Genomic DNA, 72,089 nt, shown 5'->3' with positions numbered 1-72,089 from the left:
GGTAAACACCTTGTGACTAACTAAATATTCAGTCTGTAATTAAAAATAGAGGAGGTCTTTGTCAATCTTTTAAAAGGAATATATATATATATTGTACTGTCTGTTCAACATTATTGCTAAATGAATGTTTAAATGGTCATGATCAGCTGATCTGTTAACTGAATAAGAGAATACCTATTTTCTCTACTCTCTTGTATTTAAGATGCTATATTATGAGATGAAGAAAGGAGATATTTATCACTGATTAAATTCAATTAATACATACAATTACAAGAACAAAAGTGTGTTCCAATTTAATTACAAAGAAAAAGCAAGCCAGGGCACTTTCTGTTGAGTAAATTATACTTTTTTTATTTTAAAACCTAAATGTTAATTTTTATTACAAATGTCAGCTCAGCTTTGAAATATGCCAAATCTTATTTTCATATAATTCATTTAACACCATGATACACACAGCCACACACATAATAAATTGTGTTTTGCCAACTACTTACCATGATAATCTGCATGGCTTTTCAAGTTCTGTATTTTATTGCTTCTATTTACAGTTTGTATAGACTGAGTGCTGATGGTTGGAGACTGATCAGAAGCATGAGATGAATCATCATCCGAGTAATATGAATTGCTGCTTTTATCACTGTCTGATTTTCTGCTATGCCCAGAATCCAGACTCCTTCCTCCTTCCTCCATTACAAGAAACTTTTCCTCAAATAGTCATTTTCCAGATGAAGGCTCATTACACGGTCACTACTGGCTGCTTGTCAGTTCATTACCTAAGTTTAGAAGAGTTGCTGACATCATTTTGGCAATCAATATTTCTCATGTATCTTTTAATCCGAATTCAAAGAAGAAAATGGAAGCTGATTATAATAACCATTTTAAAATGAATGATAGTGGCCAGTAATTCTTCCATTTAATGTTTGATTAAGTCTTATTTATATACATTTGTGAAATGAACTTCTGCAGATTAGAGTTTGTTAATTATAACTGATGTTACACATTACCATTTTATCATTACTGGTAACACAACAGAGGAATTCCTTCAAAGAAAAATATTAAAAAGCATATTGCAGAAGGGCAGCACATCACTTGAAAAAAATACCTAATAATAAATAATTCCAAAGAAATAGATATATGAATAAATCATGTTCAATATGAGAACATTCATAATTTTATCAATTATTAATTTATAAATACATGAAAGTCCTTTGATTTGAACATAGCCAACCATTTTTAAAGTTAAGCAAATATTTAAGATGGTCTCAACCAGTTGTTTTGGTCAGTATTTTTAAGCATCATCACAGTACAGACAGATCTAACAAAAACGTGTTCCTACTAAATCAGACCAAACTTAATCTACACCAAATGTTTTTTTTCAAAATGACTAATTATAGGACATGCTGCTGAATCCTTCATATTCCCAGTGATTCTAAATTTTATTTCATCTAGAACATAGACTTCATATTTTTTATCATTGGTAGACTTGTTTTCTCCAAATTTGTCTACTCAAAATCTTTAAAAAATAAATCTAATTATGAACAGGACTATTGTTATAGTAGTATATTATATAAAATACCCTGTTTCCCCGAAAATAAGACCTCCCCTGATAATAAGCCCAATCAGGCTTTTGAGCACATGCGCTAAAATAAGCCTCCCCCTGAAAATAAGCCCTCTCTAAAAATATTTAAAAGAAGAGCTGGAAATCAGGTAAGACCACTAGAGGAGCCCCATCTTGCTCCACACGCCCCAAAATAATAAGACCTCCCCGAAAATAAGGCCAAGCGCTTATTTCAGGGTTCAGAATCTTATTTTCAGGAAAACACAGTAGATCATGTAAACATTAAAAGTCTGGTACTCAGTGGAGAAAATACTGAACAATGAATCAATATTTTGATTTCCTTTATGGCAACATACAGTCTTTCACGTTTTCTCATTCTAATATGAGAAAGAAGACTCTCCATATTTAGCATATGTGTTCTGTCCCCCTCGCCTCAGTCCAGGAGACACAAGCGATGACTTAATTAGCCGGCAACTATCAGCTCTGGCAGCAAACTAGCGAGCGTCTGCCAAGTGTCTCTGTTATCTCTCTTGATGCCGATGAGTCAACCAGGAAACCAGGAACAAACAGTACTTCAGCTCTAGTTCTCTCCCTCTAAGCAGCTGATTTGCTCGCCACAAAGTGGTATAGCAGCCCTTGCTGCTTTTATATCCTGTGGGGTGTGGTTCCATGACTCAGCACTTCCTAGGCCTGCCCCACCCTTGCTTCTGTTGTACCTGCCTCTCCTGCCTAGGAAACCTGCCTAGGAAACCAGCCAGCCCTGATTGCCATCAGCCGGGTCTGGAGGCGTGGCCTGCAAGGGGGGGGAAGAGTCAGGGGAGGGAGGCCTCGTTATCTCCTCCACCTGGCCTGCCTCTGGCTCCTGGAGCTGAGCCAGGGAAGCCGGTGCTCCAGAGGTAAGTCCTGATGGCCCTTCCCCCTCACTTTCCAAGTCATTTTCTGGCAGGGGGCCCAGTTCAAGGGGCGCTGACACAACAGTATGGAAGTTTGTTATATTATATTTTAGTCACTAAAACTAATGTCTCACAGCATAAACTGTCCACCTATGGCATTTTATCTCCATCCTTTGCCGCTAACTCTAAATATCAGTTGTTCATTTCATTAGTATAATGTGCAATTTCCTATCTTTAAGTGAATGGATGTGCATCTTTTCAGTTTAATGTTCCTTCTCAAGTCAGATGCAAATTTAACCATGAAATTATGAAATTAAAGTCACCTTTACAGAGTCCACCGTTTTTGCAATAATTCTGATCTCATTTAATCTAAAACTACTTCAATAAATTCTCCACAGATGCTTTTTGGAATAAGTCCTGCTTATGGCATGTTTTTTTTCAACTTTAATGTTCATTTGACAAAATAAAAAAATGAAAGCTGTAATTAAAGAGAAATTGAGTAGAATTACTGCCTTCCACAGTAAGTACATCATATAGAGATGAAAAACAGAGACCTGAATTTTAACACATCAGTGTAAATTGCAATGGAAAAAAGTGTTTTCAAATTGAGGAATTCATAGTAATTTGTAGTAGTCACAAACTGATACATATGTATATGTCTCATTTCAATTTACAAATGCAGCTTAAGAAAAATTACAGAGGTCTAGTAAGTATCTCTAAACAAAATTTTCTGTAGGAATGTATTTTTTCCACATTTACATTTACTGAACAAACTCAGAAATAATGTCTTAACATTACTCTTGTAATTCTAGGCCAATTTTTTTTTTCTGACTAGTTCTACTGAATTTAATGGGATGTACTTTTGATTATACCAACATAAAGTAGCAACCACAAAGCAAGAGCCATAACTTACTAATAACTGAGGAAAGCTTTCATAAATAAAGGCAAATGTTCTCAGAGAAAGGTTTTAAAAGTATAATGTTATCCAATCTACATTTCCTTATAAAGTTTAATTTTCTTTGAAGGTTGTGCTATGGATGTATTTTCATAAGAGAGATTTTTAGTATTAATATTTCCCAGTAGAATGAAATGATTACATTATGGAAATATAGCATTAAATGTAATTAATTGCTGTAAAGATGCCCTCAATTTGAGCTTGATTCCTAGGGACCATAGCAATGCAGTTTTCTGGGCAGTATTATAGAAATGGTTTGTCATTATGTTCTGCTGGATGTTTTTTTTCAATGTTCCAATGTAGCCTGCAACCCTAGAATTACTAGTCAGTTTCCCATCCAATTACTTGCCAGGGCTGATCCTGCTTAGCTTCTGAGATCAGCAAGGGCTGGGTAGGTGGATAGGTGCTGCCACCTGCTGAGGCAACAGAAAAAAGTAATACTTATTTGAGGAAAAATCCTTAAATATGTCTAAATTCAACAATAAATTCCTAAACCAGAGATATCATGCTCTTCTGCATGTTTTGGTGGCTTGTGACTAAGGTATGCAATTATTTAAAAAGTTACTTCGTTAGTTCTTTTAAAATCATTTTATATTGCATTGAGAAATTCTTAAACAATAAGCACATATTTAGGAAAATATATTTTTCTATTCTTAGTATTATTCCCTTCCTGTTTACTAGCGAAAATGAAATTTACTAAGAAAATGCCAATAAATATTATCAAGATGAATCTCAAAAGAAGCTTCTGGTAACTTTTCAAAAAACAAATACTAACTGTAGCCTGACTATTATTAGTTAAAGTATCGTTCTAGAACAGGGGTCTCCAAACTTGGCAACTTGAAGACTTGTGGACTTCAACTCCCAGAATTCTTCAGCCAGCCATGTTTCTATGCTGGCTGGAGAATTCAGGGCGTTGAAGTCCACAGGTCTTAAAATTGCCGAGTTTGGAGACCCCTATTCTAGAATTACTCTCTTTCTACAGTTTTGCAAATTAATTAAAGTTACAAGATAATAAATATTTAAGAGCACAGCAGGCCACCCTCAGAAGAACCTTACCACAAATTGTATTGGCCTGCCTTCAGCAATAGTTTCTTGCTGGTTCTGCACATATCCATGTGGACACCCAAACAAAATAGTTTATTTGTTTTGCCAATAGGAAGCTGAGCACAAATATTACTATAAACCCCCAAGGACACAGGTCTCATAGGACAGAAAGGGAAGCAGATGTGTTGGTTTCAATATCAAATGCACACTGACATCAAAAGTGTTTGAAACATTGACAAGGACAACTCTGGGAAGGACAAGCAGAGGAATGAAGGGAATGGCTGTCATCTGCAAAGGCTAAAATGGGCCGAGACAGCTCTAATGGCTGTTGAAGATGTGCTGCTGGTTTCAGTTCAGAAAAAAGTGTGGCTTTGGGACCTAAAATAGATTAGGCAGGATTTGTACTGCTGAAGGCTTGTTAATACAAGTGTGATATAAAGCCCACAAAGTGTTTGAGAACACAAGTGGGGAAAGAGTGCTGGAGAAGAAAAGGATTGGCATGGAAATAATATGCTTGTGATTTTCAGTGCATTTGAAGATGTGGGGGGGAAAAGAAAACGAAAGGTCTTACTTGCAAAAGAATAATTAGCTAGATGAAGGCCAATTGCTGCTTTGTCTGACTGAGATAAAGGAAGAGGGATAAGGATAGATAGAGGGAGAGGGAAAATATTGCAGCTAATACTTGTGCTTCTTCAACTCTTCAGTAAGTCAGAAAAAGTATTAGAATAAAGTACATATTTATTAAGCTTGTATCCTAAAATACACATATTTACATGGTTAAGTGCTAACAATTGGAGTTCAGGAGAAAAAAATTCTCTCACATTTAATTTTGAAAAGATTGTCTTATCTACGGTAAAGGGTAAGGACAAACTGTTGACAGTAGAATGTGGAATAATTTAAGTGAATACAAATTGTATTTGCAAATCTGGATAAAGAATTGAAACTGTTTTTGCTTTTATTGGTAGTCTGAATAAAGAAGAAAATCAAAATACTGTTTTGCATTGTCTCTTTTCAACCAGATTCATTGAACCTGCAGATATACCCTGTAATATGAACCATACTATTTAAATTACAGTGGCATTAAGAGTCTGATATATTTATTTAAATTTTCTAATAGTTTAAGAGCTTTCTACAATAATATTTACTCCCTAAATATTTTTTTTACATTTTACATGAAATTAAACATAGCCTGCCAGGCTCTGTCCGGATTAATATTCTGCCAACTTTTAAAGTAATTTCATCAGGCTAAAGAAATGTTAGAGACTATTGGTTTGAAATTTATGCTACTTCAGCAATTATAAGGACTTTTACAATTAAAAAACTTCTTTAGCTATCATGAAACGCTTTCATTTAATGGTACTATCCTCTTAATTTCAACACACACACATAATTCATATCATCCTGAAGGTTATCTACATTTTCTTGAGTACTATGAGAATATATTATATATACTTTCAAATTTGGTAAGAATTTTAGCTGCCAAAATAGCTTACCTTACCAAAATTGGGCTGAAATTATTCACTGATAGGCTTATTTGAGAGTATATACAAGTAGTCCTCAACTTACAAAAGTTCATTCAGTGACCATCTGAAGTTACAACAGTACTGAAAAAAGCGACTTGTGATTGTTTCACACTTACGACTGTTGTAGTATCACCATGGTCACATGATCAAAATTCAGATGCTTGCCAATTGGCCTTTTATTTATTACAGTTGCAGTGTCCCGGGGTCATGTGATCTTCTGACAAGCAAAGTCAATGGGGAAGCCAGATTCACTTAACCTTGTTACTCTCTTAACAACTTCAGTGATTCATTTAGTAACAGTAGCAAAAAGAATTGTAAAATGGGGTAAAACTCACTTAATTGTCTCACTTAATAACAGAAATTTTGGGCTCAATAATGATCATAGATTGAGACCTACTTACACTTTATCTGTAAGTATGGTATATAAAGTAGTCATGTTTCCCATATATACTTGTGAATAAGCCCATTTCTGGATAAATTGACCAAAATACCATGAAAAATATATAATATGTCGATTATCCATAGGTAAGCCAACTGTGAAAATTAAAACATACAAATATTTTGATGGTTAGCTTATCTGCGGCTCTGGATTTTTTCATGGTACTTGGATTAAAAATTTGAGGATCAATTTATCTGTGAATATATGTGTTAGTTTAAAATTCAGATAGGTTTTGGCTAGATGGGGAAACTAGTAAAACAACCCAGAAGAAGAAAATGGCAAATCACTCTGTATGAAAAGCCTCCAGTTGAGTTTGACTGGTTGAAATTTTAATGTGCCTAGAATGAAATTAAATTTATAACACCTACAACAGCATAGAATTTAAAATCACGAAAACCTATTTCTAACCTTTCAGAATCATTGTATAATTTTTCCCCCATGGGTTTTATTTTCAATGATGTTCACAGTTATATAGAACATGATGTACTTCAATGTTTGTTTCTCCAGGAAATTGAATAATAAATATAAAAAGGGATTAAAAAAGACATGCAGCTTCACTTGCTTTGTTTGATACAATTTTCTTCCTACTTTATCTGTAAGTATGGTATATAAAGTAGTCATGTTTCCCATATATACTTGTGAATAAGCCCATTTCTGGATAAATTGGCCAAAATACCATGAAAAATATATAATATGTCGATTATCCATAGGTAAGCCAACTGTGAAAATTAAAACATACAAATATTTTGATGGTTAGCTTATCTGCGGCTCTGGATTTTTTCATGGTACTTGGATTAAAAATTTGAGGATCAATTTATCTGTGAATATATGTGTTAGTTTAAAATTCAGATAGGTTTTGGCTAGATGGGGAAACTAGTAAAACAACCCAGAAGAAGAAAATGGCAAATCACTCTGTATGAAAAGCTGCCAGTTGAGTTTGACTGGTTGAAATTTTAATGTGCTTAGAATGAAATTAAATTTATAACAGCTACAACAGCATAGCAGAATTTAAAATCACGAAAACCTATTTCTAACCTTTCAGAATAATTGTATAATTTTTCCCTCATGGGTTTTATTTTCAATGATGTTCACAGTTATATAGAACATGATGTACTTCTATGTTTGTTTCTCCAGGAAATTGAATAATAAATATAAAAAGGGATTAAAAAAGACATGCAGCTTCACTTGCTTTGTTTGATACAATTTTCTTCCTACTTTATCATTCTGGCTATAGCATTGAATTCTCAGGCTTCAATTCAAGTACAAACTTGATTAAATTCAATGCAGTTTTGTTTAATTGTGTACTGGACAAATAATACAACAATACATCAGTTCTCACAAAGCAGCATAGAATTATTTTGCTCTCTCTAATGCTGATGTAATGACTTTGAGAGTGTATGATTGTCATAACAAAAGCAACATTTATATGCATACCTATCCATGAAGAAAATAAAATAAAAAAGCCTAGTACATGATAAGAAGCAAGTTAGAAAATATATTCTTTCTTTTTAAGATGTTACTTAATTGAGCAATAACACCAGCTATTTTAATATATTTATAACATATAAATATAGCAAGTGAAGATGAATGTCTCTCAGAGTTTCATATTCTGTGATATTTTTACAGAAATCTACTTGATATTAATCTTGGAAACTGATTTTAAAAATATCACTATCCCAACATTCTTATTTTAAGCCCAAAATAAAAAGTAATCACCTAAATAAATAAGGATAAAAACAAATTTCATTCAGTCCAACTTTTCCATGTTGCAATCTCAAAGGAATCCTTTGGGGATATTTTACCCCATGAGTTATCATAATGAAAGCAAGGCACGTTTTCCTCTTCCTGCTAATGTAAAATAGAAGTACTTCATTCCAAATAATATGGAATAATCCAAATCATTTATGTTTATTCTGAAGTAAATCCCCGTGCTCAGTGAAATTTGTTTCCTAGAAAGTCTGCTTATGACGATAGCATTTATATTATAAATGTAATACTTTAATGATTATGTATCTGATTTCCCACCACCAATCAAATAGCAACCATAAGAAAGAAAAAAAATTGCGAGTAAAAGCATTAAGCTGCTAAGAATTGTATATTCATTTGAGTGTACCTACCAAAACTGAACACACCTAGTAAAAAAGAAAATGGAAAAAATACACCAATATCTTGTTTTCCCCGTATTATAGAAGACATTATATGTATTTTCTCATCAACCAGTTTTTGAAATATTACAGGAAGAAAGGACCATCAGATAATTAGGGTAAAAGGAAGATATTCTGTTCTCATATTAACTTTTCATGGTGATCACTCCAGTCCACTTCTCATCAAGACACTTATGTTTGATACTTTTGAAATATTAAACATATTTTGGTTGCAAATTCTGGTCTCATTAACCTCCACTGAACTTGGTGAGATTTGACTGTAGTAAGTAAGCACAACTAGGACTGAATTCCTTTGCAAATATTTCAGGTCCTTGAACCAGGGGTGAAATCCAGCAGGTTCTGACAGGTTCTGGAGAACCAGTAGCGGAAATTTTGAGTAGTTCGGAGAACCGGCAAATGTCACCTCTGGCTGGCCCCAGAGTGGGGTGGGAATGGAGATTTTGCAGTATCCTTCCCCTGCCACGTCCACCAAGCCACGCCCACAGAACCGGTAGTAAAAAAAAACTGGATTTCACCACTGCCTTGAACTATTATCTTTTAATTATCCCGGGCATAGGTAAACATAAGTTATAGATAGAAAGAAAGAAAGAAAGAAAAACTGAACAGCAGCTTTGACATGTAAGAAATCCCGTTTATGACATTTCTACGCAAACTTCAGTTGTAATAAATCGTGAAAATCATATTCCTATTCCACTTTTCCTCCAAGGTAACATTAGTCGATATCCTTTCTCCCACTTTTACTCCACAACAACCCTCCTGGGTAGGTTCGGCTGGGAGAGAAAGACTGTCCCACTTTTACCCAGCGAGTTAAGGGGGTAGACTCGTAAAAAAATGCATTAAATCAGCTGGATCTGGGAGGCAACTGACCCTTTCTAAGTGCCAGCCACAATGTCCCCCTGTCTATCACTGGCACCCCAATAAAGCTGCCTGGCTTTAGGGAGCCACCAGTCGCTTTACAGTGTATGAAAAGGAGGGGGGGGGAAGAGCTCCGATGAAACGAGGACGCGGGAGACGTTGCAAGCAGTCATTTCCCAACCTGGAACAGAGGCTGCCAGCGAGGCACCGAGACAACGCGACCGCCAAGAAACCTCGCCCCGTAATGCCAGCCCGCCCGCCCGCCACCCCGGGTTTCCGGCTTCCTCCCAGCGAGCCCCTCGCCCTACCTGACTCCGGGGGGCTCTACTTCCTCCTCCCCACTGACGGAGCCGGACGGTTACCGGGGCTCCCTTAAAGGCGTCACCGCGTCACCAAGCCGCCCCAGAATATTTACAGCAGGTTCCAAGGTAACGCGGGTGAAGAAGAAAGCAAAGGGGCGGGGATAAGGGGGTGGGGAGGAGGAGGAGGAGGAGGCGATGGGTCTCAAAGTCTGTCCTATTGGCTGCCCGCTTTGTCAAAAATCCTCACCTGAAAAGCCAATCCCCGCGTCTGGTTAGTCCGGAAAGGGCGGGCAAGAGAGGAAGAGTGGCGTTGTTGCTGTGTTTTCGGCGGGGGCGGGGAGGCTATGTAGGGAAGCGGTCTTATTGGTTCGTGCAGCGGAAGATTCCGAGAGAAAGGGAAGTCCGCTGGTCCCGGTGATGCAGGCCGAGTGGGGCTTTTATTATTCCAGCTGCTAGGGGCGAGTTGTCAGTCTGGCGGAGGTGTCGGTGTTGCACTCCGCTTATCTCCTACTAACTAGGGTATCAATTCAAACTCCCTAAAACGTTGGAGCGTGGCTAGCCTCACTTTAATTCTTAAGCTCTTAAAATATGCTTTTCCTAAGCAAACTTAAGAAAATAAAGTATAATTGATCTTAAGATAAAATCAATATTTTATCTTAAGATAAGAGCAATATTTATTAAGATATAAACTGATCAAGTATTATTAATATTTTTCTTGTTAAGATAAATAAGTACAAGATTATTTTTAACAATCTTTCCTGTACTCTAAAAAGGAATGACACCAAAGAACCATACATTTAGTAGACGTCTGTGATATAGAATTTGGCATGACATTTTCGGGTCATGCCAAATTCATTTACAAATAACATAATGTCATCTTTGTGCAGATGACAAATCGGTGCGGTGCTGTCTTTATATCTAACGGATATTTGTGAATAATGGAAAGCCTTTTTCCAATTAGTACATTAAATGAGAAAGGAGTGGATATCAATGGGCATATTCATTTAACACAGCTTAAAAATGTTATTTTTTGTTATTTTTGCTATATATTCATTCAGTAATTCATTTTTCAGACTTATGACCATTGCGGCATCCCCATGGTCAGGGGATTTACATTCAGATGCTTGACAGCTGACTCACATTTATGATAGTTGTAGTGTCCCGGGGTCATGTGAACATCTTTTGCCACCTTCCGAGAAGCAAAGTCAGTGGGGAAACCAGATTCACTTAATAATCAGGTTACTAATTTAACAACTGCAGTGATTCATTTAAGAAATGTGGCAAGAAAAGTTGTAAAATGGGGCAAAACTCACTTAACAAATTTTTCAGCAACATAATTTTGGACTTAGTTGTGGTTGTAAGTCGAGGACTACCTGTATAAAGATATGCAAGACCAAATAATGTGTCCACACCTTGTATAAATAAACCTAGAAAAAACATTGACACTTTTGCCATTGCTATCATTTCTCAAACTTGATTATGGAACAACATAATTTTATAAAATAGTGAAAAACCAAAATTTAAATTTAAAAAAACCTCCAGCTTGTAGAAAGCAAATAAAAATAGATTGTACCTCATTTCCTAGGAGGCATTCAGCAATTTAATTCATTCTGATTTGAAGAAATTATTTATAATTTCCACATCACTCTATTTCTTCTTCGGTGTTTTTTATTTGTTTACTTGTCTATTGTATGATTTGCTCATCCTTAAGTTAGGTTAAAAGTCAAAATATACATCATAACCTTATCTAGAAGCTTAAAGCACTTATGAAATATTTAAAGCTAATTAATATTTCTTTCAGATTAATTCCCACTAATTTAATGGGGCTCAATGCATATTAGCTTCACTGAGTTACTTGTAACTTCCATCTCGTTCGTTTATAAGAGTACAGCTGCATTTTAGTGATGGCATGTTTTTATTTGGATAACAAATTGATACATTTCACATTATGTCATTGCTGAAAGGATCATTATTTCTGAATTGTGGATTATATAGATAGTTCATGGTCTTGAGTTATTAATAAAGATAATTTAGCGGGGTATAAATAAATAAAAAATAAGTAAATAAATGCATCTAAAATAAATATGTCTGTTGGCTGAAAGGCATAGAAAATTGTTCACAGAATATTCTGACTCACACATGCCTATCACATTATTTATTATGCAAAATAGAGGAAATATGTAAGGAATAGTGGACTAAATAAATTAAGGCACACATTAAAAAAAATGAAAGGACATATAATTCATCTAGTTTAAACCAACATCATCCACCATATGTCTCTCTATACTTTTTTATTCTTGCATGCTATTTTTGCTTCTATCATGCCCATGCAAACCTTTACACTTGCTTGTTCTTTACATTTCTACAGGTAATCTCTGGGTTATGAGTGTTCCCTTAGTGAACGTTCAAAGTTATGTGAAAATCGCCCCCTAGCGTTTGCAAATAAGGCCTGAAACTACGAATCTTTCAACACCACAGCAGTTGTTCGCCCTTATGAACAACCGCAGAGGCTCTGCAACATTTGTCTGGCCCGTTTCTGGCCAAAATGGAGCTTCTGAGGGGTGGATCTACCCCTCAGAAGCCCAATTCAGTCCTCTGCGGGCCTCCCCTGGCCCGTTACAGGCCAAAATGGAGCATTGGAAGGCCAGATTCGGCTGCCGGAGGCTCCATTTCAGCCTGCAATGGGCCACGGGTGGCCTGAGGAGGCCCACATGGAACTGCAGAGGGCACATGAGGCTGTAGAAGAGACTGCTTGCTAGATCTTCGCAAGGTAAATTACCTGGTGTGGCAGGTTGAGAGGGAAAGCAGTTTGAAGAGCATTGTGGGGGTGGGGGCTTCGGTGGTCTTAGGCAGGTGGCCTGTTCCATCAGTAGCCCCCCCCCCACATCCATGGCCTTCCTCACCCTGAAATACCTCATGTGCACTTAACAAGCCTCACATTGGATTAGCGAATGGGTGGGCAAAAGGAGCCAGTGATCTCATTCAAGGTATGAGATTCATTCCCACGAATCATCGGGTTACAAATGGAATGGGCAGGCTCCATTGCATTTGTAACTCGAGGACTACCTGTATTCTCTTTTTTTAAGGTCTTCTCGACACTGTCCTAGAATAACAAACTCGGTCTTCCCCTGCTACTCACATTTATCCTTCTTTCATTTATTAGTGGTTTTTTATTATTGTATTCTTATTCTCCCTGTGGAAACAAATTCTTTCAATGTACTTCTTTCATGCAATGGATTCTCGCTTATTAACAATAATTAGTGTCAGGAACTCTGTAAGTGATGCAGATGTAAGGCATGATGTCATATCATATCAAGTTATGACAGCATATGGCAATTCTAGGTGCCATCAGTAGGTGAATCCAATCTTGTTGCACGTCTTAGAGACAAATGATCACCATTTGTTACTTACTGGCCTCCCCACTGACTTTGCTTGTCAGAAGCTGGCAGCAAAGCTTGCAAATAGTGTTAACATGATCACAGGATGTTGCAACATCAGAACTGCAAACTGGTTACCAAGTGCCCAAATTGCAATCACGTGACCATGGGCACCCTGTGAAGCTGCATGTTAAATCCCCTGGTTCAATGCCTTCAAACAGTTGCTGAACCAAGAAGCAAGAACTACCTCTACTACTGATTATTCTATTTTGTGTTCAGTCCATGTTCAGCCATCCGGGCTATTTACGGGACCGCCTACTGCCACCGATTGCCTCCCACCGACCCATACACTCTCACAGAGAGGGACTCCTTAGGGTGCCGTCCGCCAGGCAGTGCTGGCTGGCGATGCCTAGAGGAAGGGCCTTCTCTGTGGGGGCTCCCATTCTCTGGAACGAGCTTCCCCCAGGGCTGCGCCAACTTCCCGACCTCCGAACCTTCCGCCGCGAGTTTAAGACACATCTATTTGCGCAGGGTTAGCCTAGGGTTTTAGTTTTAAATTTAGTTTTAATGGGGTTTTAAATTATTTTAGCGATGTTTTAATTTCGGCCTATTTAATACGTTTTTTAATTGTTGTTTTTACTTGTATTTTTCTATGTTTTTATTTGGCTGTATACCGCCCTGAGTCCTTTGGGAGATAGGGCGGTATAAAAATTCGAATAAATAAATAAATAAAATCTACCCTCCTTTTTTGAACATATTTTTTATTATTTCACATATATTTTTAAGTACTTCATTCCCGACTGCATTCTATTTTTATGTTTCTTTTGACATATCCAGTTTTCACTTCCATATAACAGGTATAAATATATAGAAGCAGTCTTATGCATAGCCATTTTTGTTTGTTTCAATATTCATTTTTTTACCACTGGCTAAATACTACCTGCCATTCTTCTACTCACTGTTACAGGTTTTAAAATTTTTCAATCCATTTTCCTATCATTACTAAAAATTCACCCACAGTACTTGCTCTATTTTTGTCATGTCCCATTATTTTGGGAGATCTAAACAAGGCAAACTTAAGGAAAGAGCTACCAAAATACTTTCAGCATATCAATTGTCCCACTAGAGGCAAGAATACTCTAGACCATTGCTACACAACACTAAAAGATGCTTATTGGTCTTTTCCATGAGCAGCTGTAGGACACTCTGATCATTGCATGATTCACCTTATACCTGCTTACAGGCAAAGACTTAAAACCACAAAACCAACAATTAAATCAGTAAAGACCTGGACGGAGGAGGCAAAATTAAAGCTACAGGCCTGCTTTGACAGCACTGATTGGAATATTTTTGAAGAGACCTCTGCAGACCTGGATGAACTCACAGATACTATAACATCATATGTCAGCTTCTGTGAAGACCTATGTGTACTGACAAGGAACTTGCAAATATACAATAACAACAAACCTTGATTCACACCTAAACTTAAGCAGCTATGTCATTCCAAAGAGGAAGCCTACAGAAAAGGTGATAAAATGCTGTACAATCAGGCCAGAAATGTACTAACAAGGGAGATCAGAGCAGCAAAAAGAAACTACTCTGAAAAGCTAAAGAATCAGTTTTCAGCAAATGAACCAGCAAACGTGGAAAACTCTTAAAAATATCACCGGCTATGGCAAACCTCCTTCCCAAGCTGAAGGTAATCAACATCTGGCAGATGACCTGAATGAGTTTTACTGCAGGTTTGAAAGGAAACTACAGCCACCTATCTCCGCAACACCTATCTCAGACACACCAACAACAGCCAAGCCTCCTACAACTGCCCCATCCCATTGGGTTCACAACCCCTAGTGATCACAGAAAAGGAAGTGCAGGACCTATTTCACAGACAAAAGCCAGGAAAAGCTCCAGGCCCAGACAAGATAACTCCTTCTTGCTTAAAAGTCTGTGCTGACCAATTGGCCCCCATCTTCACCCATATCTTCAATAAATCACTAGCGATGTGCTATGTTCCTTCTTGCGTCAAACGCTCTACCATCATCCCAGTGCCAAAGAAGCCCACCATCAAGGAACTGAATGACTATAGACCAGTTGCACTAACATCTGTAGTCATGAAAACCTTTGAAAGGCTAGTGCTTTCATACTTGAAAACCATCACGGATCCACTGTTAGACCCTTTGCAATTTGCATACCAAGCAAATAGATCAACAGATGATGTATTTATTTATTTATTTATTTATTTATTTATTTATTTAGTCACAACATCATATAAAAAGATTATATAGTATATAAACATATATATATATATATATATATATATATATATATATATATATATATATATATATATATATATATATATATATATATATATATATATATATATATAGGTCTTTGGTTGTTGGGTTTTCTCCGTGTAAAATTGGAAGTGTCTTGGCGATGTTTCGACGAAGTCTCATTTGTCATCTTCAGGCTTCAGCTTCGTGCTTCTGGGAGCAGTGTGTGATCGCAGCTGTTTCTTCCTTTTAACTGCTAGTGGGGGTTTGAACTGATTGGGTGGGAGCTTGGCTGTGCTCTGATTGGATGGGGTTTTTTCTGTGCTCTGATTGGCTGGGGGTGTGTCCTGTGTTGGTGGGGGCTTGGTTGTGCTCAGTCTAGTCTGTGCTGCAGGGGGATTTGAGCTGGTGAGCTGCATAGCTGTTGTTTGGCTTTGTGGTCGTGCATCCAATCAGAGCACAGCCAAGCTCCCACCCAATCAGTTCAAACCCCCACTAGCAGTTAAAAGGAAGAAACAGCTGCGATCACACACTGCTCCCAGAAGCACGAAGCTGAAGCCTGAAGATGACGAATGAGACTTCATCGAAACGTCGCCAAGACACTTCCAATTTTACACGGGAGAAAACCCGAACAACCAAAGACCTATATACAAACACCCGTGAAAACCTCAGAAAACATATATATATATATATATATATATATATATATATATATATATATATATATATATATGAAGAAGAAAAGAAAAACAATAGGACAGGAACAGTAGGCACGTTAGTGCGCTTATGCTGCTGTTAATATGGCTCTCACTATATCCTGCAGCATCTTGAATCTCCAAAGACCTATGCAAGGGCCCTCTTTGTAGACTTTAGTTCAGCATTCAATACCATCATTCCAGACACTCTTCTAACTAAGCTAAACCAGCTACAGGTACCTGAACAGACTTGTAAGTGGATCACAAGCTTCCTAACAAACAGGAAGCAGCAGGTGAAGCTAAGCAGGATCACATCAGATACCTGTACAATTAGCACAGCCCCCCCCCAAGGCTGTGTGCTCTCCCCACTTCTCTCTGTATACCAATGACTGCATCTCCAACAATCCATCTGTTAAACTACTGAAGTTCGCAGATGACACAACAGTGATTGGTCTCATTCGAGACAATGACGAATCCGCATATAGATGAGAGGTCGAACGACTAGCCTTGTGGTGCGACTGAAACAATCTGGAACTGAACACACTTAAAACCGTAGAAATGGTGGTAGACTTTAGGAGAATCCCTTCCATAGTTCCACCTCTCACAATACTAGACAACTCAGTATCAACAGTAGAAACCTTCAAATTTCTAGGTTCTATCATATAGCAAGATCTAAAATGGACAGCTAACATCAAAAAAATCATCAAAAAAGGACAACAAAGAATGTTCTTTCTGCGCCAACTCAGAAAGCTCAAACTGCCCAAGGAGCTGCTGATCCAGTTCTACAGAGGCATTATTGAGTCTGTCATTTGCACCTCTATAACTGTCTGGTTTGGTTCTGCAACCCAACAAGACAGACACAGACTTCAGAGGTTAATTCGAACTGCAGAAAAAATAATTGCTACCAACCTGCCTTCCATTGAGGACCTGTATACTGCACAAATCAAGAAGAGGGCCGTGAAAATATTTACAAACCCCTCACATCCTGGACATAAACTCTTTCAGCTCCTACCCTCAAAACGATGCTATAGAGCACTGCACACCAGAACAACTAGACACAAGAACAGTTTTTTCCCGAAGGCCATCACTCTGCTAAACAAATAATTCCCTCAACACTGTCGAACTATTTATTAAATATACACTACTATTAATCTTCTCATCGTTCCCATCACCAATCTCTTTCCACTTATGACTGTATGACTGTAACTTTGTTGCTGGTAATTCTTATAATTTATATTGATTGTTCATGATTGCTTATTTGTATTCTATGATTATCATTAAATGTTATATCATTGAGTGTTAAATTGTACCCTATGACCATCATTGGTGTTGTAAATGTTGTACCTTGATGAAGGTATCTTTTCTTTTCTTTTGTGTAAACTGAGAGCATATGCACTAAGACAAATTCCTTGTGTTTCCAATCACACTTGGCCAATAAATTCTATTCTATTCTATGTATAATTTGCAATTGTTCACTTCATTTTCCCTGTCAGATCAAAACTATCTTCATTTTGATATATTAATTTTCACATTGATCCTCTTTGTTCTGACAACGCTACTAGAATTCTTTCTGTCATTACTTCTGCTTTGTACTTTTTGATCAGTAAATGAGGATTCATCCATTGGTATCAACAGAATCCATCAATTTTCCTTGAAAATACTGGTAAGAGTCACATGATAAGCTCTGTCCCTAATAGAACATTACAACATATGTAGAAAAGAGGCAGAACTTGTATAATGATGTTCATTTTGTAAACTTATCCAGGTTCCTAATGCATATTAATGTATTTGAGTTTTCACTGAATTTAATTGTTTATTTCCTCCAAATGTGATTTATAATCATATTCAGTCTCAAGGGGACAGAACATTCTAATGCCTAGATACAGGTGATCTTCAACTTAAAACCAGAGTTCCAACTAGAATTTTGGTTGTTAAGCAATGTGATCATTAAGCGAGTCATCACATGACCAGGCCCGATTTTATAACCATTTTTACCATGGTTGTTAAGTGAATCATGGGGTCATTAAGCCAATCATTTGGTTGTTAAGCAATTCACCTCCACAGTTGACTTTGCTTATCTGAAACTGATTGGATACTGCAATTGTGACTGCAGTTGTAGCCACTGTAAATGTGAACCAGTTGCCAAGTGTCCAGATTGTGATCAAGTGACTATGGGAATGGTACGACAGTTGTAACTTCAAGGATAGGTATTAAGTCACTTTTTCAGAGGCCATCAAAATTTTGAACCATCATTATATAAGTTGAGGACTACCAGTAGCTCAATGTCTCCTGAATTAATTTAAATTAATTCAGGGGCCGTGATAGCTCAGGCTGTAAGAAGCCTGTTATTAGAACACAGCAGCCTGCAATTACTGCAGGTTCAAGCCCGGCCCAAGGTTGACTCAGCCTTCCATCCTTTATAAGGTAGGTAAAATGAGGACCCAGATTGTTGGGGGGCAATAAGTTGACTTTGTAAAAATATACAAATAGAATGAGACTATTGCCATATACACTGTAAGCCGCCCTGAGTCTTCGGAGAAGGGCGGGATATAAATGTAAACAAAAAAAAAAATTTAAGTTGCATTTCCCCTTAACTCCTCTTTCAATCCAAGTTGTTTTTTTTTGTTATAGATTCACAGTAATAAATATCTCAAAGTAGTAGGTTGTTCCCATTAATGCCTCTCTCATTTCTGTCTAAATTTGCCAGTTAAATAACTGGATGAGATTGGGAAATCAGTCTTCCAATTTATTTACATTCATACCCCATTTTTCCTCCAAGAAAATTGGAGCATTGTATCTTACCCAAACAATGTATTGTAATTTTTTTAAAATTGTCACAAAGATTTTAATTAACCCGAAAACTTCCTGGGAGACTTTTGTATCTTTTGCTAATAAGAGTAGACCAAATTGTTTTATCTACTTTCTTGAAGCTTTCTTTCCTTCCTACTTACTGTCAGGATTCAGTCACTCTGTTGTTTGCTTGTTTTTGGCTTAACCATTGTGGTTTATAAATAGTATTATAAGGTTTAATGTATCTGAACTCATCCAATTGTGGCTTATTGGACATGCTGTCATATAACACATGGTATAAACCATCCATCAGAGTCATGATTGCAATTAGTGGTACATTTGCTGCTTTTATGAAAAATTCTGAACGGATGTGAATGTCCCTGCAATTGTCTTATGAATCCTCTGAGTGGAGCTTCAACACTACTTCAGACAATTGTGATAAAATTCAGCTTTGCTTACAGCATTAAGCAACAAATTGTTACATACCAGTATCTTTTAGATTACTAGCTGTGTAATGCTGATTTTAAGGTGTGTGTGTGAGACACTTCCGGTTGCCAGTTTTGTCCCAATTTATTTATTTACTTACTTTATTCTATCTATATGGCCACCCATCTCAACAAGTGATTCCTGTTGTTTTTGTTGTTTTGCAACATTTCATGAGTGTCTTTGCAGCTGAAATTTCAATAAGAGGAGGAGGAGTATAAAAGAAGGCGAAAGAGGAAATTAGAAAATTGCCATTCTCTATTTGTTTGCTTGATACATTTTCTTGTGCAGCAAGGAAGAGAAAAATGGTGAGAGGAGAAACAAAATCATTCCTCTTAACATTCCCCTATATGGGAGAGGGTGGGGGGCTGGAAACTTTGCATAGAAATATCAGGTGAAGGGAGGAAATATCAGAAGGTAAGTTTCTAATAGGGACCGGTTGTTCCCAGGTGCACAAAATTTATTGTAAAATTGCCCTGCTAGAAGATTGAGTTGAAAGTTAATCAGCTCAGCTTCCTCATGCTCTCAGAAATCTGATCATGGGGATGCAGGAGGAAACACTGGCCCTGTCTGTCGATGTGATCCTGGATCAGTATATTTTCACCGCGTAGAAAAATCTTGCAACTTGAATCCCAGCTCTTCAAAAAATAGATAACAAATACAGGTAGTCCTTGACTTACAACTACAATGGAGCCCGAAATTTCCTTGCTAAGAAAGGAAGTTGCTAAATAAGTTGCAGCTCATTTTGTGACATATTTTTTTTTGCCACAGTTGTTAAGCAAATCATTTGTTAACGTGATTCATGTGGTCATTAAGCAAATCTGGCTTTCCCATTGACTTTGCGTGTCGGAAATAAGGTTAAAAATACTCATTACACATGACAATGCAACTGTCATAAATATATGCCAGTTTCAAGCACCTGAATTTTGAACATGCGACCATGGGGATAACGCAACGATCGTAAGTATGAAAACCAGTGCCGTTGTAACTTCAGTTACTAAATGAATGGTCATAAGTCAAGGAATACCTCTTTCCTGTTCATTCTTCTGTTGTTGGCAAATGTGTATTACTCTTTGAATCTCAAACAAAAATACACATCTTCATTTTCAGGCCTCCTGAAAAAAAGCTATCAGGCTCTGTGTCTCACAGATTTAATGATTTATCTTTAGCATAGAATAGAATAGAATAGAATTTTTATTGGCCAAGTGTGATTGGACACACAAGGAATTTGTCTTGGTGCATATGCTCTCAGTGTACATAAAAGAAAAGATACGTTCATCAAGTACAACATTTACAACACAATTGATGATCAATATATCAATATAAATCATAAGGATTGCCAGCAACAAGTTATAGTCATACAGTCATAAGTGGAAAGAGATTGGTGATGGGAACTATGAGACGATTAATAATAGTGCAGATTCAGTAAATAGTCTGACAGTGTTGAGGGAATTATTTGTTTAGCAGAGTGATGGCCTTCGGGAAAAAACTGTCCTTGTGTCTAGTTGTTCTGGTGTGCAGTGCTCTATAGCGTTGTTTTGAGGGTAGGAGTTGAAACAGTTTATGTCCAGGATGCGAGGGATCTGCAAATATTTTCACGGCCCTCTTCTTGATTCGTGCAGTATACAGGTCCTCAATAGAATAAAAGTGTTCATATACAATAAACCAAGAGTTTATCCAAGTGCAGCAAGAACAGTGCTACTCACAGCTTCATACTCTTCATATCACAAGGCTAGGCTTATTAGACATTGGTTTCTTTCAGTTAGGAGTGCAAATCCATCAATAAAAAAAGGTGACCTACATGCTGTCATGAATACTGCCAACTGTCATATATAATCATGACTGCTTTCTTCTTGTTTCACTTGCATTGTATTAGACTAGGGATAGTCAACCTTTTTATACCTACCGTCCACTTTTGTATCTCTGTTAGTAGTAAAATTTTCTAACTGCCCACCTACTGTTCCACAGTAATGCGCCATGTATCATCGTCAGCGCATGCCTCTCGCGCATCGTGGATTGGGTTTGGGGGGGAGGGGCGCTGGCTACCAGCACTGCTTGTCTGTTACAGCTGGGTGGTGTGGGGGGAGATGAGCAAGCTATTCTGGGACAAGGCTCTTTTGTCTGCGGTCGCACTATAGCGCCATTTAGTTTCACTCATGTAACGTGAACTAAACTTATGCGCGGGCAATACAAATAGTATATTTTCAGAAATTTAAATTTCACAGGGAATTTTATGAAAACCTAATGAAAATGTTTTTAAATAATGCTATGATTTTTTTTTAAAAAGTCAATTAAATTAAAAAAAAAGGAAAGTGCTTCAGTATTGGACAAAACCCCTACCGCCCACCATGAAAGCTGGAATGCCCACTAGTGGGCGGTAGGGACCAGGTTGACTACCACTGTATTAGACAAACCAGGAGGCAATTACAATAAGACACAACTGTATATACCAACATTGTAAATGTCTAGAGGATCCAAAGTTATTTTGGATTTTCTCACACCGTTGATGGACTGCATTTCTATCTAAAATATCTCACCAATCCATCTTTCTGAGGATCTTGGCTAGACAATTCTTCCAGACCTGATCTTAAATACAATTAAGAAACTAAATATAATTGAATATATTTGTAAATATTTAATGTAAATGTAGAATTGACAAGTTTCAGATCTTCTAACACAGCAGCCCCCAACCTTTTTGACATCAGTTTCATGGAAGACAATTTTTCCACAGACTCCATGGGTGGGTGGGGGGTGGGTTAGGAATTTCGCTCACTTGCCTGCCACTCACCTCCAGCTGTGCGCCCGAGTTCCTAATAGGCCACGGAATGGTACCAGTCTGTGGCCAAATGGTCAGGACATTCCTGTTCTAACAGTTGGTTTCTACAGATCTGCACTTTTTTTAAGATTGCTTCTGTGGAAGAGTGGCATATTACCATGGAATTATGGGTTGTTGTTTTTTTTAGGATAAATGAAAAACGATGGAGGATGTTGTATGCTCATAAGAAAATCTCTACTAAATTTTCTAACCAATAAATTTAATAAATTTAAAGAAGGATGTTATTTCCTTAGATTTATGTAGTTACATTCTGCTAGTGACTAATTGTTTATAATAAGTGTCCACGACAGGAGAGCTTTTTACCAGGTTTGCCTGGTTCGCCAGTTGCGCCCCTTTCTAGACCAGGATGCCCTATGCACGGTCACTCATGCTCTCGTGACATCTCGTCTGGATTACTGCAATACTCTCTACATGGGGCTCCCCTTGAGGAGCACCCGGAGACTCCAGGTAGTTCAGAATGCGGCTGCGCGGGTGATAGAGGGAGCCCCTCGTGGCTCCCACGTAATACCTCTCCTGCGCAGACTGCACTGGCTGCCTGTGGCCTTCCAGGTGCGCTTCAAGGTTTTCGTAATTATCTTCAAAGCGCTCCATGGCATAGGGCCGGGCTACTTACGGGACCGTTTGCTGCCACCGATTGCCTCTCACCGACCCGTGCGCTCTCACAGAGAGGGACTCCTCAGGGTGCCGTCGGCCAGGCAGTGCCAACTGGCGACACCCAGGGGAAGGGCCTTTTCTGTGGGGGCTCCCACCCTCTGGAACAAGCTTCCCCCAGGACTTCGCCAACTTCCTGACCTTCAAACCTTCCGCCGCGAGCTTAAGACACATCTATTTATTTGCGCAGGACTGGACTAGAATTTTTAAATTTTAAATCTGGTTTTAATGGGGTTTTATTATTTATATTTCTATTTTAAATATTCGGCCTATTTAATAAGTTTTTTAAATTAATGTTTGATTTTGTATATATATATGTTTTATTTGGCTGTAAACCACCCTGAGTCCCTAGGGAGATAGGGTGGTATAAAAGTACGAACAAATAAATAAATAAATAAATAAATTTTGCAAACCTAACATCACAGTTAATCATTATCTCTAATTGACATTCCGCTGTCTGTAATCCAGAACTGATAGCCAAAAGCTGTGTCTCATTTTACTAACTTTTACATAAAGTATTTCAAGCCAAGAATAACTGGAAGCTTGTGAGAAGTGTGCATGTGTGGATATGCTTGTAAATATATATGTATCAGGTTTCTCAAACTAACAATTTTTTCGAGTAGTTTTTTTTAACTGTATGGCAGAAAGAAAGTGGATAGATTATAAATTACAGAAATAAGAATTTGGGTAGGATTATAGCTCAACAGTAAATTCAAAAAAGAAATATTTCTGATTGCTCTCCTTACAGACATATATCCAAGTTTCTGGTTACTTTTCTCCTATTCAAAATCACACGTTTCTTTTTCTAACATACTTGGATGTGCATTTTCTGTTTTTACATTCTGTACAGTTTACTTCTAAGCAGTATATGATCTTGAGCATATATGAGGTTTTTTATGAAAAGTTGACGGGGGGGGGAGTTAGATTCCCTCTTATCTCTCACATGATATTCTCACATTCTGTATCACTCTGCTGCTTTCTGGTAATTAAATAGCTTTGAAAACACCTATTGGAGGAAATATAGAGTTAATGTATTATTGTCTGATTTGCCCTTAAGATACTTGTGAGGAGTCCTCTCAATTTTGGGTGGAGGCGTCTTAGCTCATCCAACAATGGGGAGTTGGCAACCTGAATGTCCTAATTTTAGGAGCTAGAATTGCCCTAAGAAAGCATACATGATAGATAGAAATGACTCACTTGGCTTAACTAGGCCAAGGGGAGGAGGGTAGTCTCTTACAATAATATTTCCTAGAAAGGAAAAAGAAGGATGAAAACTGACTTTGCTTATAGCAGGAAAACCTGTATCACCTCAAAATTTGATGGAAAGAGGAATCTCTTGGAGTACTAATACTGAATACCCTTATCTTTCATTCCTGTATGCATAAGGAAGCTTTATGACATAGAAACATCAAAATTTTTAGTGACTTTATTCAAGAAAATTTTTTTGGATGAACATTGAAATCCCTGACACTTTCTAATTCTTGGAATGGGATGGATGCTTATAAAAATAAGTTTAGTTCTGTTCCATAACTGGATGTTTATAGATCTCATCAGAGTCCAGCAAAATTGCCAGGTTGTTTTATTTTAGTAAGTACTTTCGCAGTGACTCAGCATTATAGACATGTCTTAAGTTAATATTTGCAAAGAAAACTGCCACTTTGAGAAATATTTAGTGAATAGGGTGGAAGAGAGATAATTTTAAATGCCTACAAAGATGGTAAGTCTAAAATTTAAATATCAAATAATGGAGGGGTACTGGATCTTCTTTGTCTCCTCACTTGCTCTGTGGGAAAGCATTTAGATTATCAGAACCATGTTGAACTTTCACAAAAGTGATAAAAGATCTGGCTATTCCGGTAGGCATTTGGTTTGTGAAATAAGTAAACACAACTTGGAAATACCAGTAGATTAGGTGAGCTGCCTCTTTTTGATGTCAAAGAAAATGGACTCAGACAAATGGCATATTCATAGATAAATAGCATGTTCATAGAATTCAGTTCTTTTTCTCTATTTCTTCAAGTGTTTGGAAAGAGATAATCAGATTCACTGTCTGATTGCCTTATACGCTACTTGGACAGGGATGACAAATGTAAAGCTACATTTATTCAAAGATGCTGTTTGCTGTAAGCCCCACTAGATTTCTTCCAAGTGTCTGAGTTACATAACCATTCTTACGGTTTTTACTTATAAATGACTCAGAGTCATGTAAATAGTGAGATAGCCAGTGTATAAATTTGATTAATTAATAAATAAATAAATACTTCTGCAGTGGCGGTCTACGTTGTACCTGAATGACCATTCTGCAGATTCTACTGATATTTTAAAAATAGTTTTCCAAGTGGATAGTAGAAGGCATCTGCTGGGCTTCCATCCCTATCCATTTTGCTAAGGTGGTAGGGGTTCCCCCCTCCCCAGCAGTTGTTTCCCCTTGGATTTATGTAGTCTTATAACTCTTATTGCTGCATAACTGTTGATGATGAACGTATCTTTTCTTTTATGTACACTGAGAGCATATGCACCAAGACAAATTCCTTGTGTGTCCAATCACACTTGGCCAATAAAAAATAAAAAAAAATCTATTCTATTACATTTATTATTTAAAATTGAAAAACAGTAGTTCTTTAGCCATTGTTCTACTGCTACTTTTCTGCACTGCTTTCAATAGGCAAATCATTTAAAAGTACAATCAACTAGTACATCTATTAATAATCTATTTTGCATTTCATGTGATTAAGCCATTGCGAAAACAGCTTTCCAGAGAAGGCAAATTAGTGACCGCTAGATGATACAAACCTCCTGTCTGGCGGAAAGAAAATGTGACTGCTTAAGATCTCTTTGGAATGGTGGGGAAAATGCTCTCTGTGCAATGTTCTGAATGGGATCCTAGAGTAGAGGATGGGGGTGCAAAAAGTTGGAAATTTCTCATGTTCCCCAGACAGAATCTGAACTTGGGCTGAGCAAACTTTTATTCATCACCAGTCACATTCAACATGTATAGGGTAAGAGGAAGTACATAGTGAACATGACAAAGCACAAATATATTCTAAACGTCCAAGTCAGTTGAAAGAATAATGAATAAAAAGAGATATGGAATAAAATATAAGCATTAAACTAGATAAAATATAATTTGTGCAGCATATTTTGAAAAAGCACATATATAAAATTATAGGCCCTAGATTAGCAAACAAGTGGAGTTAGAAGTTTGGCAGGACTAATGTATTAAAGCGGGTCACAAATGCAATCAAGATATTTTCATGTTAACTATCAGGCTTTGGGCTTCCAACTCCAAGGAACAAAGAAAAACAAAGGTACAAATTTCTAAATCCAAATTAAAATAGCCCCAAAGGAATGGAGACAATAAATAAAAAGGCAAGCACCATCTTTAACTCAAAAGCAAAAGATCAAGAGGAAGGATCTGATAAGCATGAAAGAAAAGAGCCACTAATGGCAACATTAGTGCATTAACCTGAATTAGGAGCCAAATACAAATTATAGCCAAAGGGATGGATTAGTCTGACTTGTAATGTGAATCAAGGGTATATCTGTGTTAAAGATCAAGAATTTCCACTTTCAAAGCAAACTTTCTTAGTTCTTGTATAGCTACAAATAACACATACTAATCCATCAACTAACCCTTCCTTAACCATGAAAGCCAGCTTTGCCAGTCACTCTGACTCAGCCCAAATCACCTCACAGAGTAGTTGTTATGTGGAAAATAGGAGAAGGTATATCATATATATCACCACCTTGAGTTAGTTATAAAAATAATAATGGTAGGGTACAAATAAACGAATTCTATCTTGCTTTAGATTCTTCTAGGCGAGGTTTTAAAATAGGGAAATTGCATCCTTTATATAATATTTTATTATATTTTATTTTTATTTATTTTGTTAGTCAAACATGTACAAGATAGCAGATATAGTATAAACATAAACATAAGTAAGCACAGATAAATGGGGACAGTAAGACAAGGACGGTAGGCACACTGGTGCGCTTATGCATGCTCCCTTTATGGACTTCTTAGGAATAGGGTGAGGCCCACGGTAAAACAGTTTGACGTTGAAGATGTGAGAGTTTGAAGCTGTAACAATGGAGTCAGGTACAACATTTCAGGCATTGACCACTCTGTTGCTGAAATTGTATTTTCTGCAATCGAGTTTGGAGGGTTTACCTTGAATTTGTATTGATTGTTTGCCATGTATTATTGTGGTTGAAGCTGAAGAAGTCATTGACAGGTAAGATGTAGCAGACAATTTTGTGTACTATGCTTAGATCGGACCACAGGTTACACAGTTCCAGATTGTCCAAGCCCAGAATTTCAAGTCTGGTGGCATAAGGGATTCTATTGTGAGTAGAGGAAGAGTACTCTTCTTGTGAAACACCTCTGGACCTGCTCAATCGTGTTAATGTCCGATATAGAGTGTGGATTCCAGGCGGATAAGCTGTATTCAAGAATTGGTCTGGCAAAGGTTTTATATGCCTTCATTAGCAATACAATGTTACCGGAGAAGAAGCTTTGCAAGATTAGGTTAACAATTCTTAATGCCTTTTTGGCAATGCTGTTACAGTGAGCTCTGGGGCTTAGATCGTTTGAGATGAGTACTCCTAGGTCCTTAACAAAGTGGGGGTCGTCTATGAGATCGTTTCCGCCCAACTTGTATTTGGTGTTCTGATATATATTTTTTTTGCCAATGTGCAGGACAGGGCATTTATTAGTTGAGATTTGGAGTTGCCAAATGCGTGACCATTCTGACACATAGTCAATGTCGCTTTGTAGGGCAGCAGCATTGTCAGTGATGGATTGGTTTATAATTTATATATATATATATATAAAATAATGTTAGGTTGTAGGTATTTAAAGAAAATGCACAACCACTCAATGGCTTTTGTCTTTGCATTGGTTTTCCCCCTCCCATCCCTTCTTTGCTTATCATCTTTCCATAAATATCTGTTAAGGAGGGTCAGTGAAATAGCTGAATACCTGTCAATTCTTTATTACAACTGTTCTCAGTTCAACTGATATATTCTTTATTCCAATGGTTTGTCATTGAGATGATTTTGTTACCTTTTCCAATAACAAAGTGATGGTATGTGCCGTCCCTTATTTATTTGCATGTTATCAGCCTTCTCTCAAAAGGAAGAGAAAGGGAAGGATTCCTCACTTGGAGTCGTACAGCTTCGGTTTTATGCCAGGGCCCGTAAAACTACATTTCCCAGACATCTCTGCACCCTGAATCCTCCCCCCTCCCCCCTCCCCTTATCTTCGGATTCCTGCCGCATCTCAGAGTCACTCGCAGCCCTGCTTATCTGCGGCGCGCCCTGCGATCGCGGGCTCGTAGGGCGGAAGGGCTTAGAGGAGCGAGGCAGGCTAGGCGCTGGTTAGGCAGACTCTAGTCTAGGCGAAGCGGCGCGACACGGAGGCGCGGAAGGCTCGCAGCTTCTAGACTTTGGCACAGGAGGGAGCTGCCTTGAAGCGCATGTAGGGAGGGAGGAAAGAAGGGAAGATGGTCATTCGGGTTTTCGTCGCGTCTTCCTCTTGTTCCGTGGCGGTGAGTGGAAAAGGGAGGCTGGGGAGCGTGAAAGTCCCAACGATCAGGCGAGGGAGCCACTGAATTCATTCATCGCCCCTGCCTCTTGGGTGTCCTCAAATATGTTGGCCCGGACTACAACTCCCATCACGCCTTAGTCCCGCACGATCCATGTGGCTGGACGATGGTAGGAGAGTTATCCATCGCACTCGGGACGCGAGGTTAGGGAAGGAAGGCTATGCCTTCGACAGACGCCCCCCCCCACTCCCCCAGGAGCATCTATGCACCGAGGCTGTCGAAATCGCGACCCGACAGAAAGCAAAACGCGCGCGAAATCTTTCAGTAGGGAACCGGCGGAGCCGAGAGAGAGAGAGAGAGAGACATGTCTACCGTGGACAACAAAGTCCGTAACTCTGGAAAGCGGAGTAGTTGTTTTTCGTGGCTAATAACAGCCTTTTTTCCCCCCCGATAGAGAGTGACGAGGCGAGCTGTCCTATCGGGAGCCTCTCGGTTGCAGAATCTCTGGGTTCGGGCGGGCTGGAATATGCATGTTGTAATTTACTAATAATGTTGTTTACTGGCCCCCTATTTCCTTTAATTTTGTAATATGAAAGGTTGAAAGAAAATAAGTATACATCAAAAGCATTTACCGTCCTTGTTACCCTTTCCAAAAATTGGAGTGACCCCCGTTTTAAAATGAAATAATTAATAGTTAATAATTAATGACCATAATGAATAACACTGTGTTTTTTGAAAAAGGAGTCCCATACTTAGAAATGGGATTGGTAGGTGCATCAGAAGCCCTTATGCATTTATATGATTTATATGCCTGTCCATCTCACATAAGTGACTCTGGGCAATGTACAGGATTAAAACACAAAACCTACCACACATATCTTCCAACACCCAACGATAAACAATCCACTGTCATCAACATGCCAGAGCTCATCTGAGCTCATAACAGAGCTTGTAATTATATACACATAATTAAGTTTGTAAACACATTAAATTCACTATAAAATTGCTGCTTCAATAGCATTTTTCAATCCACACAAAACCTCAAAAAGTTGTATTTCTGATGCAAGTCAAATTTAAGGCTTGCTAAGATCTTGATAGTAAACTAATCTATTGAAGGAAGGTGAGAGAATTTACACTAAAATGATTAGAAAGCACAAACTAAACCAACACCCACAGCTCTTCGAAAATAAACAGTTTTGCTTTGTATCATGTGCTGTTTAAGTAATTAAGCTGCCTCTGTAAATGTGCTTAAAATTTCAGCTACATGTGGTTGGCATATCCACTATTTTTTAAAAAATGTTTTTTCAGTGGTCCCCACTAATATCATTTTTCTGTCTTTCTGTTTCTTTCTCAAGATACTTTTAGTCTTTAGATATTTCCCTTTTGCACAGACACGGCGATATTTTGGCACTGTAAGGATTGTTGCTCAAAGAATGTAGGATTGGTGTCTATATATATGATAATGTGAACAAAGTGAACCCCCATTAACTCTTTTAAGTCTACTGTCTTTTGTACGGTAATAACAGAGATAGCCATCTCTGGCCTTATTTCCTGCAGGCCTTGTGCAGTTTGAAAACTAATGAGCACCAAGTTAGGAAAGGCTGTTAGACATATTGTACAGGTAGTTTATAATCCTTAGACTTTCTGCTGCTGTAACTAATTTTGCTATCTCTAGAGAACTCTGTTGAGTTATATATTCTTGTCAAGGTAAGCATAAATATGGACGTGCATGGGCTTTTTATGAACATCATTGAAGGAGATTTTCTATACCCATAACTGCTTTTCCTTCAGTGTTGTGATACTGAACTTTGCTTTCTGTAAAACACATGTATGCAGCCCCTGTGGACTCCGCAGTTTTTGATAGATCTGATAGCTGTGTGTGATATTTGCGTTCTGTCCATTCATGTAATAAATGCTGAAGTACAGTGTGGTTTGGCACAAAGTATGTATTGTGCTTGGTAGCTGTATGTTAATAGCCAATAATGAGTATTTATCCATTTCAGGAGCCTGCTGAGTAAACTATTAGATCTTTTTAGAACCTGTATAATGAGCAATCTCTGAACATTCACAATAAAAGCCTCTCTCGTAGTAGAACTGTCGGTCTATTTTTAGCAAGTGGTTTATAGTAATACATCATCAAAATGTTTAATCTGTGTCACATATTTAAAAACAATAATTAAAATAACCAAGAAACTGAAAATGCTGTCCCTCTCTCAAATAAAAAACCTGGGATTTTCTACTAAGTCTCACTAGGCTTAGCAGAGCTTATATTTGCGGAGGCATACATCAAGTTGTACTATTTGTATTTGGCTCTGTGCCTATGTGCCTTGTGCAATTCAGGAAATCCTTCCTTCCTTTAAAGTTTATTACTCATTTCCTGGGTGCCATATCTGTAATTGAATGCTTGAACTACTAAAATAAGCAAATTATTCTCTTGCTCAAAGCAAAGGGACGGTGTATACGGTATACGTAAATTTAATGCTAGAATATTTTTTTCTAGTCCATACCCTGTGAAAAGTGGTGTGGCCTTAAGCACTTTCAACACCACTGTTCCTTTCTCAGTAATTAATAGGTCTGAGAAGTGCTACTGGCAATTCTGCAGCAGTAATAGTGCAACAGCCATAATGTAGACCAGCGGTTTCCAACCTTTCCGGCTTGGCGGACCGGCAGGAGGAGGGGAAGAGGGAGGGTTCTATGCAAGTGTGGATTTTTTTACTAGTGGTAAAAACTTGTTTGCTACTCATCATGCCTCCTGGAACCAATTAACGATGGCTACAGGTACCACTGTATATTCTCAAGATAGAAGTGAAAGAATTCTCAGAATGTACTTGATAAAATATTGTGATCATTTGTATATAAAAAAAGCTATTCTTCCTCAACAGACATTTGAAATTACTGAATTGAGAGTGCTCTTTACTTAACAGAGGTGCTTCATTTCCCTTAACCCCCATTTCTTTATTATGACTCCAGTACAATATTGTTATGGATAATATATAAATAAAGGAACATGTCAGGCTTGTGGAATCTCTTTTGCATTTTATTACAGAGGTGAGGTACTTTGTTTACTGAGTAAAAACAAGGGGAAGCTTTTCAATTAAATTGAAAGCCAACCCCTTTTACTATAGCTTATTTTTGCACATCTGATAGAATGGACTCTAGGTGTGTAAATGTTTCTACCATTTTTAAAAATCTGTAATAGGCTACAAAATATATATTTTCCTTCTGTGGATTAATATGGTTGCCCTTCTTGGATTTTTTTTTTAAATTTAGAAATACTCTCTACATTATTCAGGGACCTTTCTTCCATATAAGTGAATTGAGGATTACAGCAGAAATTCATTTTTAATGAATGATAGAAGTTGCCAGTAACTTCAGAAATTCAGTATTTTTAGGAATAATAGACTCTGATAATACTAACAAAATGCAGGACTTTAATCTTAAGTCTTTCATCCTTGATTTCAATTGCTACCTTATTATATTGAATGTAGAGCACTCTTCAGAATGAACAATGTACAGGATGAGACAACGTTGTATAAAATTAGACAATCAACGCCCCAATGTTTCAAAGATATTTCCTTACCTAAACAAAATCGGAATAACCAAAGTGGGGCAAAAAAGCAGTAATAGAAGAAGCGATTTTCCTGCTATTGCTATTCCTCCCCCCATTGACTTTCTTTGTGAGAATCTGGCAGGGAGTATTGGAAATCTCCCCCTCCCCTCCCCTCCCCTCTCCTGGTTGGTGGAGAAAGTGAGGAAATAAAGGCTTGCTGGTAAACTGTCACAGAATGTTGAAAATGAAGATTACATAACCACAGCAGCAGCACAGTAGCAACCAACAGCACTGAAGCAGTCACAGCTTCCCCAAATTTAATCCCTCAGAAGTCATGTGTCCCAGATTTTGGAGACATTCTGTAAAGGCATTTGAAGTACCTTGGTTCAAAAATTATTGCTCTAGGATCCACCATTTCACCCAATTAAAGGTCTTGATATCAAGAGCTTTAGTAATATACAGATACATCTTGTGTGAGTAATATATAGATACATCTTGTATGACCACTTTACTCTGGTCTCTAATCACTTAAGGTTTTTCTATCTATATGTAGATGATTTCATTACATACTGCCATTCATTGAGAAGATGGGGACAGATATAGTACAATTTGTACCATCAGAAAAAAGGGAGTCAGATATATGCTTAGAAGAGAAATATTTTTAAGGAACCTTAGAAAACATACCTAATGCTCTAGGGGTGAAATCTACTTACCTTCCTTACCGGTTCGGAAGTACATGCGTCACATGTGTGTCACATGCGCGTGCAGACCTGTGCATGCGCAAAACCTGTGCATGCACAGAAGGTAAAAAAAACATTACTTTCTGGTTATAAACCAGGCGGATGGGTGGAGCTTTGCTCCGCCATCACTACCGGATCGCCGAACAGCAGCCATGATTGCTACCGGATCACGTGGTTCGGTCCGAATCGAGAGCATTTCACCCCTGTAATGCTCCTACCTCCTATTTTCACCACAACAACAACCTTGTGAGGTGGGCAGGGTTGAAAGAGTATCTCAATCAATCACCTAGCTGGTTTTTATGCCTAACGGAGGCATAGAATTCAGTCTCTCGATTGCCAGCCCAGCGTCTTAACTAATGCCAAACTGGCTCTCAGTTTGTTGAAATAAGATACAGAGATCTGATCAGATTGTGTGGTTTACAAAATATTAAGTATAGAAAACTACCGTATTTTTTGGACTATAAGACACACCAGACTATAAGACGCACCTAGATTTAGAGGAAGAAAACAAGAAAAAAATAGTTTTTGGCCTCCGCACGTCATGTTTTCTCCCTTCCTGGCCCGAGAAGCACTTTGCATGCCAAAATCAGGCCCACTTTTTGGCCTCCCGAACCTTCCGTGCATCATGTTTTCACCAAAAACCTGTCTATTTTTTGCCTGCAGAGTGCTTCTAGGGGCTGGGGAGGGCAGAAACATGATGCACGGAGGGTTCAGGAGCCCAAAGAGGCCCATTTTTGGCAAAAAAAGGCCGGTTTTTGGTGAAAACAGACCATGTGGAAGACTGTAGAGTGCATCTGGGGACCAGGGAGAACGAAAACTGGCCCTTATTTGGTCTATAAGATGCACCAAAATTTTCACCCACTTTTGGGGGGGAAGTGTGTCTTATACTCCGAAAAATATGGTATATATTTTGAATATTTTTCCTGGTTTCTGATCACACAGCATAAATATGCTGCTCCCCAAAAGCATTCTTAATTCCTCTTTTAGAATTCAGATATGCTTTGCTTAATCAAAGAATATTTCAAAATTCTGAGCCAGAACTCAAGACCACTCTGTTGAGCAACAACTGGCATGTTTTTAGTCTTATTTTCCCAATCCCTGACTGGCTGATTTACATTTTGAGTCATTTTAAACTGCTTAATAATATTGGTGTTTGCTTACCCAACTCCTGTCATCCATCTGCTGATCGTGCTCCAGATTTAGCTCTTGGAAAGAAAAAAAGAGCAGCATGCAGAAATTCTGTTCTGTGCATTTTACCGGTTGCTGAGCTAATTGTTCTTTTTAAACAAGAATGCAAGATGCCAACAGAAAATAGTCGTTTTCACCAGCTCCATAAATTTTTAAAGTATGCTCTGCAGGTAGTCCATTAATCTACAGAGCATGCAGTCGGATGTGTACTTTTAAAGCAAAAGTCTTTCAATCTTACGTATGAGAAATCTTGAACTGAGGGTTTTAAGGCAGTCTTTTCTTTTTTTACCATTAAGCGTATAAAAATAAAATTTGTGCAAACAGGCGATGCAAAATTTGCAAGCCTCAAGTGCTTGGCTGCCTTATTCAGCTTAATTTCTAGATTCATCAAATACTGAACAGCAAAATGTGATTTCTTTAGTTCCAGATTCACACAATTTGCAAATTTTATATTGCGATTTGTAAAACATGATTTATGGTTGTATCTTATATATGAGCTCAGTCATTGTGACTTATGGGAAAAAATAATCAAAACAAACTATGTTAGCATAGCGCTACATGTGGAGTTAGAATATGTACTATTTGGTCTGGATACTGCCTTCTTAGTTTTTGTGTATTCAGTTTTCTAACCCTCTACTAAATATCCTCAGATTACCTGTTTGTCAGTCAGGTTACACCTTGCCACCTTGCTACCAACAAAGTGTTCCTAAGCTGTCTATAAACTGCTAGCATTTAGAACCTATTTTGTAAAATATGCTGTACAGTGTTTTGCCTTGTGGTAAGTGCACCATAACCTGGTTTTGACAGATTAATACCCACTTTTTCTTTATAGTTCTTTTGCGTCCCCCCTTTTCTCAGTTACTTGGCACCATTAATCTACAGAGACCTGCAAATTCTGTGAAAGAATGATTTAGAACATTAGAGTGTGCCCTTCTTTTTAAGCACTTAAAGCAGCTGGTCCTCCTTTCAGCCTTGCATGGTTGTTCAGAGGTTGCTCCTGGCGGTCTCTGCCTCCTCGGGCATCTATGGCTATTTTGCTTTGTATTAGGATACAGTGAAACAGAGTGCCTGTGAATGTATGTGCCTGTGGAAATAGGATTAACTGAACAGCTGGGCCAAAAGAACAATCAATCAGAATAGAGCTGAAGGGACTTTGGAAGTCTAGTCCAACTCCCTGCTCAAGCAAGAGACCCTATACCTACGATGGCGAACCTATGGCACGTGTGCCAGAGGTGGCACGCAGCGCCCATTCTGATGGCACACAAGCCATTGCCACAGTTCAGCTCTGCCACGCATTTGCATGCGCCTCCTGCCGGCCGGCTGGGTCTCTGCCACGCATGCGCAGGGGCGGGGCACGTGCAGGGGTGTGTGTGCAGGGCACATGTGGGACACAGCGCATGCATGCAGGGGTGGGGTGTGCAGGGGGCACATACACATGCATGGGCGCACCCACATGTGCGTTGCATTTTGGGGGTTCGGGTGTGCTTTGGGCAGTCGGTCCGGAAAAGGTTAGCCATCACTGCCCTATACCTATGATGGCGAACTTATGGCACGTGTGCCAGAGGTGGCACGCAGAACCCTCTCAGCGGGCACACGCCATTGCCAGCTACTCTTCTGGGTTCCGGTGTGCACATGTGTACCAGCCAGCTGCTTTCTTCTGGGTTTTGGCGCACTCCAGTTTCGGCACTCGGTACCGAAAAGGTTAATCATTGCTGCGCTATACCATTTCAGACAGGTGGCTGTCCAGTCTTTTCTTAAAACCCTCCAATGATGAAGCACCCACAACATCTGAAGGCCATCTGTTCCACTGGTTATTTGTTCTCACTGAAAAGATATAATGGTTTGATTGGTTCAGAATGATGTGCTTTGTATGCACTTTTCTAAAGCATCTGTTTTGAAGGATTGTACCGACCTAGTAGTGGGGGAACCTTATGCAGGATTCCACCTCCCATTATTCTGAGAATTTTGGAATATATATAATATAACATGATCTCTTTCCCCCCTACTTCTTAGTACAATGAAATGAAAACTAGACAACAAAAAGTTTTCTTCTCTGCAGATTTTCTGGATTGTCCAAAGTTCATTGGGTAGAATTGCAAAGTTAGTCATGGAAAAATTCCACTTGTTTAGTTATAATATGTTGTCTTGAAAAAGTAGAATGTTTAATAAAATGAATAATTTGAAATAATCAAACAGCACATTCTGGATACAATCCAATAAAATACTGGGAATTGAGAAAGACATTTTCTTCTGCAGGGTATTTTTGAGACAGTTGAGCTGGATTTAAACATCTGTAGCATTACAAACTAATTTTTACCAATAATTAGTTGCTAGTAATGAAAAAATAATACATTACTTTACATAAATAAGGAGTTTTATATTTGTTTTTGTTTTGCTTTGTTTATTCAGAAATTAATAAAATGTGCTACTTTAGCATATTTACTTTAATTTGATGTCTAAGGTTAATCTTTCAGGGTTATTTTGAAACCTAAAGTTCTCGGCCTATCTGGTATACTGTATTTTTAAATTGTTTTTTAATGAATCTCTTAATCATCACTTTGTGTCTTACTAGCCTTTTCAGTGGAGGTGGGAGCAGAACAGGGGTGAAATCCAGCAGGTTCTGACAGGTTCTGGAGAACCGGTAGCAGTAGCGCAGTGGGGTAGCAGTAGCAGAGTGGGGTGGGAATGGAGATTTTGCAATATTCTTCCCCCAGGAGTGGGGAGGGAATAGGGATTTTGCAGTATCCTTCCCCTGGAGTGGAGTGGGAATGGAGATTTTGCAATATCCTTTTCCTGCTACGCCACCAAGCCATGTCCACAGAACCAGTAGTAAAAAAATTTGGATTTCACCACTGGAACAGAGTCAGTGAAATGTGGCCTTCCAGATGTTATTAGACTTCATTGTTCCTATTAGTCTTGTTGCTAGAACTGATGTTCTTCACTTCCAACAACATTGTTCCTTCCTGTGGGTCATCTGAAAGCATATTCTTTATGAATTGTAAAAAGAAAAATGCTTTTTGTCAAGACCAGGGCAAGGAAGCTAAAGTAGTATGAAGGGTTGAAATAGCCATAGAAGATCTTCCTTCCTCTTCCTGAAGAAGCAGGAATGGTGTGTGGGAAATGATCAGTTTGGACCATCTAGAATTGAGTTATGTCCTCCAGACATTGAGCTTTTTGGTGGGATCCCCATTTCAAAGGTGAACAATTTCTCTGGATTATGCGTGTCAGCTGCATACACTGCACTTCAGTTAGCACATTAGTCTGATCAGTTGCTTTTTAAAAACAAAAACTATAGAGCATATTTTAATACATCTTCCCAACTAGCCTCTGTAGTACCTTTGAACATCTGCCCTGGCAAATCAACACCCTCTCCTGAGATGTTCATATTGAAGCGGTTGCTATAGCAAACTGCTACTGAACCCCTCTCCCCTCCCCCTTTTTGGAGGTCCTTAGTAAAGCTTTCATAATAGGCATTGTTGTTTAGTCTACTGTATATCCCACTGAGTAAATTATGTGTTGGAGAAATGGCTTCATTCTCTGTTGTTTTATTATGTTTCGTTCCTGAATCTAAGTTTTCTTTTTTTAAAAAATACACTTTATTTGGAAACTTTAAAAGACCATGCTATCTCTGAATTCTTATCCATACAGCTCCCTCCTATCTAGAAAATGTGATTTTCCAGAATGTTGGTCTAAAATGCTAACATAAAGGAATTAGAATTTTTAAAATGGGTGCAAATAGGGATGTGTGGTTTAGGGTCTACATAAGTATCCTTTTGTGATTCCCAGAGTGAACTGGGTCAATTATTTGGCCCTTTTTTTCTGACTAGGAATTTGAATAGGGATTGAGAATATAATTATAAATTGAGACCAGAGGTTTTTCTTTTTGAATGTATGGACAGTTGCAAAAACTTTGTTTCTATGCATAATAACTTCAGTGAGATTATTGTATGCACAAAGATATAAAAATTTGGTACTATGCACAATGGAGGAATGGTTGGTGAAGATAATGCTAACTTGCTCAGATGGGTAAATTGACTTTTTCTGATCAAGAAGAGACAATATCTACATTATTGCTGACTGAAAACCTCTTTTAGATTTTTTGCATACAGTAGAAACTTTGCCATGATTGACTTGCACACTTGGATTGAATAACAAACGATTACCTCTTAGTTCTGCCTTTCTTTTTTCCCAGATAAAGAAGAAGCAACAAGACGTTGTGCGATTTCTGGAAGCCAACAAGATTGACTTTGAAGAAGTGGATATCACCATGTCAGAGGAGCAAAGGCGGTGGATGTATAAAAATATTCCTCAAGACAAACTGCCTGCACAAGGCAACCCATTGCCTCCCCAGATCTTCAGCAATGATGAGTACTGTGGAGTAAGTAACTTTCAAAAGTTTTTGGTTTCTCCATTTTGTTACAGAAGAAAAACGAGGAGTGTATTGGACAATAACTCCATGTAGCATGAATGTGGAGGGCACCATGGTGATTAGATCCCCTCCCATGTGCTCTGGAGGAGTTTTTGGATTATACCAAGGAATTATGGGATAATGAAACATCTAGTGATTGATTTTCCATCTCTGACATATTTCTAGCCTTAGATGAACTTTAAAAAGCCCTTGCTTGGTGGAAACCAACAGGAAAGAGAAGCCTGTCTGTTTCTTTAAAGCAGACGTCTCTAAGAAATTTTGATTGTATCTGAATATATACATTCCCAGTGTTTCTTGCTCCCATGATATGTCAAACATTTATTCTCTATAAAATAAAGACAGGGCAATTCCCAATCCTTTGTCTTCATCAGATTCATCATGAAGAGTAATGTGTTCACCATTGGGTCAGTATAAATTTTTTGTTGGGTCAGGTTTCATCTTATTAGAGAATTTTCTCTTTGATTTTACTCTTTGTTCTAACTCTTCATATGTTAAAACAGTGATTTGGATAGTGGAAATAGGTTGGTTGCCACTCTCTGATTGATTACGCATGAGCCAGTCTGCTCAAGTAGCATCTCCCAAGGAGTTATGAAAGGATGTCTGTTTTTGTCTCTTCCTTCCAGTAATGATGGGAAAAAGTTTGCTGGTTCTATCTATGCTGGTCAGTGACCATAATAAAAAAATTATTTGAGATTTTGGCTTTCTCCTAATTATTAAAGTAAAAGCTGCAAGCACCACTGTAGCCCATGAAACTAGAAGCACGAAGACAGGATTCATGGCAGAATTACTTAAAAAGGGGAGGTCTTTTCTTCTGTTAGGGCCTAATTATACCAGACTAATGCAGTCTGTTATTAACACAGCTGCTTGCAATTACTGCAAGTTCAAGTCCCACCAGGCCCAAGGTTGACTCAGCCTTCCATCCTTTATAAGGTAAGTAAAATGAGGACCCAGATTGTTGAGGGGGCAATACAAGTTGACTTTGTATATAATATACAAATGGATGAAGACTATTGCTTAACACAGTGTAAGCCGCCCTGAGTCTTCGGAGAAGGGCGGGATATAAATTCAAATTAAAAAAAAAATTCGCTTGAACTTTTGGAAGGCCATAGACTAAAGGTAAATGAAGCTGAATTTAGAAGAGGAGGAATCATATGGTGATGGGGTTCTCAGTTGCTTTCTCGGCCAATTGCCTTTTTTTTAATATACATTTCCCCCCCTCTCCTTCTCTTTCCGACTCTTTTCTGTTACACAGTAGATTGCCAGGGAAGAAAATGATTACTTCTGCCAGAAGAATGAATATGTTGTTGCTGAGAGTTTTTGCAATTAGATTAAGAATTCATGAGATAGCATGTTTCCCCCAAAATAAGACCCAACTGGAAAATAAGTGTGATTTCCCCCCCCCCCATGCTGATAATATAAGCCCTGCCCAAAAATAAGGCCCAGTTAAGATTGTCAGCCAGATGGACGTATTTAGTGCTATATTTTCCTGAAAATAAGACCTAACTGGAAAATAAACCCTAATGCATCTTTTGGAGCAAAAATTAATGTAAGACCCAGTCTTATTTTCAGGAAAACATAGTATGATTAAGAATCTTATGTGGTCTGAAATCGTCAGATATACAAGTTAAGGCTCTGTTTTTCCTGCCCTCCTATGTCTTTCTACCTCTTGGTTGGACTGTGTAATAATATCTAGTAAGTTGATTTGAAGGGATTGCTTTTCTGCAGGATACCACCTAAATTAAATAGCATAATCTAGTGGTTTGAATTAATCCATTTTTGGTCACTTTTATGTTGAATTCCTATCATTATTTTTTTAAATATATGATCCTGAAGTGCCATTGCTCTTGTATGGGCTCACCCATAACCTGTTTGCAGGTTGATGAGTCATTTCATGAATTAGCACTTAAAAGCCTATTTATATTTCTAGCAATTGAGCCATATTGTTTATATTGGAATAAAGAAATGCTCTTTCCACTTCAGATTGAAAACCTGAATTGCAATGTGAAGGAGTTACTCAAATAATAGAAACAAGTTCCATTAATTCATTAATGGGCAAGGTTTACAGGCAAGGTAAATAAATAAATAAATTTAAAGGTTTTAAAGGGCCTATCATGAATATTAAAAAAACCTATTATAAATTATCCATTAATAGACTACTTACTTAGCACTGAAAAAAATCATTAAAAGCACAGCATAATGAAATAGTGTTAATAATTGTGATACTGTGTGTATTCATATGTGTGTAGTGGTTGCACTTTTGTGACTAATGTAAGTGCAACAGTTACCAACATTTCACTGGATTATTAACCAAACAGTACTGTTGATTCAGTGAATCTATGATGTGAGTATTTATATGTATATTCAGGCATGGTTGGATGTCCAATAAAAAAGATGAAATTTGGACTGAGCTAACATCTGGATATATCTGACAGTAGCTATGTGTTATGTATAACAATCCTGTTTTTGCGTAACAATTTTAGCATATCTGAATTCATAATAATCTGTTTTAATCCATTTACAATTGCTTGGCAATTCTGTATTAAAAATCTGAGCTTTAAAAATTGAAGACTAAAAATGACAGCTTCGGTTTTGTGATAAATAGGTCATGGGAAGTATAAAAGAATTTTTGGTCTTTCTAAACAGAAATCAAGTGCTACACTTTCCAAATAAAGCAGTCCTTTAGCAACAGTGCTTTATAAACAATGAAACTTAGTTTGAAAAATCTCCCAGGAGCTTTCTGTAAAAATGTTATTTTTTTCTCTGTTAAGGTTTCTTTTTCTGTATGTTCTCAAGTGTTCTAGAATAAATGAAACCACAATCTTTGGAGATTTTCTAGTGTTTGAGCAGAAACCCTGAGAATGCTACTTTCTCTGATAAATACATAACAGTTAGCAGCTGGCTACCAATGACACAATATTATTATGGTTTTTTTTTTGTTTTTTACTAAAATATGTTTTTGAGCTCTTACTTAATTTTTAATGCCTTAAAGTTGAAATATTTATTTTTAAAGGAAGACATATTCTTTATATTTATATTCTTTATATTCCGGGAACTATTTCTTTAAATTAACAATGAATGGTCTGGTTTTCTAATAGAAACAATAGTCTTTTTAGGATTAGGACCCCACAACCTCAATATTAACTAAACTTGTAGCAATAATGTGATAAGATGGGCAGCCAATAAAATAAAATAATAAAATAAATAAAATAAATAAATAGTAGTAAATGCATTACTTCTGCAGCATATTGACCTTTAGGAAGTAGAGGTATCAGAAAACCAAGTTATTTATTTACAAATGGTTATCTTTCAGGAAATAAAAAAATAAATAAACTACGGGCATGTAAATGCTTGTCAAGAATTGCTTTGGTGGGAATAGTTTATTTTGGTGTGTTTGTTACAGCTGCACACAGAGTTCAGTGGAAAACTCCTGATCCTACATAAGAGGCGGATTGCCAACTGATAAATAGGCTGCAGGTGGTGTTTTACAATCATAACAATACACAATGCATGCCCTTGTTCAGAATAATATGGGGTTGGCAGAAAGAGCTCCCAGAGGTAGAAGCTTCAGATAGTGGGATGTACATAAGAACAGCCAAAGACAATTTGCAGGCAACATTAAACAACAGCTACCCATTCTTTCACTTGTTCTGAAACAATAGTCATCTTTGTTTGCCTTAGGAGGAAGATTGTTTGTAGTACTAGAACTCCTATTAACCACTCAGGCAATAGCTTAAGGGTAGAAGTGGATCCTCCATCATTTCTTTATCTTACAATTGTCCATTTAGAGTTAGACAGTTGATTCAAAAACCAAAGTGATACAGTAAATGCAAACTCCTTGCTGCCATCTAGTGGTCAGGTGGATTAGTGCCCCCCTCATTGGTTTCCTTGTTTTTAGTGTTTTGCTATTTGCATCTTGTTTCTCCTTTTCTTACTTGTTTGCTCCTTAAGAGCTGCCTTGAATTTTGTATAACAGGAGTGGCAAGCAATGGTCTAAGGCAAGGGTGTCAAACTCAAAGCCTGCAGGCCACATTGGGCCCATGGGGTGCTTAGATCTGGCCTGCGGGGCCACCCTGGAAACAGTAAAGGACCAGGCCACGATGCCTCTGCCAGTGAAAATGGAGGTCGGGTGGGCTGCATGCGGCCCTCCCAGGCTCCTTTTTTGGCCGTGATGGCCTCCTAGAGTCCTCTGCCAGTGAAAACGGAGCCAGGCAGGCCGCCTGTGGCCCCCCTGAGCTCTGTTTTTGCTGGCAAAGGGTTGCAAGAGGCCGTCACGGCCGAAAATGGAACCTTGATGAGTGACTTCGAGCTGGCCATTCCCATCCCCCCCTCTCCCCTGTGGTCCCCCTGAGGTCAAACATAACCCTGACGCGGCCCTCAATGAAATTGGGTTTGACACACCTGGTCTAAGGCAATGGTTCTTAACCTGAGGTAATTTGAACATACCCTGGGGGTAATATAGCAATTTTTAAAAGTGTTTGTTCGGGAACTGGTTTGAAATGGCTGCTGTTGCTGAGATACTTATGTAAAAGACTCTGGGTTTTGTGGGGATAGTGATATGGAGGTAATGACATTATCTGAGACAGGAAAAGAATTAATTGGGTCAAATATTTCAAATCCCACTGCTCTGATGGCTGGATATTTTTTGGAGCCCTCTCCCGATGGCCCGCCCAGAGTCCCCCAACACCCAATTATGCCAGTGGAACGACTTGTCTAATTACTGAAAAGCACTCTCTTAACTGTCTGTTAAGAGAGAAAAGTCTGCTGCAGTGATTCATGTTTTACTGTTGTTGGTTGTAGGATTTTTTTCCCCCAATAAAAAAAAAAAACCCGTTTGTAACCTTCTGCCAGTGAAAGACAGCCCCAGGGTATAAAAGCAGACAATAAATTGTAGAAATAAACATGGAAATGCTAAGACGCAGGAGCTTATCATATGCATGAGGAATTTTTTTTAAAAGGTTCAAAGTGTACTTAAATAAATTCCTGCAAGGTTAAACTTAAAATATGTCTTCTGTGGAGGGAAGGTATTATTATCTGACTTGCATAAAAGCCTGCTTAACTGCATGAGTTGCTATAGAATAAAAGATTTTAGGTCAAGGTATTTTACATATGAGCAGTGAAGACCAGGTTTTTCGATTTTTTTACATTTCCAACAAGGAAGCTCCTCTTCAGACCATAAAGCTGTTGGTGGATAGAGTGAAGCAGTAAATAGGTTAAAAACCAGACAATTTTCCTTTAAGAATCTACAACATTCTGGACGGTGTTTTTTTTAAGTGATAAAGTCGACACTTGCAAGCAGTGCTGATAAGAATCCTTTTTTTAAAACTCACAGGCCTTAATTGTCCTTTGCACGTTAATTATCAGAGAAGCAGGGTGTCTTGACTCTGACAATTTGCCAAATGATTTTTCTCACCATTTCCTATTTTCTTTAAAGGTAACAGATCATTTCATCATTTTGTACACCGGCTAGCATCTATAAAGGTAATTGCTATAGGCAAGTGAATTCAAGTATGTAATCTGTAGTAGGCAGGGATTGTGGGGAAAGCTTGTCTCGAGTAGATTCTAGCCTGTCTTGCTAGATTCCAGCAGCTCCCTTGCCAGGAGCCAACCAAAGTACATCTGGCTGGGGAAGCAGATTTTTTTAAAAACCTCCTTAGCTAAATAGCTGCCACCAGTTTTAATATGGAGCAGTTCATTCACTGGGGCAGGGATGGGTAGGCCAACTAGCCACATGCAGTTTCTTCGCTTCCTATTTGCCCTCCTTAGAATAGAATGAGCTGGAAGGGACCTTGGAGGTCTTCTAGTCCAGCCCCCTGCTCAAGCAGGAGAATCTATATCATTTCAGATAAGTGACTGTCTACACCAGGGGTGTCAAACTCCCGGCCCACAGGTAGGATGCATCATGTGCTGGCCATGCCCATGTCTGGTTTAGCGAAGGGGGCAAAAGTCCCGATATGTCACGTGATACAGCCATGACAACACAAGTTTGACACCCCTGGTCTAGACTGTTCTTAAAAACATCCACTAATGGAGCACCCACAATTTCTGAAGGCAACTGTTCCACTGGTTAATTGTCCTCACTGTTAGGATGTTTCTCCTTAATTCCAGGTTGCGTCTCTCTTTGATTAGTTTCCAACCATTGTTTCTTGTCCTTGCCCTCTGGTGCTTTGGAGAATAAGTTGACTCCCTCCAAGAGGCCTCCCATTTTATCTTCACTTTGACAAGTCCCAAAAAGAAAAAAAAATGAACCACATTCTTCTATTGATTTCATAAGTATTGTACATTATGATTTAAGCTAGATTTGAGCTAGATTTTAAATTTATGGGTTTTAATTGGGTTTTATTTTTATATTTTAATAACGGGCTTATAGAATAAGTTTTTTAATTGTTTTTATATTGTATTTATGTGTTTATGTGTTTTTAAGTGCCTGTAAACCGCCCTGAGTCCTTCGGGAGATAGGGCGGTATATAAATATGATTAAATAAATAAATAAATAAAAAATAAATAAATTTATTTATAAAGTCATTCTATTTTATATTTATATCTGTACCGGAGAAAGTTAGAAGTTTTTTTTTTTTGAGGCTCTTTATTGACTGCACCCTCAATTTTGCTTTCCCCCCTTTTTTCTCTTCTCCAAGTTCTTTCCTTTTTATAATTTGTGTTTTTTATACCTTTACTGTATTTTTTATTAGACTATTCCTATTTTTTAAATGATTACTCTCTTTGTAATCTAAGTACTTGTGTATCACTTAAAATATTTTATTTGGCATTTTACCTGTTGATAAAATTAAAAGGATGCTGGAATTTCTTTTTCTTTCTTTCTTTCTTTCTTTCTTTCTTTCTTTCTTTCTTTCTTTCTTTCTTTCTTTCTTTCTTTCTTTCTTTCTTTCTTCCTTCCTTCCTTCCTTCCTTCCTTCCTTCCTTCCTTCCTTCCTTCCTTTCTTTCTTTCTTTCTTTTTCTTGGGTGCCTAACAGGGATGAAATGCTCCAGGTTCCCACCGGCTCACCCGATTAGGTAGCGATGGCAGCTGCTGGTTCGGAGGACCGATACAAAAATCCCTGCCCCCCCCCCCCGCCTCTGCTGAGCCGCACCATCAGCAGAGGTTTTATTTTTTTACTTTTAAAAGTTTTTCTTCAGCTGAAACATGCCTTTAAAAGTAAAAAAAAAAAACCTCTGATGATTGCGGGGCTGAGCAGAGATCATCAAAAACCTTTAAAAGTTTTTTTTAAAAAAACCCTCTTCAGCCGAAGGGAAAAAAAACAAGAAAAAAAACAAGATTTTAAAAGCCTCGTCTGGCGATCCCAGAGGAGTTTCCTGATACTCACAGGCTTTTGAATTCACTTTTTAACAGCCTCCACTTACAAGAGCCCCCACCCATGCCCAGCCAATTCCCCCTCCTCACTTACCTATAATTACTGCTCTTTCGGGCTGGCAACGCCATGCTTTCTACTGAAGAAAAAAAAAAGCTTGCTTTGACTTCCTGCTTTGCTGGCTGAGGAACTCTGGGATTTGAAGTCCACAATAAAATAAAATAAAATAATAAAATAAAATATTTGTGCAGCTTTTTGAGATTTGGTGTGTTTCTGTAGTGTTTCACTCTAACTACACAAACACACAAAATCTCAGAAAGCTGTATGTGGCGTTTTGTGTGTGTGTGTGTGTGTGTGTGTGAGTTGTGTGTGTGTAAAGTGTGAAAGTTGGTTTTTGAGCGTTTTGTGGCTGTGAAGTGTGAAGTGCAGCTGCTTTTATATTGTGTGTGAGTCTGTTGTGTTGTGTTGTGTTGTGTGTGTGTAAAGTGTGAAAGTTGGTTTTTGATACCTCATTGTTTTTTATACTTTGTTTATTATTTTTATTATTTATTGTTATTGGCCATGCCCACCCAGTCATCTGACCACCAAGCCACGGCCACCAATTAAGCCACGCCCACAGAACTGGTAGGGAAAATTTTTAGATTTCACCCCGGTGCCTAAGTATAAAAACTGGATTTGTATACTCCTATGAGCTCCTTCTGTTCCTTTCTCGTCTACAAATCTCTTTACTTCCTTTGTATTCTCCTCCTTCACATCACATCCCTTTTTGTGTTCAATAGGACAAGTTTATATGGTGCTATTTTTTGTTAAGAGTGCTTAAGAGAAATACCACTTCAAAGAGGCTCCAGTGTTCTTGCTTGAAGAGTGACTTGGTAAATGTGGAATGTGGATTATTGCAGAAAAAAAATGTGGGACGTGGAGCTTATTCATAATATAAAAACTGCAAAAGGAACATAAAGCCTGCAAAATGAGCTAGGTCCTTGGCTTTGTTTATACCAGTTAAGCCATCAAATGATTTTTCTTGCATTTAGTTTAATGCAGGGGTGAAATCCAGCAGGTTCTGACAGGTAACCAGTAGCAGAAATTTTGAGCAGTTCGGAGAACCGGCAAATACCATCTCTGTCTGGTTTCAGAGTGGGGTAGGAATGGAAATTTTGCAATATCCTTCTCCTAGGAGTAGGGAGGGAATGCAGATTTTGCAGTATCCTTCCCCTGGAGTGGGGTGGGAATGGAGATTTTGCAGTATTCTTCCCTGCCATGCCCACCAAGCCACACCACGCCCACCAAACCATGCCCACAGAACCAGTAGTAAAAAAAATTGGATTTCACCACCGGTTTAATGTAATGTGAGAACTAGATTACCATTGTTATTCAGCCTCTAGATTTGTAGGTGTGTTCAGAACATGGCCTTGAACAAGTTTGATTTCAGGTTTTTTTGTGAGTTTTTTTCCCTATATGATAGGAATATAGTGTGACAGGTTCAGGAATGAATTATAATGTTGACTGAGAACCTGAATGAATTATAATGAATTTTAAATAGGCTGTGTGATGCCACAAACAGCATGGATCTGAAAATTAATATAACAGAAACAAGATGGTTCTGTTTGATAGGGAAGATGAAATGATTGCAAATTGTGCATAAATGATGAAAAATTAGAACAAGTTGATGAAGAATTTTTTTAGATATGTAAGCCATAGTAGGAACATGGTGTACAGGATGTGTTATGATGCAAGGAATGAAAGTTAAAAGCAAAAGTTGTGTACCAGAGTGTATTTCTGCCTACTTTATTACATGGAAGTAAGAGTTGTGTATTACATGAATTACATAAAGCAAACTGAATGCAATGGGAATGGACCACTTAAGAGAAATGTGGTAAAATAAAAAAGGTCAAAAATGAATGGCTGATGATGTTAATTGGTTCTGAGATGTGCGATGAATAGAATTATATTATTGGCCAAGTGTGATTGGACACACAAGGAATTTGTTCGTACACTAAGCTCTCAGTGTACGTAAAAGAAAATATACCTTCATCAAGGTACAACACTTACAACACTTAATGATAGTCATAGGGTACAAATTTAACACTTAATGATACAACATTTAATGAAAGTCATAGGCTACAAATAAGCAATCAGGAAACAATATCAGTATAAATCGTAAGGATACAAGCAACAAAGTTACAGTCATACAGTCATAAGTGGAAGGAGATGGGTGATGGGAACGATGAGAAGATTAATAGTAGTGCAGATTTAGTAAATAGTTTGACAGTGTTGAGGAATTATTTGTATAGCAGAGTGATGGCGTTCGGGAAAAAACTGTTCTTGTGTCTAGTTGTTCTGGTGTGCAGTGCTCTATAGCGTCGTTTTGAGGGTAGGAGTTGAAACAGTTTATGTTCAGGATGTGAGGGATCTGTAAATATTTTCACAGCCCTCTTTTTGATTCGTGCAGTATACAGGTCCTCAATGGAAGGCAGGTTGGTAGTAATTGTTTTTTTCTGCAGTTCTAATTATCCTTTGAAGTCTGTCTATCTTGTTGGGTTGCAGAACCAAACCAGACAGTTATAGAGGTACAGATGATAGACTCAATAATTCCTCTGTAGAGCTGGATCAGCAGCTTCTTGGGCATTTGAGCTTCCTGAGTTGGTGCAGAAAGAACATTCTTTGAAAGAGGGAGAGACAGACAGACAGACAGAATCACTATCAAATAATGCTGAATTATAATCCAACTATTTTTATAGTAGAAATTCAGGGCAAGTTTTTCCTGTTAGAATGGAGTGATAAGAGAAGTTAATTGACTTCATTTCAGGAGATTAATTATGTTTTAAAAAGTACAAGAAGAAGCCTTTCAAACAACAACATACACAAACTATTTTAATTATAGGTTATTAATGCACTAGATTCTTTATAGTAATATCAGATTTTAAGGGGTGGGGTTAAAATGATTAAGACAGTGCTTTAATTTATGTGAGAAAGGAGTAACTGCAGTATTACATCTTTTATTTATTTATTTAATTAAATTTTTATACCGCCCTTCTCCCGAAGGACTCAGGGCGGTTCACAGCCAGATAAAAACAAAACAACAGTACATAAATACAAAATAAAACAATATTTAAAAAACTTATTAAATTTGGCCAGGATTAAAATATATTTAAAACAATAAAACCCACTAAGTAAAATTAAAAACCGAATAAAAAGTCTAAAATTCTATGCCAGTCCTACGCGGATAAATAAATATGTCTTCAGCTCGCAGCGGAAGGTTCGAAGGACAGGAAGTTGACGAAGTCCTGGGGGAAATTCGTTCCAGAGGGTGGGAGCCCCCACAGAGAAGGCACTCCCCCTGGGGGCCGCCAGTCGACATTGCTTGGCTGACGGTACCCTGAGGAGTCCCTCCCTGTGAGAACGCACAGGTCGATTGGAGGCAAACGGTGGCAGTAGGCAGTCCCGTAAGTAACCTGGTCCTAAGCCATGGAGCGCTTTAAAGGTGGTAACCAACACCTTGAAGTGCACCTGAAAGACCACAGGCAGCCAGTGCAGTCTGCGCAGGAGTGGTGTTACATGGGAGCTACAAGTGGCTCCCTCTATCACCCGCGCAGCTGCGTTCTGAACCATCTGGAGTCTTCGGGTGCTCTTCAAGGGAGCCCCATGTAGAGAGCATTGCAGTATTCCAAGCGAGAGGTAACAAGAGCATGAGTGACTGTGCATAAGTCATCCCGGTCAAGAAAGGGGCGCAACTGGCGGATCAGGCGAACCTGATAAAAGGCTCTCCTGGAGACGGTCATCAGATGTTCTTCAAAAGACAATCGTCCATCCAGGAGAATGCCTAAGTTGCGCACCCTCTCCATCGGGGCCAGTGACTTGCCCCCAACAGTCAGCCGCGGTTGCAGCTGACTGTACCGGGGTGCCGGCATCCACAGCCACTCCGTCTTGGAGGGGTTGAGCTTGAGCCTGTTTCTCCCCATCCAGACCCGTACAGCTTCCAGACACCGGGACAGCACTTCGACAGCTTCGTATCATCAGCGTACAGTTGGTAACTCACCCCAAAACCATTGATGATCTCACCCAGCGGCTTCATATAGATGTTGAACAGGAGAGGCAAGAGAATCGACCCCTGCAGCACTCCACACGTGAGGCGCCTCGCGGTCGATCTCTGCCCCCCTGCCAACACTGTCTGCGACCGGTCAGAGATGTAGGAGGAGAACCACCGATAAACGGTGCCTCCCACTCCCAAACTCCCCAACCGGTGCAGCAAGATACCATGGTTGATGGTATCAAAAGCCGCTGAGGGGTCTAACAGGACCAGGGCAGAGGAATGACCCTGTCCCGGACCCTCCAAAGATCATCCACCAACGCGACCAAAGCCGTCTCCGTGCTGTACCCAGGCCGGAAGCCGGACTGGAACGGGTCTAGATAGACAGCTTCATCCAGGTACTGGGGTAACTGGCATGCCACCACACTCTCTACAACCTTCGCCACAAAACGAAGGTTGGAGACCAGACGATAATTTCCTAAAACATCTTGAATTATAGTAGGGAAGGCCTGAGAAGAGGAGCTATGGAACAATGCTGGGCATCAGTAGAAACTTGGCATAAGTGTGGTTCTTCAACTTTATCACTCCAATTAATTTGGATCATTTATTTTTTTATTTTATTTATTAAATTTATACACTTCCTGTAACATGGGACAGAATGGGAAACTGGCAGAATAGTTTATTTATTAGATTTTCATCCAGCCATTGTAACTTTAAAAATAATTCAAAATGGCAAACATATTATTCCTTCCTTCTCCTATTTTCTCCATACAACAATAGCCCTGTGAGCTGGGTTGGCTGAGATAAAGTGACTGTTTAGTGGGCTGTACCAGTGGTGGATTTCTACTGGTTTGCTCCAGTTCGGGCAAATGGTAGAAGGCTCCGCCCACCCACCCGGCGCATGCACAGAAGGTTCTGCACATGTGCAGAAGCGCTGCAAGTGAGCGAAGCGAGCACGCATGTGTGCTCCCAGTTCCAAACTGGTAGCGAAGGTAAGTGGAACCCACTACTGAGCTGTACTCATCCTGATGAGGCTTAACGGAGGAGAACAACTTTCATTGTTGAAACTTGAGGTTCACTTTTAGAAGCTTGTCTGAAAACAAATCTCTGATCATTTTCACAATTGGGAAAAAAGCTTATGGACAAAGAAAATGGGAAAATGTTGTTTTCACAAGGGTAGAGCCATTTTAGACTTATTTTATTTGAAGGAAAAAAGCTATCGGTATGTGCTTCAGTGAACTAATATTGACTGGGTTCACACATCACACAAACCCATGGCTATTTAAAATATACCTTAGATGACCTATAAATAGTGAATTCACATATGCTAAGCCATAAACTGCATTTTATAAACCATGATAGATGGGAGTTACATCATATACTTAGCCAAAAGCAATTAGCTATCAATATGACTTAATGAAAAATGTAAAGCAGTAACTGTGATTGGATACAATATATACAAAATACTGGCTTTGTATCTGGTTCACTAAAGTATGAAAAATATTTTTTTTCTGTATTTTGCTAATATGAGATAAAGAAAAACAAGGGTCATATGAATTTGAATGTCATGTCAAAGAAAAAAAATTCTTCCACTTGATGTCAATTAACAATATAAGCAAAACTTTTTTTTTTAAAAAATAACTAGCTATATCCTACTATGGGTAAAATAAAATTGCAGAAATACATTCCATTCTTACCCCAGTTAAAATAGGTCCTTTTTTTATTTGTGCATGTGTAATCTGAAATGTGAGATCCTACTGATAGTGGATGGGCTACAAATATATTTAATAAATAAGTAATAAACAGATATGTATATTTAACATAGATTTAAAAATTGACAGATCATGATCTCAGGGCAATAAACAGACATATCAGATTCCTTTTAAAATAAATCAAAACTGCATGATAACATAGGTGAACCTGCTTTTGGTGTTTCAGCTTTCATGTTAAAAACCTCTTTTAAGATTTTGCTTTGTGTTTTGTCATTTCAAATCAGGGGATCCCACCCGAGCCTTGGCTAAATGGGAGTAAATGACCCAGGTCACTCAGCAGAGCTTTAGAGTAGGGCTGGTTTGTCATGTTTAGCCTGAAAAGTTAGACATTACAACCAGAAATCATGAACTCTGCTTTCTTTTCTACATCAAACTTGAAACCAGAAGAAGTTGTCGAACTTGTTTCAAAGGTGTTGGCATGGCTTGGGGTTTGTCTCTGAAGTCAGAGTGTTTGAGTGAAATGGCAAAACAGGGAATGTATGAGCAATGAATCTATATATAATTACCTTGTTATAAGTGGGTTTGAGTGGTTAATTATTTACACTTCTATATCCAGTATGCCAGTGGAATAGATGAGCAGATTAAGCAGCCATTTATAGTCCTTTGATCTGTACTGATCTATGGGGCAGTGGTACTAGAAAGGAAAATAAATATTTAATTTATTGTTTATCCTGTGTTTTCATATCATAAGGAAAGCAGTACAATTTCTTGTGAGGAACACTGCAACTTATTCTATTTTATTTCTACCAGACACTTTAGATGGATGAACAAAATAGAATTATCTTCAACTCTAAATTTAGTTTATTAAATATGTTGTAGTTGCCCATTCTATTAGATTCCAGGTGGCCTACAAAACCCAGACAATAAAAACAAAGACACATAAGAAGAAAAATTTCTAAATACAGCAGGGCCCTGCAAATACATTAATACATGAACTCCAGACCTGGGAACAGAGCCAATTCTTAAGGGCTTTCTAAAACTTCAGGAAAGTGGGCACTAGTTGTATCTTCAGGGGGACATTATTAGTTATTTATTTATATATCTTAACTGATTGATCACACTATATTTTTTGACTATATATACCATTTTCATGTAACTCCTATAATCCTTGGCTCAGTGTCTTTCAACCTTGGCAACTTGAAGATGTGGACTTCAACTCCCAGAATTCCATAGTCAGCGTGGTTGGTTGGGGGGAATTCTGGGAGTTGAAATCCACACATCTTAAAATTGCCAGAGTAAAAGAAACACCGACTTAACTTATACCCTGTTTCCCTGAAAATAAGACCCAGCCGGAAAATAAGTCCTAGCATGATATTTTTCAGGATGCTCGTGATATAAGCCCTGCCCCCAAAATAAGCCCCAGTTAAGATTATCAGTCAGATGGATGCATTTAGTACTGTGTTTCCCCCCAAATAAGACCTAACCAGAAAATAGGCCCTAATGTGCCTTTTGGAGCAAAAATTAATATAATTTATATTACTGGCAAAGGATTGTGGGAATTAATCAAATACATCTGGAGGGCACACACACACACACACACACACACACACACACACACACACCACATTTATGTGTTGAAGGATGAACATTTTAAAAGTATACTTTTAAAAAAATCCTTTCTTTTATCTTTAGGATTACGACTCGTTTTTTGAATCCAAGGAAAGTAACACCGTCTTTACATTTCTTCGCTTGAAGTCTAATTTGGCCTCACAGGTGAATATTTATAAACTAAAATTTAAAATAAAAATGCATTTGGTATTACAATGTATTTTATCTTTCTTGTGTTATCAGAGTGAAATAGGGAAGCAGCATAAGCAATTTTAGGCACCTGAGGCCGAAACAGGAACCTTCATAGTGATGTTGCTGTCAGTCATGAAGAAGTGAAGACAATTATAAGGTTACCTGGGCTGCAAAAAATCCAGACAGCCATTAGATGGGAGCAAAGGCTTGTTTGGGAGGGTTAATAGATCTAATAGATTCTCAAATAAATTGGCCCTTTTTCACATGGTATTTGTTATGACTATTGATCTCAATGGGAAAATAGTGGAACTTTTCCTTGGTTAGATCTATCTAGGTAAATAATCTGAAATCCCCATAAAAAGAAAAATTGCCATTCTGAACTTGAGTGGAATAGTTTTTGTTGGCTGTCCTTGAAATTTTGAAAGAGGAAGAACTTTGTGAATAATTGATTTGGAGGGTGTGTGCTTGTAATGATATGTGAGAAAGATCTTGAGACAGAAGGTAAAGAAATTCTGCCTAGGGAGCAGTCAGATAAGAGAACAGTCAGATAAGATAGCCCATAGGTGTACAATGGGTAGAGAAAGCCTTTCTCAATTTCTCAGACTGTAAAAGAGACAGAGGGAGATATGTACTTTCAGACTTACAAGATTCTGTTAATGTAGCTTAATAATAAAGTAGAATAGGTCATCTTTCCTGTATTTCCTGTCTGGTTTACCTAGGAAACTGTGCTTTGTTTAGAAAAAAAAGCAAAACAGTAACAAAAACAGAAAAGTAGGCTGAAATATGAGCTGTATTTGATGGCAGCCATTTCTGTTACGTTGTATTGTTAATTTCTCCTGATCAGTATTTTTAAATTTAGTTATATGATTTTGCTAAGCCATTGCCATAAGTATGCTTTTTTAATTGTTTATTTTAATGTTTTACAGTTTTCCTAATTCACATTGTACAGATTTAATTCTTTTTGTAAGCTTCAAAAAAAAAAAGGCTGTAATAATTTATATGCATATATGTTTTTTAAAAAATTAGGAATCAGAACCTTAGGAAAACTCCTTGAAGATTCCAGAAGCACTTTGTCTGGGCGAATGAATTCCTCGATGTTCAGCACGCTACACCTTCCCTCGTGGATCACTGTGATACAAGCCAATATGCACCATTGGTATTTTGCTTGCTGCTGAAGAGATGAAAATAAGACAACGGATACAAAAAATGGGGTGATTGGTTGTGTTGGGTGCTCTTCTTTCTTTGCAAATGTAGCTAATGCTGTGGATTATTGTTCTGATATGCACTATTATTCCATTTAAATGATGACTTAAGATTCTCAAGAATGGCAAATGGCAGCAGAATCAGATCATGCATTATATAGTATCAGAGATTCAAGTGTTTACACTTTGCTGAGTTGAGAATTACTGCAGGGATGACCTATTGTTCTAACTGTGATTACAAACATCTTGAGCTTGCAAAGTTCTCATTTTCCAAAATACCAAAAAAAATAAAAAATACAATAATTCTCCTTGCAGAACATCTCATTGTTGTGCTATATGTGCTAATGTGTTTTTATTGCCATAAGTGGGCCTAATATATATTCCTGGTAGAAGCAAGAGCATCAATATATGGTTGCGATTCAGCCGTACAGTGTATAAGCCTTTCTGCATAAATGCCTAATTCAAGCAAGGATGTTTTTGCTTTGATGGCCATCTAAAAATGATCTCTTATGATCTCTCCACCTGAGAGACTAAGTTCTGGTGTTCAAGAACAATACCAAATCAACTGATCAGCAAAAGTAGCAAAGAAGAAGTATCAGCAATCTGTGTCATTCTGAACAATATTGCCAAATTTTATATTTCCATATGCCTTCAATGTCAGTGTCAAGCATTCATAACAGTAAATGCTGTCAAATAATTGTAGAGTCAAGTTCAAAACATGGAGTATACCATACATGGTGAGTAACATCTGTATAAGACGGAAGCCATGTTCAATCACTTTAATGGGGCAAAGGGTAGGGACTCTTCAAGAAAGGAACATTTTCTGCCTATAAAATGTTTTTGGTATTTCATGTGATTGTATTGGGTGAAGACAATATGGTATCTTCCACTTTTAAAGCACATAAGAACAGACAACCCAGTGACATACCGTGTTTCCCCAGAAATAAAACCCTGTCTTTATTTTTTTGAACCCTGAAATAAGCGCTTGACCTTATTGCCATGTGCTCAAAACCCCAACTGGGCTTATTATCAGGGGATGTCTTATTTTGGGGGAAACAGGGTACATCTCTAAATGGGTGGAACTACAGAAAAATAGCTCAGCCAGGACATTCAGTTTGGAAGGAAAGTCCTATTATATTCAATTAAATTTAGCCCCTGACAAGTGCACACTTCTTATTTAGATTCCCAAACTCTTACAAAACATCACACCTCTTCATTAGTACAGCTAGTTTTGGAAATCAGCTGCCTTCTTGTCAAAGGCGCTGTTTGGTGTAAAATTGGGCAGCTTCTGCCCAGTTTTGCTTTGGTTTAAAATTGGGTAGGTTCTGTTTGGACATAGCTACCATTACCCCAAGGACCTCTTTATAATTCTTTAAAAATGACAGCTGACTTCATCAAACTGTTCAGAAATAAAAGTATGCAGAAGAAGAAAAGCAAAGGGAAGCTGAGGGAGCAGAGGGGTCCTGATGACATGGCAGAAAGCAACTTCTTTTGTTTGTCTTGACAAACGTGCATGTCTTGCGATTGGTCACAGCACAGTAGCATCCACTGTGTGTTTAGAGAAACTCCTTCATCACAGACACTTTGTAGTAGGAGCACCCAGGACCTGTTTCATTTTTAAAAATCCAGATGTGTTCCATCCCAGTCTTGCACTCTAGAACAACATGTAATCTTTGGGACTAAATGACTTGATGAAGTGTGTTAATTTTATTGTATACACAGAGTTTCCCACCTGTTAGAGTTAAGTCTTATCTTTCATCAAGATGTCCTCTCTATGAGCCTCTTGATTAGGGCAATAAATTCAAGTATTCTGTTTAAGTAGATCTGGGGTGCAAAAATCTGGATGACCAATAGATCAGGGTTCCCAATCAGTACCACTCCATGGCTTGTTAGGAACCGGGCCACACAGCTGGAGGTGAGCTGCGGGCAAGTGAGTGAAACCAAAACAATCCCCCCCACCCCCGCTTCTCCCCGGTCCATGGCAAACTTGTCTTCCATGAAACCAGCCTCTGGTGCCAAAAAGGTTAGGGACTGCTGCCATAGATGTTAGAAAAAGGCGGTCTGCCTCCGAAACCACCCTAGCCCTTGGCTGCCATCTAGTGGTCACTGATTTTTCAGCCCAGATCAGTTAGCTGCATTCAGGGGAAAGCCTATATTTAATAGTGAAACCAGGTAAGCGTGATCTGTATTCAGTTACTCACTCAAAGCTCAGGGAAGTTTCTGAAGTATTTGTTATGAACAGGCATTCCAAGGGAGTGGGAAACTTTTAAGAATCCACTGTGTTATCCATTCTACTGTATACATGCAAACCCTTGTCATATTTAGAATAGGATGAGATTTTAGCTAATGTTAATGATAAGGTGATGTAAATTTAGATTTTATTGTTGCTTTGGATTCTGGATTTTTTGGAAGAGGGAGCATATTATTAGAATGCAGTTGCAAAAAGTGTCCCGTTTTCATGTCTGAATTAGATCACTTAAGCTCACTAGTGAATGCTATTCTATATTTAATTAAATGTTTGGCTTTTTTAAATTAAAAATTGGTCAGTCTTTCATTTTGCTTGCTATTAGATTTCTCATCCTTTGTTCTTTTAAAATTATTAATGATTGCAATGTCCGTTTTATCTGTTCTTTAAAGTTCTCCTTTTGGGATGCTTCATTCAAGCATTCTAAACCCTGGAGAACTTGCCAAGTGCTAGAAACTCTTCTTACGTGTTGTCAATATGTCAGGGGTGGGGATAGAAGATGAACTACTTGTTTTGGTTGGTAGCTTGCCTTTCTCCAGGAGGACAATACTCTTACATGGGGACTCAAACTGACTTTGCAGATAATAAATTCAAAAATAGGGTTAACACTGGAGTGTGTGTGTGTGTGTATGTGCGTGATATCAAAAACACTCCTAGAAGGCTGTGTAGGAAGTTAGAACCCCTCTCCTAGAAAAATGAAATATTCTAGGAAATATTTAAAAGGTAGAATATTATACCTCCCTAGATGAGAAATGGAAGGAAGCAGACTCACTCTTAATAGCCCCCACCCTCCTCAATAGCCCACAGCAGATGTCAGCACTTAAGATGTAAAGAGATAGCTAGGTCTATTCATAAGCGAATGTCCTCACCCAAGATCCAACAAAGATAGGATTAGCCCTCTATCCATCTAGCAACAGAACTCACCACATGACACCTGGGGAGATTGCATCATCCAGCAAGATTCAACCAAACTTAACACACAGACAACCTAAAAAGCTAGCTATGACCTCTGACAGCAACCAATCAGGATACCCTTCCTGTGCTCTAGGAAGTTCAAAGCCAGAGAGGGTACAAAACCCAGGGGCTCTCAGCATCTCTTCCCTTTTTCCCCCCAGGACCTCAAACCATGTGGTCCTGTCCACCATTAAAAACCATCTTTCCAAGCAGTCTCCATGTTTCCAGTATCTTTCTCCCCACTTGGATCTGAACCCAGAAGGACATTTCTTCCAACAGCTGCATCAAATCTCAGTTGCCAATGAAACTTAATTGGATGCAGGTGCTTGGAGTTGCTGAGTTTGACTTCAACGTGTCTTTCTTTTTCCTTTTTCTCCAGAGGTGTCCAGAATCATTTCATGAAATTCCCAGCTAGCATGACTTTATGACTTTAGGAATGGTGGATGTTAAAATTCAGTATAACTGAGGGTATCACTTAGAGACGATTGCCTTAAAATAGTACTTTTCAGTAAAAGTAATTACTGCTAAATGGAGGGGGGATCCCATAGGAGAAAGATGGGGATTTGATTAAATTAGCTGTCAGGAAGTGCCTTCTGCGAGAAAGTTTTGACAAAACATTAAAATTAGCTGCTGTTATTATAAAGAGCATTAGGTTGTCTAACTTATTCCGTGAAACAAACTTAGAGAATCCATCTGAACAAATATTAAGTTCAATCAATGCAAAATATTTATGCTCTTTATTCCTTGTGGAATGTTAATCTTTTCCTGGAAAGATTTCAAACATTTTCAAATAGAGCTGAATTTTTTTTCTCATTTTCCTTTGAAATTTAAATAATCAACCCTGTATTTAGCCATCACATATGCTCTCTGCTGGTCAGTTGCGATGCTTCAGCAAGCTTAAACTAATGCAAAATGCACCCATTAAACTGCAGGTGATATTTAGTATTCGGATCAAACAGTCCAGTATGGAAAGATCTGCTAACTCTTTCTGAAATCATTTCCAGGATCAAGATTTTAAGATATATCAGAGATCAAACCTAGTATTGAAGCCTTCAAGAGAAATCCTTCCTTTAGCAAATTTCCCCAGCCTACAAGGGGAATATTCTGAATAGGTGGAAAAGGAAGGACCTTCTCCTGCATCACAAATGTGAAGCTTGGACAATTATAGGATTTCTATATGCAGTTTAAAGACTGAATTCCATTTATTTTGTATTTCAGAAAAGATTGTAAGCACATCTCTTTATTTTTAATTTGTCCTGTTTAAATTGTTAGTAGCAGTAGGGGGGGTGGGGCAGAAATAAAATACCCATGGAAGACTGTCAAATAATTATAATTTAAATAGAAATAAGACACTACAGAACACTGTTAGCCTAAGCCACATGCTTGCAGAAGATTGGCCCAATGTAGAAAAAAGAGAGAGATAGTAGTAGGAATGTTTTCTGATGGGGGAGGGAGGAGAGAAGGAGAAGCATTTGGAAAAGCCAAGATTTGGATTCTCAGTAACATAATCACATAATCATAGAAGTGTGCATACATTCAGGTCTCCAAGGGACATACCTCTAACATCACCACAATCGTCCATTTACAAGTATCCATTTATACATTAAACAACCAGGAAGGGATCATATGCCTTTATCCTCCTGCTGTGTGCTGAACCAGTCAATAAGCATTTCATTCAGACACATGCTGTATTTCCATTAAAAACAATTCTTATTTTTATTTATTTTTTATTTTTATTTATTTATTTATTTTGTCAAACACAACAATATATATAAGTATAAGCATGAAATAACCAACAAATTGAATACAACCAAAGGGAACATTAGGACAGGAACGGTAGGCATGCTGGTGCTCTTATGCACGCCCCTTACAGACCTCTTAGGAATGGGGTGAGGTCAACAGTAGACAGTCTTTGGTTAAAGTTTTGGGGATTTTGGGATGAGACCACAGAGTCAGGTAGTGCATTCCAGACATTAACAACTCTGTTACTGAAGTCGTATTTTCTACAATCAAGATTGGAGCGGTTTTGCATTCAACAACTGAACCAACTCCATATTCGGACAAAGCATTCCTTTATTCATACTTATTCATTGTTCACATATGCTTTCTCTAACCGGCAGATACACCATTCCCCCCCCTTCCCCAATATTCTCAGTGACTTGCTGAAGTAACAAAATCTGGCTGCACATCTGCCAGTATAAAGCCACGTCCTTCCCAAATACAGTCCACCGTTACCTTTCACACAAATTTAATGAGGATTCTGCCAAAGATTTGCAAGGCACATTGAATGAACTAAGGAAAAAACTACAGCCATGTTTTGATATTCCTGCAGTGATATACCATCTATGAAGGAAGCTTTCCATTCTTCAACATTCTCCCAGCATTTATAACTTCATTTTCATTCTATGAATCTTTCATCATAATCAAATCAATAATGCTTTTAAATTACTATATAGTACTTCATTATGTGTTTGAATGAATACTATACTTTTACTTCAATCCCATAACTGAAACAACTTTTTCTAAGCAGATACTTAAACTAATCTCAGATATTCAGTGGCCAGCCTCATTTATTCCTGGGTCTCCAAATGGACCAATTACTTTGCCTTTTTTTTCATTCACACCCATCCTTTTATATTATTTAATAGAACAATTTCCCTCTTAGTTGGATCAATATAGTTCCTCCGTTACCTCCTTTCACTACAGAATAAGGTGAAACTATCACCAACCTATGAATTTCTATTTGCATATACAGCCACAACATCTGGATGACATTTTCTGATACACACTTTAGCTCTTTTATTCACAGTTCAACATCTCTGCATGTATTAAATCAGTTTTACTTCATAAAATCAGATTCCTTTCATTTAGTTTTATTATATCCTTCTCCTTTCTGAGAGCATATGCACCAAGACAAATTCCTTGTGTGTCCAATCACACTTGGCCAATAAAAAATTCTATTCTATTCTATTCTATTTCTTAGCTTCATAGGCACACAACAATCCTTCCTTCCTTCCTTCCTTCCTTCCTTCCTTCCTTCCTTCCTTCCTTCCTTCCTTCCTTCCTTCCTTCCTTCCTTCCTCACCATAGGCTTATTCTGTAGCCATCAAATGATAGATACTAGCTTCTAGCACCCATTATGGCTTGTTTTTTTGCATACTGAAATACTTTTTTAGTAAGAAAGAGAAGCAATAGATTAAATATCAGCCTTTGTTGTATCCATGATGCAGGATACAAATTCTATTCTATGATAACAGAAAAGATAACAGCAGTCAGTTTTGACACACTTTAGCTCAAAGTGCAACCAAAGCCAGATTTAGGCTATTTTATACAATCTACGATTTTTAATTTAGAGATACAGTGTAGTCTACATCTCATCACTTTAGAAGTCGTATGCAGTCTGCTGTCACAAACATGGGATGCTAATGTAAACGTTGCAATGATTTTCAAACCTCTAAAGTGAGAGATCAGACCAAGGCTTTTAACTTTTAAATGTAATGAGGCATTTGTCAGCCCAAGCCTCCTAGCATTTATTATCTCTTCTGGACTGTTGAATCAAGGGTAATTATTAATTTTTAATTAACAGCATAAATCTTTGCTTGAATACTTGCAGAGTGCTTGTTCTCAGCTTAGTGTACTTCAATACTCAGATGCTTCATCAGCATTTCCGCAACTATGGCTATAAGTGGCCTCTTGAGCCTTGTACAATTTGTCTATATGACATATGGATATTATTATTAATGGTGAATAGAATGCAGAGAGGCATGGGATGTGCATTCTCATTAATACAGGTGTTATGTTCATATTAAACACCAATTAACATACGTTTTGTGCAAAATTATACATCTTTTCTGTTTCCAGAACTTACCACAGTAGGTAGCTGCATCAATAGAATACAGAAAAAAGCTGTTTAGGAACTTAACTGAGAACTTCTGAGCGTACCATTCCCAAGCTCTTTTTTTAGCTTAAAAAAAGTACATTTGTTTCGGTTGCACAATCTTTGAACACTAAAACCTTTAGCAACTGGAAGGCATGAGGATAAAGTAAAGGTTATTTTTTGCTGTCAGAAACCCCCCTCCTTCCCACCCACCCCACTCTTCTTCAAGATTTGTCAGCAGAATCGAGAAGAATCCAAAGGAAAAGTTGAGTTATATCATATTCTGTCTCCACCAATTTAGGGAGAAACCTATGATATTGATCAAACATGATGGCATGTAGTGAAGAGGTAGCTACCCAGAAGGGAAGGGGTGCATTCCAGAAGAGTAAAAGGCAACTCTGCTTAGATACCGTGTGTGTGAAAGAGGGTGAATACCGCTTGTTCCTAATAGTTCATAATCTATATTATAGATATAGACAGTAGAGTCCTCAGTCTCGCAAAACAATTAAAAACAAAAACAAACCTAACTTGCCATGTGTCATTCTTGGTTCTGGGCCTCATAAAACATTATACCCAGCTGAGGGCCCAGCAAAGTAATTCCGAGAGAATCTAACGAAGTGCCAAAAAAGGGAATTACAGTAATTTGGGGCTGTAGCAGATTTAGATTCAGCACTAATTCAAATAACTTAATGCTATTTTGCCTACTTAGAGCTGATTTAGAGCAATTTATTGCTGGAAATGCATGCATTTACTCAACACTGGACTGTCTAAGAAGAAAAACAACTGGAAAAAGTCTGAATCATCTGTTTTCTCCAGGGTCTTCTGAAGTTGCAGCATAATCACCTTTTCAACAACCTTCTCCTTCTTGGAGATTGGATGAAAATTGTCCAGGACTGTCGTGTCTAGTGGTGGTCTTTTGAGGGGGAAGCACTTCCTTCAAGGTGGACGGAATCACCCACCCCCCTTAGAAAGACTGACAACATTGCAAGGTCCCAAACATTTGTCACATAGACCTAATAAACAGGTAGCTTGGTTAATAGTCTTAAGAACCTATCTACTTCTTTAGGAGTTCTTTAGGAATCAAACTGATTCCAGCTAATCATGCAAGAACATGCTTCTGTCACTTGATAGGATTTGCCAAAATGAACTCAGAATCTGAGTGACTTTATTCACCAGATGGCCAGGAAATGCATGCAGATGGTCCTGTGATTCAACCCTCCCCTGCAGAGAATGGGTCATTTGAAGAAAGTTGCTGGACCGTATTGGCAGATGCAATAACGGGGGGGGGGGGGAAGGAAGACCCCCAGCATTTTACTGAATTTATTACCAAAGTGTACTCCCTAATATGGGCTCTTGCCCATGTTTAGTTGGGATTCTTTCTTGTTTTTCCCCCTCTGTGGTTTACAGTATTTCTAACTGTGCATGATTGCTTATTGTACCATATGATTGTCACTGGGTGTTGTGCCTTGTGATTCTCGATGAGTGTATCTTGTCTTTTTATGTACACTGAGAGCATATGTACCAAAGACAAATTCCTTGTGTATCCAAGCACACTTGGCCAATAAAAACTTCTATTCTATTCTATTCTATTCTATTCTATTCTATTCTATTCTATTCTATTCTATTCTATTCTATTCTATTCTATTCTGTACTCTTCTGGCTTTTCATTTCTGAGAGTGCTTCAGAAAACCAATAAACACCCCAGGATTGAGGTACACAGACAGCTGCATAGGAGTGATCTAACCCAGTGTACATTTCAGGCCAAGACTAAAATCTTGGTCAAATTACCTACTAGATTCTGAGAGGAAATCTCAAACCCCTCCCTGCAACCCCTTTAGTTTCCTGGGGCAAATCCTCTAATACATTCTACCTCTCTGTGGAAAAGAGGGGAAACTAGACAGCTGAAAAGCGATCAGAAAATGATTTTGCCATGAGAAAGAACTGCAACTTCGTCACCAATCTGGGGACAGAATCCAGTAGTTCAAGCAGTTATGTTACTGTATATATCAGGGAAGCCAGTGTAGCAACAATAAATCCAATTATTCTCTAACTTCAATCAGAGAATCTCACATCCAGTTATCTGTGTAGCAGGATTATGAAAGCCATCAAGGCTTTCCAGATGACAATTGGCTTGAATTCCCAGGGGAAGAGGGGGTGCAATGGCTCAGCAGTTATAGATGCTGAGTTTGTCAGCTGGAAAACCAAAAGCCCAGGTTCAAGACCTGAGCAACGTGTGAGGGGGTGAGTTCCAGTTATTTGCCCCAGCTCCTGCTCATCTAGCAGTTCAAAAGCATGTAAATGCAAGTAGATAAATAGGTACCACTTCAGTGCGAAGGTAATACCACTCTGTGCACCTTGGCATAGAGTCATGCTGGCTACATGACCACGGAAGTGTCTTCAGTCAAAGTGGACTCCCTCAGCTAAGATATTGAGATGAGCACTATCCACTAGAGTTGGACATGACGGGACAGGGGAAACCTTTACCTTTGCCTGGAGGAAATGGAGTGGGATATAACTTAACAAAAGAATTTTATTGGTGTAACCATAAAATATGCAATTAGCAAATACATGGGGCCATGAAACAACAATGTTTTTATTAGGGCTGTGCAGAGATCTGCATCTGAGAGGCAAATGTGATTCAGAACATACTTGGATGTGTGTGTATGTTTATTGCCTTTGGGGAATGTTATCATCCAAATACACTGTTGTCTGGAATATAAATTATCCTGCAGAGGCTACAGACACAAACCCAGGAAAAGACTACAGATAGTCCTTGACTTACAATCACAACTGGAACCAGAATTTCCATTGCTTCTGTAGCAGGGGTTGGAGGGAAATGAAGGGATAGGATAGGAGAGGTATTTGTGGGCTAAGCCTGAGGGAAATAAGAGGATAGGAGAGGAGAGGTATTTGTGGGCCAAGCCTGAGGGACATAAGGGAATAGGATATCAGAGGCTTTTGTGGGGCAAGCCTGAGGGAGAGAAGGCGGTAGGAGAGGTTTCTGATAGCTGAGGAATCCATGAAGGAGCAGAAGCGGTGAAAGGAGAGCTCAGTAGGCAATTCAAGAGCGGGAGAGAGGAGAGAGAGAGAAAGGAAGAAGGACTGACCAGCCTCATGAATACCATCTCATCACGTGACCCGCCGGCTGGAAAAAAACTGACCATCACCCCACCACGTGACCTGCTTTCTGAGAGGAGACTGACCACCATGACCCTTCAGGATCCAGGCCAGCAGAGGTGCCTGAGTGAGGGACCAGTGTGGACTGGTGGCCATAACAAAAAGGGCCATGAGAACCCAGACTCCATCGTCCCTGATGGGGGTAGTGCTACACTAAGCAAGGTGATTGTTAAGTAAATCACACCATTTTATAACTTTTTTTGCTACTGTTATCAAGCAAATCATTGCAGTTGCTAAGTGAATTATAAAAATATTAAATGAATCCAGGTTCCCTGATTGACTGCTTGGTAGAAGCTGGCTGGCACGGTTATGGAAATAGCGATCACATGATTCAGGGATGTTGCAACTCTGGCAAATTACAATTGCCAACTGCCGATTGCCAAGCATCTGAATTTTGATTGTGTGATTGTGGGGAATGCTGTGACCATTCCAAGTGCTAGGACCAGTGGTAAGTCCCTTTTTCAGGGTCGTCGTAAGCAAATGGTCATAAACAAATGGTTGTAAGTCAAGGACTACCTATGTCTGCTTTAGGGTGTCCCCAGCATGTGCTTCTGACATGCATACCCACTGCATTTTGAAAATGATTTTTCCTTGGAATCTGCATCTCTGCATAGTCAGTATATAACAATGCATCCCTTCAGACAACTCAGGTACTCAGGATTTCTGAGGTCCTGTTATTAGTTAAAGGAAGAAACAGTTGTCTGCATTTATTCTGCAGCAGGGCTTCAATAAAAGTCCACTCTGAATGAATAAGCCACTCAAGAAATTGCATATGTCTGTTTCTGGACAATTCAACAACCAATTATGTAATGTTAGAATTTACATAACAACTGTTGCACAACTTACTCAAAGACACTGCATTAAGCCCATCCCCATCTTCAGTGTGGATTGCAAGTGCCATAATTCCTGGTCAGTATAGCCTAGAGCCGCTTTGGAGAATGGGATGCTCCGTTTCTCAAGAACACCAAGATGGGAAAGCAGTAATAGGTGTATTCTTTCTTTCTTTCTTTCTTTGCATGTTACTGACATCTAGAGGGCTACAAAGAATTTGCAGGATATTTCATAGTTTTATTCACCAGTTAGTGTCACCTATGACACTATGAAGGCTCAGAAGGTCTTTATGGTCTCCTGTGGATCCACTTAAGTCCACCTCCCATTAGAATAATATATAATTAAAGTATTAAAATGCACATTTGTTACTTATCTGAAAGGGAAATGACATTCTTTCTGCAATTTAGCTCTAACTTAAGAAGGTCATCTTATTTTTCCTGAGCATACAGTCATAGGGGATGGCAGTGATGAAGATGTCTAACCTTCAACCTTTAAGATTCCTCTTTTAAAGTGTGTGTGTGTGTGTGTGTGTGTGTATACACACATGCAGAAATACTTTACAAAGATATATACATACTTAAAGAAGACACTCACATCCCACTTGGAAGGTTAAGAATTCAATTCTAAGTAACAGCAGAGTTTCTCTCATAAGGCGCAAAGAAAAAATACCTATTGTGAACTTTGCATGGTGTCAGGAAGTAAACACACAAGTAAACACTCATCTCCACCCAGTTGTCCTGACTCTACCCCAAATTAAGGGATCACAGGGTTTTAAAAAGGGAGTTTTTTTTTAATAAGGCTGCAAATCACCTTGGAGGTCTTCTAGTCCAACCCTCTGCCCAAGAAATCCTTATACCATCCAGGACAAATAGTTGTTCAATCTTTTCTTGAAAGCCTCCAGTGATGGAGCACCCACAACACCAGGAACCAGGCTATTCCACTGATTAATTGTTGTCACTGCCAGGAAATCCTCCATTTCTAAGCTAGATCTTCCTCTGATGAGCTTCCACCTGTTACTTCTTGTCCTACCCTCTAGTGCTTTTGCGAATAAGTCAACCTCATCTCTTTGACTGTCCCTCAAGTACTGGAAGACAGCTATCATGTCACTCCTAATCCTTCTCTTTGTTAGGATAGACATACCTAGTTCCCTTAGCTGTCCATCATATGATTTAGCCTCCGGACCCCTTTGAGCTCGAGCTTCAGATCTTCCAAAGTAAGGAGTTGCCTCCCCTTTATCTCCCCTAACTCCTTATCTTTCCCCCTCAATCTCTGTCCCTTTGGCCACCCAAAAAGGCAACAAGCTGACCCACAACTGCACAACTGAGAGACCACTTACCGTTCTGTGTCTCAGAAGCAGCAAGATACATAAGGACTCTACTTTCAACCTGCCCCATGGCCTAGGAAAGGGGTGTCAAATTCAAGGCCCGAGGGCCGAGGTGCTTAGATCTGGCCCATGGGGCTGACCTGGAAACAGTGAAGGACCTGCCTGCAGTGCCTCTGCCAGCAAAAATGGAGCTCGCGAGAGCCGCACATAGCCGTCCTGAACTCCATTTTCTCTGGCAGAGGGTTGCAGGAGGCCATCCCAGCTGAAAATGGAGCTTGCAAGGGCTGCGCATAGCCCTGAGTTCTGTTTTTGCTGACAGAAGGTTGCAGGAGATGTTATCAGCCAAAAATGGAGCCTGTTTTCACTGGCAGAGCACTTGGGCTGCCATAGGCGCCCCCTGACAAGAGTGATGTCATGCTGGCTATGCCCACCCCGCCCCCCTGAGGTCAAGCACAACCCTGATGTTGCCCTCAGTGATATCGAGTTTGACACCCCAGGGCCTAGGAGAATAGCCAGGTCATCTATACTTCATCTTTCTGCCTGTCAACTGTCACCCTCTTTACCTTCTTCTCCAAATAACAGGCTAACTGGTCTCTTGACTTCCCTTTTATTCCATGTGAGAGAATGTGTTTTAGTTATTTTTGGCAGTAAAGGCAGCCCAAGTGAAAAACCTTTAAAAAATGTTTTTTAATGGGAATCTGAGAACCTTTGCTTCATCTAATAGCATACTTCCCATTTCTAACAGCATGAACAACAGACAACCAATAAGAAAATAAACCAACACATTTAATGACTGAAAATTGAAATGACAAAATAATGTCCCAGTTCAAATTGGATGTGCTGTTTTTTCTATTATTTCTACTTCTTGCATAGAAGTAGAAATAATAGAAAATCAAAATCAAAACAGAAGATACATTTCAGCTGCCTAATACTGGGGCAATTCACAAATGCTGTAGGGTGCACTAGTGAGCCATATTATAATCAACCGGCTTGCTGTGTAGGTGAATATGGGTTCAAATACTTATGGTATCTAGCTGCAATTAAGATGCTATGCAAAAATTGTATTTTTACAATTTAATAATATATTATTAACTATATTGGGGTGGGTTGTTTTCAAATTTTATCTTTTTATGTCCAAGTTATTTTATAAACAGCTCATACTGCTGACTATCAAAGGTGCCTTATTGACTTGAATTTCAATAATGGTGGTAAAATTTATGAAATAAAAAAGAGATGCTGCTTGATACCTTTGTTTACTGGTTTTAATAGGCATTGATGTCCTGGTAAAGCAGTTTCTGAAGACATATGAATCCTGAAAATAGAAAATGTGAGTGTCTATATTTGGAAGAGTTGGGTTGGATTCTCACGGTCATTTCTATGGCCAATACTGGGTCATGGGAGAGCTGGTAAATTAACACTGCCATTGTGATGGTACATGAGAAAGACCTTGGGAAACTGAGTGAAGAGATGCTACCAAGAGAAGAGTCAGATAAGAGACAGCAGAGCGCGCAGTGAAATTGTGGGTGGGGCAAGAGGCTTAGAAGAAACCCTTGCTAGCTTCTGCTGCTGTAAAGGAGATGTGGGGGGAGGGTATATTCATACTTGCAAGAAACCAGATAGGAATCACAATTTGATGAGCTAATTCTATTTTATTGTAAGCTATATTGACAGAATCTTGCAAGTATGAAAGTTGCAATTCTCCATCCTCACCTCCTGGGTCTCCTTTACAGCTTGAAAAACTAGGGAGAGTCTTTTCTGAACTTCTTGTCCCATCCATGATTTAACGGGTGTCAAACTTGCCACGTCATGTTGCCATCACGTGATGTTATGTGACGTTGTTCCCCTTCACGGAGCTGGGGTGGGCTTGGCCTGCGTGTGATGCATCCGGCCTGGGGGCCACCAGTTTGACACTCCTGGGCTATGCTGTCTGTTATCTGACCCTTCCCTCAACAGCATTTCTTCACCCAGACTTCCAAGGTCATTCTCACATACCATTATAGCCATATTCGACTATCTCTGCGTAAGGGTTAGCAAGGCACTAGAGGTAGGATCTGCAGTTGTCACTGAAGTGTCTCTTTCATTCTGCATACCACAGTTTATTCTTCTAAAAGGTGTGGACTTTCAGAATTGTTCTCATGTTTGTTTAGATTTACGGTTATTATTAAATAATGCTCAGTCATCCAATACATAGTCTTACTGGAACCCTGTCTCCAGTTCCTATGTCTTCTGCTGACATGCGCTTTGCCTCCAATTTTATAAGGAAGAATGAGCCAGACAAATTAACTTGGTAACTTCAAGAAGAATATTGGATACCCTCTGCATGTCCTGTTATTTTTCTCTGTACCCGGTAGGAGCCCAAGTGCATTTGGAGGGTTTTCAACAGAGAGGCAGAAGAAAGTGAAGTAGTTGAAACTGGCATCTTCATCACTGCCTGGGGAGGTCCTCATCTGAAGCCAATGATCAGGAACCAGCACAATTTATGGATGATTTCCTCAAATCCCAGCTCACCTGAAGAATTGCCCTCCCCCTTTTGTCATACACCTGTTTTCCCAACATTGCTGGGAAAATAACAGGTAGACAACCACAGAAATTAATAGATATTCTTCTTAGACCAGAGGTTGGTCCTTTAGGATTCACATATTTCATTTTGAGGCATAAGCTAAAAGGTTCATACAGCTTTGATACAATTGTGTTTGTTAGACCTTGGGGCAAACTGAGGAAAATTAGAACTGCAGAAAAAATAATTGCTACCAACCTGCCTTCCACTGAGGACCTGCATACTGCACGAGTCAAAAAGAGGGCTGTGAAAATATTTACAGACCCCGCACATCCTGGACATAAACTGTTTCAACTCTTACCCTCAAAACGACGCTCTAGAGCACTACACAACTAGACACAAGAACAGTTTTTTCCCGTATGCCATCACTCTGCTAAACAAATAATTCCCTCAACACTGTCAAACTATTTACTAAGTCTGCACTACTATTAATTTTCTCATCGTTCCCATCACCCATCTCCTTCCACTTATGACTGTATGACTGTAACTTTGTTGCTTGTATCCTTACGATTTATACTGATATTGTTTCCTGATTGCTTATTTGTACCCTATGAATCATTAAGTGTTGTATCATTAAGTGTTAAATTTGTACCCTATGACTATCATTAAGTGTTATACCTTATGATTCTTGATGAACATATCTTTTCTTTTATGTACACTGAGAGCATATGTACCAAGACAAATTCCTTGTGTGTCCAATAACACTTGGCCAATAAAAAATTCTATTCTATCTATTCTATTCTATTTGGCATCCTGAGAAGCGAGATGAGATCCAAGCCAGCAAGCATTATTAATGAACTTTTAACAAGCTTTGCTTACTCACTGCTTGCAGTAAATATTCCCTTTCACCAAAGTTCTCTATCTCCAAATTCCCAGATACTTTCATATAACCATAGGGTTATGGCTGTAAGAGCCAATGAGGTAGCTCCAGTGGTGAAATCCAATTTTTTTTTTTACTACTGGTTCTGTGGCCGTGGCTTGGTGGGCATGGCAGGGGAAGGATGCTGCAAAATCTCCATTCCCACCCCACTTTGGGGCCAGCCAGAGATGGTATTTGCCGGTTCTCTGAACTACTCAAAATTTCTCCTACCAGTTTTCCAGAACCTGTCAGAACCTGCTGGGATTTCACCCCGGGTAGCTCCATGCCACAGATAATATATGAGCTCTGATTGAAAGTTGTGCTTGTTATGCTCTGCTTAGACTGACAATGAACCAAGGACATTAACATCCAGAGTGGCTGGTAGAGTAGAAGGTGACTGTTCTTTGGGGATTTTAATTGATTCCAGTGGGAGTGTTTTTAATTAAGCAGTTCCCTTTTTTAAATACTGGCCTAAGGGGAAGGAGTCAGGTTGTAAGTTCCAGTTTTTCCTCATCACATCCCAGGCTCATCCTATTTATTTGCATTTTCCCACCTGTGAAGAAGAGTTCCACCAGTTCAACTGATCATTGCCAGAAGTGATACTGATAACAGGAAGAGCTCAGGTACACAGCAAACATGCTCCCTGGAAGATTTCAGAAGTAATAATTTTTCACACGAATTCTTGTCACAATCTTTCAGCATCCTGAAAATGGCCTTTTCCCAATCAATCAGTAATGAGTATATTTTTACACTTGAAGAATTTAAAGGGAAGGAAAGTGTGCAGATGTTCCAGTATGGAAATCCTTTGTCGTACTAAATACTAGAGCAAGGGAACCCAGCTTGTTGCTCAGAGCATCGAGGCAGCTGTATCTCTTGACGGTCTGCACAGCATCTTGGAGGCCCTTGCCCACCATCAAAAAATTTGCATAGATGCACTGAAGACTCTTCCATTGGTTCTGCTGCTAAAGATCCTATCCCTGTTACTTACGGAGCCTTGTTAAATGCATTAGTGCAATATCTGTTTGGGAGAAATCCTTTTTGTGCCTTGGATTCTTGAAGACTACATGTAGAAGACCTTGCAATTATAGCCAGGGTGGCACAGTGATTAGAGTGCAGTACTGCAGGCTACTTCTGCTGCCTGCTGGCTGCCTGCAATCTGGTAGTTCAAATCTCACCAGGCTCAAGGTTGATTCAGCGTTCCATCCTTCCGAGGCCGGTAAAATGAGGACCCAGATTGTTGGGGGCAAAATGCTGACTGTAAAAGGTCTGTAAAAGCACTGTGAAGCGGTATATAAGTCTATGTGCTATTGCTATCTTGGCAAGCTTTTCATAAGTGGTATCTCCTTGCCTTCTCCTCTCAAGGAACTGGGAATCTAAGTAAAGAGTTTTCTGGGGAGCATATATCAGCAGAGTTGCCTCTATGGGGAGGAGACAGTCTTGAGGTGCTTAAGAGCCAATTCATATAATTCTTTATAGGTTAAAATTAGCTCTATGAATTGCACCACCTGGAAACCTATTGGCAGTCAATGTAGTAGCTGCAATATAGGAGTTCTACAGTTGTGCTAATCCTCATTTGTCAGCAAGCAGGTTCCTGCATTTTGAATCAACTACAGTTTCCAAGTGGCCCTCAAATGCAATTCTATGTTAAGGGCATTGCAGCAATCTCACCTAGTAATGCTAAGTTCAGGTCGTAAATGAACCATCAGGAGCTCCTTGGGATCAGTCAACAAAAGAGTTTCTTGGGAACAATGATACCAGATGCCAGGGGTGAAATGCTCCCGGTTCGGAACGGATCGCCCAATCCGGTAGCGATAGAGGTGTGTGGTTCGGAGAACCGGTAGAAAAAATCTCTGTCCCCCCCCCCCCGCCCATGCCCAGCTGAGCTGCACAATCATCAGAATTTTTTTTTTTTACTTTCAAA

At 38.7% G+C, this 72,089-nt stretch overlaps 2 protein-coding genes across 3 annotated transcripts in view; one reads left to right on the top strand and one right to left on the bottom strand.

The window, feature by feature from the left end:
• Nucleotides 1-9,863, bottom strand: part of LCA5 (lebercilin LCA5) — a 23,168-nt gene extending 13,305 nt beyond the window's left edge. The window contains exons 1-2 of the mRNA XM_058176057.1: nucleotides 9,741-9,863; nucleotides 495-773 (exon numbers count right to left, since the gene is read on the bottom strand). Coding sequence (XP_058032040.1) covers nucleotides 495-690 — 196 coding nt within the window. The 5' untranslated portion in view covers nucleotides 691-773; nucleotides 9,741-9,863. The remainder of the gene's footprint in view (nucleotides 1-494; nucleotides 774-9,740) is intronic.
• An 18,271-nt stretch (nucleotides 9,864-28,134) lies between these two features.
• Nucleotides 28,135-57,073, top strand: SH3BGRL2 (SH3 domain binding glutamate rich protein like 2). 2 transcript variants are annotated; one of them, XR_009154286.1, is made up of 5 exons: nucleotides 28,135-28,391; nucleotides 38,059-38,244; nucleotides 43,727-43,773; nucleotides 53,035-53,115; nucleotides 54,169-57,073. XR_009154286.1 is itself a non-coding variant. In XM_058176087.1 (4 exons), the coding sequence occupies exons 1-4, from the start codon at nucleotides 28,347-28,349 to the stop codon at nucleotides 54,181-54,183; spliced, it is 327 nt and encodes a 108-aa protein (XP_058032070.1). In that variant the 5' UTR covers nucleotides 28,140-28,346; the 3' UTR covers nucleotides 54,184-57,066. The 2 variants fall into 2 exon arrangements, 1 of the variants encoding a protein (XP_058032070.1); XM_058176087.1 differs by lacking the exon at nucleotides 43,727-43,773 and having other exon boundaries at nucleotides 28,140-28,391; nucleotides 54,169-57,066.
• Nucleotides 57,074-72,089: the final 15,016 nt, after the last annotated feature.

Source organism: Ahaetulla prasina, chromosome 1 (assembly GCF_028640845.1).
Source record: "Ahaetulla prasina isolate Xishuangbanna chromosome 1, ASM2864084v1, whole genome shotgun sequence".
In the NCBI taxonomy this organism is placed as follows: domain Eukaryota; kingdom Metazoa; phylum Chordata; class Lepidosauria; order Squamata; family Colubridae; genus Ahaetulla; species Ahaetulla prasina.
The sequence above is the reverse complement of the archived record's forward strand: the minus strand, read 5'-3'. Positions and strand labels throughout refer to the sequence as shown.

Bases quoted from the DNA above. Each gene is read 5' to 3' on its own strand.
- SH3BGRL2 (XM_058176087.1), top strand. From the start codon at position 28,347: ATGGTCATTCGGGTTTTCGTCGCGTCTTCCTCTTGTTCCGTGGCG. The intron at 28,392-38,058 runs GTGAGTGGAAAA...CTTTTTTCCCAG, and splicing joins CTTCCTCTTGTTCCGTGGCG to ATAAAGAAGAAGCAACAAGA. The intron at 38,245-53,034 runs GTAAGTAACTTT...TTTTATCTTTAG, and splicing joins GCAATGATGAGTACTGTGGA to GATTACGACTCGTTTTTTGA.